The sequence below is a fragment of the Eriocheir sinensis genome, chromosome 16 (genome assembly GCF_024679095.1).
Source record: "Eriocheir sinensis breed Jianghai 21 chromosome 16, ASM2467909v1, whole genome shotgun sequence".
In the NCBI taxonomy this organism is placed as follows: Eukaryota; Metazoa; Arthropoda; class Malacostraca; order Decapoda; family Varunidae; genus Eriocheir; species Eriocheir sinensis.
Window position 1 is genome coordinate 18493778 of NC_066524.1, and position 69901 is coordinate 18563678.

Sequence of the window (69901 nt, forward strand, 5' to 3'; positions counted from 1 at the left end):
GTGTGTGTGTGTGTGTGTGTGTGTGTGTGTGTGTGTGTGTGTGTGTGTGTGTGTGTGTGTGTGTGTAATCCGATTTTCTGGTCTTATTCTTTTCTATAAACTATTTTTCTTCTTTTGTTCTTTTATTTTTTGGTGTGTTTGTGGTTTCTGTTTATTTTCTTCTTATATTTCTCTATTTTTTGGTGTTTTTTTCTTCTTTTGTTTGTTTTTTTGTTTCTGTAATTTGTGTTTTTTTGTTTATTTTATTTTTGTCTTTATTTCCCTTTTCTTCTTTTCCGTTTGTCTTTTTTTGTCTGTTTTTTTATCTTCTCTTTCGTATTTTTCCTCACTTGATTTTTCTTTCTTTCCTTTTCTTCTAATTATCGTACTTTCTTTAATTCTCCTTCTTTTTTATTATTTCTTTTATCGATGTTCCTTATTTCACTCTATTATTCAGATTTTCACTTTCTATTTCCGTTTGTTTTCTTCTCTTTCTTATTCCCTCAAGTTTGTTTTTCCTTTCTTTCGTATGTCACTCAGATCTTTTATATTGTCTCAAATTTCCACTTCTTTATCAGCTTTTCTTTCTATCCTCACACTTTTCTCAGTCACTATCGTTCACCTTAAATAAAAAAATATCACCTTTCCTTTTTTAATCAGACGTTTCTCTTTGCTTCGTTTAGGGACATATAACTCCCTATAATGTTCAATCGAGCCCAGTTTTCGCCGATCAAACGTTCCACTGAGTAACGTTCAATAGATACGTTCCAGAAAGCATCACTCGCATCAGACGGTCCAATGAGTTCGGTTCACTTCGCACGGTTTCACTGGGTAGCGTTCGGTCCGTTCAGTCAGGCAGCTTCGGTCCTCTCAGTAACCTTCGCTCAGTTGAAGTTCACCAGTTTCTTTTTCCTCTGTAACACCGCGTTCAGGTTTAATCTTCGTACACGCTTCACTTTTCTATATCACCTGAAAATATGGTTCGGTTTCGGGATAGAATTTACCTTCGAACACGAATTTTTGGTTTGGATTTTAGGTTTTCTTTTATATTTGGTGAGTGAGTGAGTGAGTGAGTGGAAAGTGTGGTGTGGCTTCGGCTTTGGGTGGGTCTGGGTGTGGCTTTGTGCGGTAAGTAATTGGGGGTGTGGTGTGGACTATAGTATGAGTTTTCAAGGGTGTGGCTGTTCAGTGTGTCTGGGTGTGGTAAAGTATATGGTTGTGGGTGTAAGTAATGTGGTCAGGTGTGGTCAAGTGTGGATGGGTGTGATGAGATCTATTGTGTGACTTTACTTGGGTGTGGCTAAGAATATGGATATGGGTGTAAGTGTGATGTGGTCAGGGTGTGTTAAGTGTCTGCAGATGCGGTTAGGGTTAGTATATGTGTGTGGTTAAGTGTCTTCGGTGTGGGTATCATGTGTCTGGGTGTGAGTGTAAGTGAGATGTGGTTAGGTGCAATGTGGTTAAGTGTCTGTGGGTGTGGTGAGACCTAGTGTGACTGTGACCTGGGTGTGGCTTAAAGGACGCTATGATATGTCTCACTATGGCCAAAGAAACGTAAGGTATGGCTGAACATGGCTGAGAGAAAATACATATAAATGAATAACATGACTCATTAGATATTGTTTTTCTCCTCCTCTTTTATATTCCTCTTCTTACTTAACTTCCACTGTCTTTAATTTTTCACATCCACATCTGCTCATTAAGGGACTATTTAGGTCTATATCAGCAATTCATTTCCCTGTTATGCCTTTTCATGGAACTCAATAATATGACCTCTCTTTTGGACGCTACGAAACGGTCATGTATAGAGTTGTCGTACAGAGAGAGAATGTTAGGTATAGTTTGGTATGGTTGTGTGTGGCAAGGTATGGCTGATTAGCTTACAAAAAAATAATACACCTACGAAACGGACAAGTGATATGTGTTACAGAGAGAGAATGTTAGGTATGGTTAGGTATGGTTGTGTGTGGCAAGGTATGGCTGATTGGCGTGCAGGTGTGTGGAGGTGTGGGCAGCGGATGTCCAGACGCCTCCGCAAAAGTATAAAAAAAATGTAGAGGATGAAGAAATCGTGTGGGCGTGAAAAAGGGGAGGAAAAGAAGATTAGAGCAGATTATGGCTTCTTCTCTTTCTTATTTTCTTTTTCTTTCGCTTATTTTTTCTTTTTATTCGGTTGGGGTTTAGAAGTTAGTGGTGGTAAGTGTTTTTTTGTTTTGTGGTTGTTGTTGCTGTTGTTGTTTGTGTAGTAGTAGTGGTAGTAGTAGTAGTAGTAGTAGTGGTAGTAGTAGTAGTAGTAGTAGTAGTAGTAGTAGTTGTAGTAGTAGTAGTAGTAGTAGTAGTAGTAGACACAAACTATTTTCAACACCGAAGAAAACAAACGTCATCACCACCACCACCACCTCCACCACCTCCATCATCACCACCACCACCACCACCACCCACGTTCTCCTCCTCTTCATCTCCACCTCCTCCACCTCCTTCTTCTCCTCTTTCTCATTCTCATCTCCCATCCGCCAACACCCACTTCACCTACACACTCCTCCTCCTCCTCCTCCTCCTCCTCCTCCTCCTCCTCCTTACCTAAGCTGCCCAGCGAGTGCCAACAGGTAAAAAACAGGTTGAGTAATTAAGGTTCTGTTGGCATTGGCTGGCTGGGGTCCTTTGCGCCATAAATATTACCGCTTCTTAATACTGAGGCTGGGCTATTTTTGAAGGGTAATTATGATAGGGGGAAAGGGGGAGGAAGGGGGGAAGGGGAGGGATGGGAAGTGTGGGAAGGAGTGGGAGAGTGGTAAGGAAGGAAAAAGAAGGGTGGGAAGAAGATAGGAAGGGGAGGGAAAAGGGAGAGGGAAGAAGGGGAAGGAAAGGGAGAGAAGGAAGGGGAAGGATGGGTAAGGAAAGGGAGGGAAAGTGTAGGAAAGATAAGGAATAGGAGGGAAGGGGAAGAGAGGAGGAAGGGAAAAGAGGAAAGGAAGAGAAGGGAAAAGAAGGAAGGGTAAGGAAGGGGAGGGAAAGGAAAGGGAAGGAGAGGGAAGGAAGGATAATGAAAGGGAGGGAAAGGATAAGGAGAGGGAAGAAAGGGAAAAGAAGGGGAAGGATTAGGAAAGGGAGGGATAGGGGACTGAAGAGGGAAGAGAAAAGGGAAAGGAAGGGAGGGTAAGGAAGGATAAGGAAGAAGAGAGAAGGGAAAGAAGAGAAGATAAGGGGGGAGGAAAGGAGAGGAGGAGATGAAAGGGGCGAAAAAGTGATAGGGGAAATTGTTGATATGTTTGTATGGGAAAAATTATTAGTGTGAATCAGACGTTTGTTGATGTGTGGCCAGGTGGAATGTGTGTGTGTGTCTGTGTGTGTGTGTGTGTGTGTGTGTGTGTGTGTGTGTGTGTGTGTGTGTGTCTGTGATGTAGAAAGTTCGAAAGATAGACAAAGATAGATAGATAGATAGATAGATAGTGATATATTAAGAGGAAATTTTAGGGGTTATTGAAGGGATGATAAAATTATGGACAAACGAGGCGTGGGAGGAAAGGTATATGGGAGAGAGAGAGAGAGAGAGAGAGAGAGAGAGAGAGAGAGAGAGAGAGAGAGAGAGAGGTCCTAATGGAAAAAGATTTGAGATGTGAAATATGAGAAAAATCGATTGACCGGAAGAGAGAGAGAGAGAAAGATAGTGTCCTTCTGACTTTATCTCCCTTTATCTCCCTCTCTCTCTCTCTCTCTCTCTCTCCTCCCATGCAGAAAACACACAAACAAACTCTTACCAGTGGCTCAAAATATCATCAACACTTCCATTCAAATGTCTTTCATCCTCTTTCAATCATCTCTCCCTTTCTCTCCCTCTCTCCCTCCCTTTCCCTCCCCTTTCTCCTGTGTCTCTGTCTCTCTCCTTGTTTATTTATGTTTTCCCTCGTTTTTCTTTCAATTTTTTCTCCTCTTTTCCTTTCTTCTCATTTCGTATTTTTTTCCTCTTCTCGTTTTCCTTTTTTATTTCCTCCTTTTCTTTCACTTCTATCTATTGCAATCTTTTAACTATGCCATTTTGTTTTTTCTCTCTTTTTCTTTCTTTATTTACCTCTTCACTCTGTCTTTCAATTCCTCTTTATCGTGATCTTTACACACACAAAAAACATCTTATGCTCTGTTCTTTTCTCTATTTTCTTCCTCCCTTCTTATTCTTTCCTTCCTCATCTTTCTCTTCTCTTTTTCTTTCATTCTCACGTATTTAACTTTTCCCCGTCAACTTCTATTCTTCCCTTCCTCATCATAGCTTTCCTTCCTTCCTTTTTCTTTCCTTTCTCATCTTCCTGTTTTCTTTTTCTTTCTTTCTCTCGTCTTTAACATTTCCCCCTCAACTTCTGTCCTTCCCTTCCTCATCATAGCTTCTCCTCTCTACTTTCTCATCTCTCTCCTTTCTCTCATTTTCTTTTGTCACTTTCCCAACCTCTCCTCCTCATCTTCGAACCCTCACTTTCTAATGATCCTAAAAAATATATATAAGATTCTCCTCCCCTTTCTCTCTTCTCTCTACTTTCTCATCTCTCTCCTTTCTCTCACTTTCTTTCTCACTTTCCCAACCTTTCCTCCTCACTTTCGATTCCTTCCCTTTCTCATTCTCCCTAACTACCGTCCCTCCCTCCCTCCCCCCCTCCGTAAGTGCCCCCCGGAGGCCCCTTTCCTCCCCGCGGGTCACCCACGTCAACATGATTTCAATCTAGCGCCGTCGATGAACTGAAAAACAAATTAAGGTAAATGTCTTCTCAAATCTTCCTTCCTCCTCCTCCTTTTTCTTCCTCCCTCTTCCTTTCATCTCCATTTTCCTCTTGTTCTTTTCTTCCTTTTTCTCCTTCACCTCCTCCTTTTCTTCCTTTGTCTCGTTCTTCTTTTATCACCATTTTCCTCCTTTTCTGCTTCTTTTTCCTTCTCCTCTGTTTCTTTTTCTTCCTTTTCCTCCTCCTTTTTATCACCAGTTTCCTCCTTTTCTGCTTCTTTTTCTTCCTTTTCCTCCTCCTGTATTTCTGCTTCTTTTTTCCTGCTCTCGTTCTTTTTCTTCCTTTTCCTCCTCCTTCTCCTCCTTCTCCTGCGTATTCTCTTCCTTTTATCTCCATTTTCCTCCTTTTCTGTTTCTCTTTCCTCATCTTCAGTTTCTTCCTTCGTCTTAACTTCCTCCTCCTCCTCCTCCTCCTCCTCCATAATCGTCTTATTCGTCTTCACTTATTTCCCTTTGCACCTCCATTTTTCTCCTCTTTCTTGTTATTTTCTTTCTTTCTCTCTCGCGTTTGTCTGTCTGTCTGTGTGGCTGTCTGTGTCTGTGTCTCTGTCTGTCTGGCTGTCTGTATCTCTCTCTCTCTCTCTCTCTCTCTCTCTCTCTCTCTCTCTCTCTCTCTCTCTCTCTCTCTCTCTCTCTAATTAGTGACATGGCTCCTGTAATACCATTTAGAGAATCTTTCCACTCTATGCTTCGAACGAAAATTATAATGATGTTAATAATAATAATAATAATAATAATAATAATAATAATAATAATAATAATAATAATAATAATAATAATAATAATAATAATAATAATAATGAGGATGGTAGCGTATGAAAACCTAATTACATATCCTTTTCTCAACCCAAATACACAACTGGCATATTTCATTTCCTCTCCTTTACCAAAACATCCTCAACTAATGATAATAATGATAATAATAATAATAATAATAATAATAATAATAATAATAATAATAATAATAATAATAATAATAATAATAATAATAATAATAATAATAATAATAATAATAATAATAGTGATAGTAATAATAATGATTAGAAGAAGAGGAAAAGAAGAAGAAGTAGAAGTTGAAGAAAAAGAAGAAGAAGAAGAAGAAGAAGAAGAAGAAGAAAAGAAAGAAAAAGAAGGAGAAGAAGAAGAAAAAGTAGAAAAAGAAGAAGAAAAGAGAAATAACGAAAGGGAGAAGAAATTTAAGGACGAGGAAAAGGAAGAAAACAGACAAAAGATTAGGAATTAGACACAAAATAAGAGAAAAAAAAGGAAAGAAGAAACGGAAAACATAGAAAAATATAAAGAAAGAAAAGTGAAAAATGAAAACAAATATACAGAGTTCTTGAAATATTATTGGATTCTGCGCTAAGGTCATTTTTCGATGTGTGTGTGTGTGTGTGTGTGTGTGTGTGTGTGTGTGTGTGTGTGTGTGTGTGTGTGTGTGAGGTTCTTCAGGCTTCAATTTCGGCTCAAGGAGTCTGCAAGGAACGGGAAAAATTAAAGTGAGAGAGAGAGAGAGAGAGAGAGAGAGAGAGAGAGAGAGAGAGAGAGAGAGAGAGAGAGAGAGAGAGAGAGAGAGAGAGAGAAGAAAAGAAAAAAAGAAAGAAGCGAAGCGAAGCGAAGCGAAGAGAAAAGAAGAGAAGAAAGGAAAAGAAAAGAAAAAGGAGAAAACGAAACGAAAAAAAAGAAAAGAAGAAAAAAAAAAAAAATTAAAGAAAGAGAAGAGAAAGGAGGTGAAAAATACATCCCTTCTGCCTTTACTAATAAAATCCCAACTACATTTCCTTCTTTATAACCCAAAAACACACAACCTCCGTTATTATTTCCCTTTCCAAAACAAACAAACAAGATCAACATCAATTATCACACACCGTAAGAAAAAAACTAATTACTACCTGTCCCTCCGTCCTTAATTAATCACTACCTTTTATTACGGCGAAAAAGAAGATAAAAAAGGGTCAATTATGATATCCCAGAGAAGTAAACTAATCGTATCCTGTCGTTCTTTTCTTAATTTCTACCTTTTATTATCGTTAGGAAGACAGGTAAACTATAGTCTGTTCACGGAGCACTGCATTTAGTAACTTTATAATCCCTTTCTTTTCCCTCAATTCATCAAACATCACCATCAAAACATCAGTGAAATAAAACGCAAACTTCAGTATCATCAAAAAACTCAAATAATTAAAAAAAGTACCTACATGGAGAAGGCCTATAATTACTTATCTATCCTTCACTGCAACAGACATCCTCCCAAAACGTCAGTGAAGAAAAACATCCGTAAAAACGTCTAACATCACCCAAACGCCAATCAAGTAATATCAATAAACACGTTACTTAAAATAGAGTACCAATATAGATAAGACTTATAATTACTTCTCTATCCTTCACTGCAACAAACATCCCTCCCAAAACGTCAGTAAGAGAGAGATAAAGCGTGGTACCAGAAGACATCAGAGTAGCAAAGATGAGCTAAGAACATCAGTTAAAACGAGTACCAACTTAAAGAAGACACCAAATTCCTTCCTCTCCTTCACCGCAACAAGCATCCTCCCAAAACGTCCGTCAGTAAGGGAAGTAGAAGAAGAAGAGGAAGAGGAAGAACACATCAGGGTAGCAAATGAGTCCCAAAACATCAAAGAAAAGTCATCATTCCTTCCTATTCCTTTACTACATCAAACATCACCTTCTCAAATCGTCCATCAGCAAGAGAAGAAGAAGAAGAAGAAGACGCAGAAGAAGAGGAAATGGAGAATCAGCTTGGCAGTGGGGTAGATATGGAAGAAGATGAGGAGAAAACAGCAGGAGGAGAAGGACGATGCAGAAAAAGAAGAGGAAGACATGAGGGTAACGAAGGGAGCCGGACAGGTCGAAAGTGGGGAGATCAAAGGGTCTGACAGCGTTGGTCGGGAGTTCGATTAAGTTACGTTTCGAGGTCTGCCTGTGATGCGGCTCCTCGGCCCTGCCTCGCTCGGGGGAAAGAGAGTAATGGTAAAATTCTCGCTACATTCCTTCCTGACGTGCCTTGAGGAGGTGGAGGAGAAGGAGGAGAAGATGGTAGCGACGTAGTAGAAGTTGTAGACGTAGACGGAAGATTATTATTTTTTTTTTTACAACAAAGGAGACAGCTCAAGGGCACAAAAAAGTAAACAATAATAAAATAAAAAAAAGCCCGCTACTCGCTGCTCAACGATGATAAGAAAGAGGAAGAGGAGATGATGTGAGAGTGAGACGGATAAAGAGGAGAAGAGGAGCAGGAGGAGGAAAAATTGGAGGAGGCGTGTAACTGGAACTAGAAGGAAGATGATGAAGAGGAGGAAGAAGAGGAGTAGGAGAAGGATGTGTCTGTGTAAGAGAAGAGGAGGAAGACGAGGAGAAGAGAGAGAAGGAGATGGAGGAGGAGGAAGCAATATAGAAGGAAAAATAGAGAGGAGGAGGAGGAAGAGAATAAGGGAGACGAAGAGGAAAAGAGAAGGAAAAGGAGGAGAGGAAGGGAAGGAAAGTATAGATAATTGATGGCGGAGAGAAGGAAGAAGAGAATGAAGAGGAAGAAGAGGAGGAGGAGGAGCAGGAAGTGTTGGATGGGGTTAACTAGCAATATGAGAATGACCAGGAGGCGGAGGAGGAGGAGGAGGAAGAGGAGAAGGAGGAGGAGGAGGAGGAGGTGGAGGTGTGAGTGGATTTCGCCTCTCTCCACCCTGCAGAGATGACCGTGACCTCTACTCAGCTTCATGATTGAGCGAAGGAGGAGGAGGAGGAGGCGGAGGAGGAGGAGAAGGAGGAGGAGGAGGAGGAGGAGGAGGAGGAGGAGGAGGAAGATAAAAAATAAAATAAAAAAATAAAAAAAGAGTTGGCCATTGATCATTGCCCTGCACAAATGAGAAAGAGGAAGAGGAAGAAGATGGTAAGGAGGAGGAGGAGGAGGAGGAGGAGGAGGAGGAGGATTGATAACGTGATGGAACCGATTAGAGAAGAGAGAGGAAAAGAGAAGATAAAAGGGAGAGAAAGGAAGAAGATAGGGAGAAGAAGAAGGGAGAAAAGATGAAGAAGAGGATAGGAAAGAAAACATAGAAAGGGAGGAAGAGATAAAAGGAGAGGAAGACAGGACAAGAAGGAGGAGAGGAGAGGAAGGAAGGGAGAATAGAAGAAGAAGAGAGAGAAGAGGAAGGGAGAAGAAGATAGTGTGCGTACATTTGCAGTTTGCGTACAGATCACCTCTTGTTCCCTCCCTTCCTCCCTCCCTCCCTCTCCTTCCTCCCTCTCCTTCCTCTCTCTCTCTCTTCTCTCTCTCTCTCTCTCTCTCTCTCTCTCTCTCTCTCTCTCTCTCTCTCTCTCTCTCTCTCTCTCTCTCTCTCTCTCTCTCTCTCTCTCTCTCTCTCTCTCTCTTATCTATATCTTTTATCATTTCGTCGCTGTCTCATTTTTCTTTCCCTCATTACTTTTTTTCGACTTCGTTTTTTTCTTTATTTTCTCTCTTTCGATTCCATTTCTCTCTTATTTTCTCTCTTTTCTCTTTATTTTTCTCTCTTTCGACTTTGTTTTCTCTTTATTTCCTCTTTCTATTCCATTTCTCGCTTTTTTTTCTCTTTTTCATCTCGTTTTTCTCTCTTTCGACTTCGTTTTTCTCTTCATTTTCTCTCTTTCGATTCCATTTCTCTTTTTTACTCTCTTTTCTCTTTGTTTTCTCTCTTTCGACTTCGTTTTTCTCTTCATTTTCTCTCTTTCGATTCCATTTCTCTCTTTTTTCTCTCTTTTCACTTCGTTTTTCTCCCTTTCGACTTTTCTTTTCTCCCCTTTCTCTGTTTTTCTCTCTTTCGACTTCTCTTTTCTCTCCTTACTCTCTTTTCTCCCTTCGTTTTCTCTCGCTCTCGCTCGACTCTTTCTCTCCTTTTCACGTATCATCAGATTTCTTCCTAACTCATTTCTGACCCAAAGAGGAAAGATTCTAAGTCAAAAAGGATCTAATTAGTGAGAGGAATTGTAAGGAGGTGAACGACTTTAACTTTCGACTTATAAGAGGTTTGAGGTCTTGAGACACACCCCCACCCACCACACACACACACACACACACACACACACACACACGTCAGAGCACTAAACGTTGACCTCATTAGACACTGTAACTGATCTCGGGTCTATCCACCAAGTACATGATATATCGCAAACGGAGAAAAAACTGCAATTAACGAAGGGGAGAGGGAGTGAGAAGGTGCGGAGGAGAGGAGTTGAAGAGGAGGGTGATAACGAAGAGGAGTGAAAAGAAAGAAGAGGAAGGGAAAGAGTAAGAAGGAGAGGGAAGAAAAAGGAAAAGTAGAGTTAAATGAAGAGGAGGAGGAGGGGGAGGAGAACGAGGAGGAGAGAAAAGAGAGAGGAGGAAGGGAAAGAGTAAGAAGGAGAGGGAAGAAAGAGGAAAGGTAGAGTTAGATGAAGAGGAGGAGGAAGAGGAGAGAAAAGGAAGAGGAGGAAGGGAAAGAGCAAAAAGGAGAGGAAAGAAATAGGAAAGGTAGAGTTAGATGAAGAGGAGGAGGAGGAAGAGGAGAACGAAGAGGAATAAGAGGAAAATGGAAGAATTGATTAAGTTAACATTGACTTACGTAAAGAAGAAAGGAAATAGAAGGAGGAAGAAGATAAATTAGGAAGAGGAGAGATATAATAAGAAGCAGTAATAGGAGGAGGAGGAAAAAGAGGAAGAAGAGGAGGAGGAGGACAAGAAAAGAAAGATCAAAAAATGTTGGAGAGGAAGAGAAAATAATAGAAAACAAAAATAAAGAAACGACGAAGAAAAATGAAAGAGCAAGAAAAATAAATGACAAAATAGAAAATATGAAAGAAAGAAGAAAAGAACGATTAGAACAATTATAGAGAGGAAAAAAAAGATAATCACGAAGGAGGGAGAAGGAGAAGAAGAGGCGAAGGAAGACGGAGGAAGAGAGGACAAGGGTGAAGAACGAGGAAGAGGAAGTAATAAGGGAAGACGAAGGAAGAGGAGGAGGAAGAGGAAGAGGAGGAAGACGAGGGGGAGGAGGAAAAAAACAATAAAGAGGAGACATAACAGGAAGAAGGAGGGGAAGGAGAAGACAGATGATGTGCAGGGGAGAAAAAGAGAAAGAGAAGGAGGAGGAGGAGGAGGAAGAAGAAGAAGAAACATGAGAACAGGAAAAAAAAAAAAAACTAAACGAGAGGAGGAGGAGGAGGGGAAGAAGACTTAAGGAATTAAAAAAAAAAAAGAGAAAGAGGAGGAAGGGAAGGAGTTTGAAGGAGAGGAAAGAAACAAGAAAAGTAGAGGAGGAAGGAGGAGGAAGAGAAGGAGGAGGAGGAGGAGGAGGGGAAGAAGACTGAAGGAATTAAAAAAAACGAGAAAGGGGAGGAAGGGAAGGAGTTAGAAGGAGAGGAAAGAAACAAGAAAAGTAGAGGAGGAAAAAGGAGGAGGAAGAAGGAGGAGGAGGAGGAGGAGGAGGAGGAGGAGGAGGAGGACAAGCCTTCATTAGTACGACATCCACCAGTAAGATACACAAGTTAATACAGACATAACACTATTACTGACCACTCTCTCTCTCTCTCTCTCTCTCTCTCTCTCTCTCTCTCTCTCTCTCTCTCTCTCTCTCTCTCTCTCTCTCTCTCCAGACTCGTCGTTTACTACACTGACACGTAAAATAAACGTGAATGTCAATCTTTTTATTTTTTGCTTTGTTTTTTCTTTTCTTTTTTTTATTCATTTTCACATTTTTTTTCTTTTTTTTCTTTTTTTTTTTTGTCCCTCACAGCAAGTTTTCCCATTTTGAGTTCGTGTAATTCCTCGGTGATTCCTTTCTCTCTCTTTCTCTCTCTTTTTCTTTCTTTTTCCACTTTGATTTATTTCTCAGTTTCTGTCCGTCTTTTTGTCTGTCCTTCTTTCTTTAATTGTTTCCTTTAATTGTTTCCTTTCGATTATTTTCCCTTCAATCTTTTTCTCCTTACTTTCTTTCTTTCTTCCTTCCTATCCTGTTCCCTTCCTTTTCTCTCCTGTGTGTTCCCTTCTTCCCTACCTTCCTTTCTTTTTCTCTTCTCTCCTTTCCTGTTCCTTCCCTCCCTCCATTTCTTCCTTCCCTCTTTTACCCTCCCTTCTCTTCCTCCCTTCACTTCTTCCATATTTCCCTTTCTTCTTCCTTCCTTTCTTCCTCCTTTCCTTCCTTCCCTACTCCCTATTTTCCTTCCTTTCCTCCTTCCTTCCTTCCTTCTTTCCTTTCCTCCCTTCATTTTTTCTCTCTCCTTTCTTTCCTTTCCTCCCTTCCCTACTTCCTCTCCTTCCTTCCTTTCCTTCTTCCATTTCTTTCTTCCTCCACCCTTTCTTCCCTTCCCTGCTCGTTACTATGCTAATGACACAGGTGAGGAAAGCGAGTGACTTCAGGTGTTAAATAATGGCGTGAGAGCAGGTAAATGTGTGTGTGTGTGTGTGTGTTTGTGTGTGTGTGTGTGTGTGTGTGTGTGTGTGTGTGTGTGTGCGTTGGCTGTATGATGCAACACTTATGCTAATTAATTAACTTGGTAATAATAATAATGATAATAATAATGATAATGATAATGGTACTCTCAGTATATTAACGATTATTTATATTCTTCTTATTTTTTTTTATCATTATTTTCATTATTATCATCATCATCGTATTGTCTTGTCGTCCTTAAAAAGCCATTCGTTTGACCTTTGACCTTCGATAACGGACTCCGGGTCATCATCATCATCATTATCAGGGCTCGTGTGTTATGTCAGGGTCACGCAACACAGTAATCAAAGAAATATAAAACAAAAGCCAATCGCGTGTTGCTGCGTTGTGTTGCGTCGAAGATGATTTTAAATGACAGTTCTTTTTTTCGCTTTTTAGTATTTTCTTTTTTCTTTTTTTCTTTCACATTTGTTTTGCTGTTTTTTTCCTTATTCTCTCTGTTCCTTCCTTCATTTCTTCTCCTCCTCCTCTTCCCTTTCTCTCCTCGTTATTCTCTTTTTTTCCCTCCTTTTCTCTCTTCTCTTTTCCTTTCTTAGTGTTTTCGTGTTCCTTTTCTTCCTCTCCTCGTTATCCTCATTTTCTTCCTCCTTTTCTCTCTTCGCTTTTCCTTTTTTCTTTGTCTTTTCGTGTTCCTTTTCTTTCTCTTCGTTTTCCTCTTTTTCTTCCTCCTTTTCTCTCTTCGCTTTTCCTTCTTTTCTTCCTCTTTTCGTCTTCCCTTTCTTTCTCTTCGTTATCCTCTTTTTCTTCCTCTCTTTCACTTTGCTATTCCTTCCTTTCTTCCTCTTTTCCTCCTTCCATTCTTTCTCTTCGATCCACTTTTCCTTCCTCCTCTTTTCCACTTAACTTTCTCTCCCTTGGTTCTTCTCTTTTTTTCCTCCTTTCCTCTTCCCCTTCATTTTATATTCGTTGCCTCCTTTCTTCCTTTCTTTCTCTACTTCCTTCCCTTCCTTATTATATTTTCTTTCTCCCTTCATTCCTTCCTTTCCTACGCCCTTCTTTCATTCCTTCCCTTTCTGCTCCTTCCCTTTTTCCCTTCCTTCATTCCCTCCTACCTCCCTTCCCTCCTTTCCTTCTTACATTTCTCTATTCTAGTAGTAGTAGTAGTAGTAGTAGTAGTAGTAGTAGTGATGGTGACGGTATCTTTCGTAATAGCATTAACAACACGAAATCAATTATAGTGTCCATTAATCATTTGTACATCTCTCTCTCTCTCTCTCTCTCTCTCTCTCTCTCTCTCTCTCTCTCTCTCTCTCTCTCTCTCTCTCTCTCTCTCTCTCTCTCTCTCTCTCTCTCTCTCTCTCTCTCTCTCTCTCGCTCTCTCGCTCTCCACTCTTTCACAGCGAAAAAAGTAAAAAAATAAATTAAAAAACATCCACACAAAATATATATAAAAAAGGAAACGAAAAGAAAAAGAATGAAATAAACTTCTCACCTTTATCCCACTCGCCGTCAACAAGAAAAAAAGAAAAAAAGAAAAAAAGAAAAGAAAAGCGATACTCGAAAGAAAAAAATATATACACGCTTTTAAAAACTTCGCAAATCAACCTTTTTTTACATATATTTTTTCCTTCGTTAATCACTGAACGAAGCAACTAACCAACCAACAAACGTACGAACGAATAAACGACAGCAACCAGAGAAAAAAAACAAAACGAAAGACTTGTAATCAACGTTTCTTTTTTTTTTTCGTTAATTCAGACTTCGAAACATATATCTATTACTTCGTTATATATCAGTTACCATTACTATCTGTATCGGAACACTGGCGGAATGTATCAAAGTCGTAGTTCGGTGGCAAGGGTTCGGATCTCACGGCTGTCGCTTCCAAGGGGTGACTGATTCTCTTTTTACACACGAGACGGAGGTTGGCGGCGCGGGTCCTCCCTGTTGAGCGTCGCGGCACACACTGGCAGCCCGGCACCTGTTTTTTTTGGTACCGGCGCTGCCCCAGTGTGTCGGTCCCCCACGCACGCGTCACCTGGCTCTCTCTCTCTCTCTCTCTCTCTCTCTCTCTCTCTCTCTCTCTCTCTCTCTCTCTCTCTCTCTCTCTCTCTCGAACTCCAGTGCTCATTTTTTTTTTCATTCGTCTTTTTTTTTTTAAATTTTCCCCTCTCTCTCTCTCGTCCTCCTCCTCCTTTTTTCCTTCTCTCTCACTCTCTACGGATTTCTTCTACTAATCCTCTCCTCTTCCCTCTCTCTCTCTCTCTCTCTCTCTCTCTCTCTCTCTCTCTCTCTCTCTCTCTCTCTCTCTCTCTCTCTCTCTCTCTCTCTCTCTCTCTCTCTCTCTCTCTCTCTCTCTCTCTCTCTCTCTCTCTCTCTCTCTCTCTCTCTCTCTCTCTCTCTCTCTCTCTCTCTCTCTCTCTCTCTCTCTCTCTCTCTCTCTCTCTCTCTCTCTCTCTCTCTCTCTCTCTCTCTCTCTCTCTCTCTCTCTCTCTCTCTCTCTCTCTCTCTCTCTCTCTCTCTCTCTCTCTCTCTCTCTCTCTCTCTCTCTCTCTCTCTCTCTCTCTCTCTCTCCGTTATTCTCTTCCCTCTTCTCTCCCTCTCTCTCTCTCTCTTCGCCTTTCCTCTCTTTCTTTCCTTCCTTTCTCTTCTTTCTCTCTCTCTCTCTCTCTCTCTCTCTCTCTCTCTCTCTCTCTCTCTCTCTCTCTCTCTCTCTCTCTCTCTCTCTCTCTCTCTCTCTCTCTCTCTCTCTCTCTCTCTCTCTCTCTCTCTCTCTCTCTCTCTCTCTCTCTTGATAACGACCTCTTCACTGTTTATGACGTAACCAAATCACTGGACGTAGTCTATCTTGATTTCCAGAAAGCGTTTGATAAAGTCCCGCATCATAAATTACTTTACAAATTAAAGCAAATAGGTATTGACGGTCAAGTAAACCAATGGATCGCGAATTGGTTGAGCAACAGACAACAAAGAGTAGTGATCGACGGATTTAACTCAGAGTGGGCGCCTGTCACTAGTGGCGTCCCTCAGGGCTCGGTCCTTGGCCAAGTGCTCTTCATTATTTACATCAACGACGTGGATGTTGGACTCAATAACCGCATTAGTAAATTTGCAGACGACACAAAGATTGGCAACTCGGTTCTCACTGACGAAGACAGGCAAAGCCTCCAAGAGGATTTGCACAAAATTTCAGCCTGGTCGGATAGATGGGAGATGCCCTTTAACGTAGACAAGTGCCAGGTCCTTCAAGTTGGAACGAGGAATAAGAAGTTCGAATACGAAATGCGCGGCGTTAAACTCATAAGCGTTCAGTGCGTCAAAGACTTGGGGGTCAAAATCGCGTCAAACCTCAAATTCTCACAGCAATGCATCGATGCAGCAAATAAAGCGAACAGAATGTTGGGCTTCATTAAAAGAAACTTTGTATACAAGAATAAAGATGTAATACTCCCGCTCTACAACAGTTTAGTCAGACCCCACTTGGAATATGCGGTACAGTTTTGGTCTCCCCACCATGCAAAGGATATTGCTAAATTAGAAGGTGTTCAGCGTCGGGCAACGAAAATGATCCCTTCCTTGCGCAACAAATCCTACGAAGAAAGGCTTTCTACCATAAACATGTTCTCTCTTGAGAAACGTCGCCTCCGAGGAAAACTGATCGAATGTTTTAAAATACTTAATGGTTTCACGAATGTAGACAGATCAACATTGTTTATGATCGATGACACTTTGCGCACGAGGAACAATGGCGTAAAACTCAGATGTAGACAAGTAAATTCAGACTGCACCAAATTTTTCTTCACCAACGTTGTAGTGCGAGAATGGAATAAGCTTCCACCGTCAGTGGTCCAGTGTAACACGATTGACTCCTTCAAAAATAAGCTCGACCGTCACTTCCTTCAACTTAATATCAACTAGAGTAGAAATGCAACGTTTTGGAGTCTTCTGATTAATGTAAAATCACTTAGGTTTAAGGACAGACCACCAAGTCTGGACCATGGGGTCTGTGTGGTCTGATTTTCTATGTAAATCTATCTATGTAAATCTCTCTCTCTCTCTCTCTCTCTCTCTCTCTCTCTCTCTCTCTCTCTCTCTCTCTCTTTTCGCCTTTCCTCCCTTTCTTTCCTTCCTTTCTTCTCCCTTTCTCTCTGTCTCTTCTCCCTTTCTTTCTCCCTCCTTCCTCTTCCTTTCTCTCTCTCTTCGCTTTTCCTCTCTTTCCTCCTCCTCTTTCTCTCCTCCGATGGTGTTGTTAATCCTTCTTATCTCTGTTCCTCCTCTTCTTCTTTGCAACAGTTTTCCTCCTCCTCTTCCTTCCTTCCTCCCTTTCTTCTTCTTCTCTTTTTCTCTTCCCGTATTCTTTCCATCCTCGCTTCTCTTCTTATTTAACTTGTTCTTCATGTTCTTGGTCTTCTTGTTCGTGTTTTTCTTCATCTCTTTCGCCTCCTCCTCCTCCTCCTCCTCCTCCTCCTCTAAGTGCCGTGGTTGCCTCTCTCCATCCTCTTCCGTCTCTCCTCTCTCCACTTCTTTCACTTATGTCTCCTCCTCCTCCTCCTCCTCCTCCTCCTCCTCCAGAACCACCTGTTGCCTGAGTGTTCTTACCTGTTGCACGTACACACACACACACACACACACACACACACACAAACACACATATATATGCATAGGAAAACTTAAGTGTATGCATGAAAGAAAAAAAAGAGATAAAAGCCAACTCTCTCTCTCTCTCTCTCTCTCTCTCTCTCTCTCTCTCTCTCTCTCTCTCTCTCTCTCTCTCTCTCTCTCTCTCTCTCTCTCTCTCTCTCTCTCTCTCTCTCTCTCTCTCTCTCTCTCTCTCTCTCTCTCTCTCTCTCTCTCTCTCTCTCTCTCTCTCTCTCTCTCTCTCTCTCTCTCTCTCTCTCACACTTATCTCCTTACTTCCTCACTTCTCTCCATTTTTCCTCCATTTTCTCTCTCTTATCTCCTCTCTTCCTCACTTTCCTCCACTTTCTTCCTCCGTTACCTCCTGTTTTCAGTTTCTCCTCCAAGGGAACAACAAGGGGGAGGAAAAACTTGGCTAATGCTTCAGAGAGAGAGAGAGAGAGAGAGAGAGAGAGACTAGGGGGAGGGGATGTTGCTGGGTACAGTGGCAATAACATGTGTGGTTGTGGATGGATATTCTCTCTCTCTCTCTCTCTCTCTCTCTCTCTCTCTCTCTCTCTCTCTCTCTCTCTCTCTCTCTCTCTCTCTCTCTCTCTCTCTTTCTCTTCCGTCATTATTTTAGACACTATTTACTTTATTTTTTTTACCTGTACTATATTTTTTTGCTTCTCTAAAACATTCATTGGAGTTTTGTATGTTTTCTTTTCCCTTTTTCTTCTTGTTCTTGTTATTGTTATTATCATCATTTTTATTTTTATTATTATTATTATTATTATTATTATTATTATTATTATTATTATTATTATTATTATTATTATTATTATTATTATTATTATTATTATTATTATTTACTATTATTATTACTTTTCGCGTAGTGTCTTATTATTTTGGTGTTTTTTGGTGTTTCAAGTTTGTTTTTGTTCGACTTATTTTCTGCGGCGTTTTATTTAACATTTCCTTTTTTTTTCTCTTTTTTTTTTAACAGATATTTAGGGGCCTTTTTGTGGTCTAAGTTTCTGTATTTTTTTCTATTTTTAAGTCCTTTTATCCATCATTTCTTTCTTTTTCTTTATTTTTTTTTTCCCGAATTCATCCTCTTTTTCACTTATTTTTCCCCAAAACTTCTGATGTGTGTTTTGCCGCTCGTCTAAGTTTCTGTGTTTTTTGTATTTTCAAGTCTTTTTATTCATCATTTCTTTCTTTTTCTCTATTTTTTTTCCCGAATTCATCCTCTTTTTCTCTTATTTTTCCCCGAAACCCCTGATGTGTGTTTTGCCGTTCGTAATTTCCTATCTCTAAGAATATTCAAGTTTGTTTTTCCTCAGCTTATTTTCTTCCTCTTTTTATTATCATTTCGTACTTTTTTCGCTTTTCCCTCCTTAGTTTCTCGTCATTTAATTTTTTTTGTAAGTTTAAGTGTTTGTAAGTTTGTGTTTTTCGACTTATATCCTCGTTGTAATCATGATCTCCTCTTTTTCCCTATTCGTTTGTTTTTTCTCTCATTATTATTATCATTTCGTATTTTTCTCTTTTCCCTTCTTAGTTTCTCGTCATCTAAGTTTTTTATAAGGTCGGTTTTATCGGACATTTTGGCTTCTCACAGCAGCTATTTCTAAAGGTCAAAGAGGAGGTCAGTCGGGTTCTAATGAGCGTTTCTTTAGGTTCACGGTACAGAGGGAGGGTCAAACTACCACCAGGGCCATAAAACTACCCTTGGAAATGCCCACAACTCCTACGAAAGCCTTGTCAAATATGTGTTTCTTAGGTTCACGGTACAGAGGGAGGTCAAACTACCAGGGCCATAAAACTACCCTTGGAAATGCCCACAACTCCTACGAAAGCCTTGTCAAATATGTGTTTCTTAGGTTCACGGTACAGAGGGAGGGTCAAACTACCACCAGGGCCATAAAACTACCCTTGGAAATGCCCACAACTCCTACGAAAGCCTTGTCAAATATGTGTTTCTTAGGTTCACGGTACAGAGGGAGGGTCAAACTACCACCAGGGCCATAAAACTACCCTTGGAAATGCCCACAACTCCTACGAAAGCCTTGTCAAATATGTGTTATCGGGGACGGCAAAATGTCTTGCAATACGACCCTAAAGTTGTAGTGTTTGTAAGTTTGTGTTTTTCGACTTATATCCTCGTTTTATTCTCCTCTTTTTACCAATGTCTATGTTTCTTCGGCTTATTCTCTTTTTATAATCATTTTCTCTTCTCCTTTTCCCTCTATAGCTTCTGAGGATCGTTTCGTCGTTTGTAACTTCTGTATCTCTAAGTATATATAAGCTTGTTTTTCCCCGGCTTATTTTCTTCCTCGTATTATTGTCATTTTCTCTTCTCTTTTTACCCCTATAGTTTCTGAGGATCCTTCCGTCGTTTGTAAGTTCCGTATCTCTAAGTATATATAAGCTTGTTTTTCCCCGGCTTATTTTCTTCCTCGTATTATTAACGTTTCCCCTTCTCTTTTTACCCCGTAGCTGCTGAGGGGCCTTTCTTCGCCGCCAAAGTTTAGGGGGCGGATCAAGTTTCCCACCCCAAGAAAGAAAGGAGAGGAGGGCGACGTGAAGGTTCCCGGAAATGACAGCAAAGGCGACATCAAAAGGTAGGAAACAGCTCGGTTATTTTCCTGCACCGTCAGATGGCGCTGCGTAGTCGGGGCGGTACGTTCTGATGAGAGAGAGAGAGAGAGAGAGAGAGAGAGAGAGAGAGAGAGAGAGAGAGAGAGAGAGATATGACAGACAGACAGACGGACAGACAGGTAGACAGAAAGAGATATAAACAGACAACAGACAGAAAGACAGAAAAAGATATAACAGACAGACAGAGAGATAGAGAGCTATAAACAGAGACAACAGACAGATAGACAGAAATAGATATAACAGACAGACGGACAGACAGACAAACGCGGTGTGATTGATTAACACGACACAGGTGAATAGCAATTAGCAATTTTAATCTTCAGGTGAGTGGGCGTGTGCAAAAGGGATAGGATGACAGACTTCTCCTGCCCCCCCTACCCCCCTCTACTCTCTCTCTCTCTCTCTCTCTCTCTCTCTCTCTCTCTCTCTCTCTCTCTCTCTCTCTCTCTCTCTCTCTCTCTCTCTCTCTCTCTCTCTCTCTCTATCTATCTATCTATCTATCTATCTATCTCTATATCTATCTCTATATTAATCTCTCTCACTGGAATGGGACTAGGCTTACCTCTCCAATTAATCCTCCTCCTCCTCTTCTTCCTTTTCCTCCTCCTCCTCCTCCATCTTCTTTCCTATCTGGTATTTTTTTTATCAAGTCCTCAATTTCGAGTAGCGTTTCAGTCCTCGCTTCATATCTGCCTTTCTCTCTTTTTTTTGTGTGTGTGTTCTAGATGGTCCCGTGTGTGTGTGTGTGTGTGTGTGTGTGTGTGTGTGTGTGTGTGTGTGTGTGTGTGTGTTATATCGCCCCTTTGAATCCTTCCACATTTTCCTCTTTCTCCTCCTCCTCCTCCTCTTCCTCCTCCTCCTCTTGCTTCTCTCTCTCTCTCTCTCTCACTCTTTATTCCATCCTCCTGCATCCTCTCCACTCTCGTTTTCACTTCATATCGTTTTCGTTTTCACATTGCTACGTCTTCGAAAGTACCAGATAGTTTCATGGATAACAATGGAGCCATATACAAACTTCTAAGTCTCACCCAGCCTCATTATTACTCCTAAAACTCCGACTCACAAGCATACGAAACACTAAGCAACATTATAATTTGAACAGATGGAGTGCGTGAGGTGGACGAGTGGAGCGGAGTGTTTTTTATTTACGCCCTTGAACTGTCTCCTTAACTGTAAAAAAATAAAAATAAAAAAAGCAGGTGTGGCGTGTATGTATATCACCTGTAATCAATATTTCCTCTCACCTGTGCATTTATCCCCACTAATCACGCGTGTACGTCCTGCATGATATCGGTGCTTTTAGCTTTCCCACCTGGCTTTCAGAAATTTCGTTTGGTCTCTTATTCTGTTTCATTTTATTGGAGCAGCGACTAGCGGGCTTTTTTTGCTGCTGAGTTGTTGTTTTATATTATCATTGAGCTGTCTCCCTTCCTGTCAAAAAATTGGTTTCCCTTCATATGCCCTAATCAGTGTTTTCTTTCACCTGGCTTCCTCTAATTGGTGCCTTCCTTTACCTGTCCATCTGTGTACTATCACCTGTAAGCAGTGACTCATTATTTTTTGTTTGTTTGTTTGTTTTAGTGCCCTTGAGCTGTCTCCCTTGCTGTAAAAAAAAATCGGTTTCCCTTCATATGCCCTAATCAGTGTTTTCTTTCACCTGGTTTCCTCTAATTGGTGCCTTCCTTTACCTGTCCATCTGTGTACTATCACCTGTAAGCAGTGACTCATTATTATTTTTGTTTGTTTGTTATATTCCCCTTGAGCTGTCTCCTTTGCTGTCAAAAAATTGGTTTTCCTTCATATGTCCTAATCAGTGTTTTCTTTCACCTGGCTTCCTCTAATTGGTGCCTCCGTTTACCTGTAAGCAGTGTCTCATTATCCATAGTCCCCTTAAATTTAACCTCAAGGGCTAATGTTACGGAGATGAGCACCGAGGCCACGTGCAGCTATACGTATGTCCCGAACTTTACCTTTACATTACCTTAATTTGTGTCTTTACATTTCTCTCTCATTCTTCTTTTTCCTTTCTTTTATCCTAGGTCTTCTTTTTCCTCTGCATTCTGATTTCATTCGTTCATATAAAAAAATTATAATAGAATAATAAGAATGCATAATGAAACACAAATGGCAACTGTAATAAAAATGTGTTATCCAAAATGCACATCAAAAGCCATTGATATAAATTGCATATCACCAACACTCCTCTAGTTATCTCTCTCTTGGTGTCACATTCGTCCAACCTCAAATTCTTCCAACCAGGCACTCAGGCAGCGAGTAAGGCGAAGGGAACGTTAGTCTTTGTTAACAGAAACCTCCCTCTTCTCCGCCTTGTTGTGTTTCTGTGTTTCTTGGGAGAGTCTGTTACTTGAAGACTTGCATTGGTTTACTTTTGTTTACCTTGCGTGTTAGTCTTTGTTAACAGACACCTCTATCTTCTCTGTCTCGTTTCTCCTTCTGTTTCTGTGTTTCTGTGGTGGAGTCAGTCAGTCAGCTGTTTAATTTGTCTATCTTAATTTACTTATACTGGAAGAGTTTGTTACTTGAAGACCTGCCGTGTTTTATTTTGTGTAGTGTCTGTTTCTTCAGTGATTTACGAGGAGGAGCGCCTTTCTTTTCTCTCTATTTTTCTATGGAGTTTTCTACTTGGAGACACGCCTTCATTCATTTTGTATTTCGTGTCCTTCGCCTCAGTTCTCTTTCTGTTTCTTCGGCGAGTTTGTTACTTGAATACGCCGCACCTCTCTCTGCACTTCTTCGGAGTGTTCGTCATCTGCAAACTCGCCTCGCTCCTTTCATCGTAGTACTCCAGGATATCGGCGCATCGATTCGTCACCTCCTGGAGCTGCTTCGCCTGTTCCTCCAACATGCCCCTCATCAGCTTGAGATTGGCCCTTATGTCGTCGTCATCGCTCTCGTCATCGTCATTGTCGTCCGTTTGAAAGAAGTCCACCACGTTCTCGACGAAGGACATGACTTTCTCCAAGTAAAGGCTGACTCCAGTGTCACGTGGTGAACCGTCGACTTGGGATACTTCGTTCTGCCCGTTTTCTTCCTCTCCAGGAGGCCAGGCGTATTTCTCCTGTACCTTCGTGATCAGGCTTGGAATCTTCTCCTTCTCGTCGTACTTCTGGGCGAAACACAGAAGCCTGCACCAAGGGAAGGACATGTCAATTTTCAGAAGGAGGTTGATTCGCCCCGTCTGCTTGAGGTAGCAGAGTCTCTTCTTGCTGAAGGAGGGCGTCTTGAGCAGCGTGACGAAGAAGGCGCCGACGGTACACACGAAGAGCAGGAAGAGGCTGTTGGAGAGGAGCGGGTAGTCCAAGTTAGCGTTGAGGAAATTGTCGTCGTAATTCAAATCCCCGACCATCCAAACCACAACCTGCACCATGGACTGAGGGAGGGAGTGGAAGGAGGCTTGTTCCCAGAGAAGCAGATGAAAGGCGAACGAGAAGATGAAGACGATCATCCCGAAGTACATGAGGCCCTTGATGTATTCCTTGAGGAAGTTGGCGTTGAGGGCCGCGAACATGATGAACTGAAGAAGCAGGTCGATGTTGTGAATGAGGTCTAGCCATGAGAAGAGCAGAGCCAGGATCCCGCACTCCCACGCATATACCTGCCGGGCCCAAGGAAAGGTGAGGTGATGAAAAACAGCACTCCCTTGAGCATCACTTCTACTAGATCAAAACTAAATACGAATGGGCAAGTGCCAAGGCCCATTAGTAGGGTAAGCAAGAGCCTGGATACTTACTTGGCGAGTACCTGGAAAACTGGGACTTATAACCCTTTTCATAACCGAGAGAAATATACCTGAAGGCTACCTGGACCACCATCACTTGAGTTTGTGCTTAATTACCTCGAGATCACCTGTGACAGCACCTTTGCCTGTGGGTGTGGGTGTGGGGGCGACTTACGGACTTAATGCCGAGGATGAGGTCACATTGGGAGGTGGGCAGGAGGGCCGCGAGGGACATGACCATCCAGGGGAGGCGAAGCAAGAAGAAGGAGTTATCGAGGTAGTGCTTCCTCATCTGCGCCAGGAGGAGGAGGAGAGTGAGAAAGGAAAGAAAAATGTTCGGATATAGAAAAGTTCGATCATTCCTTCATTCTATATTAGTCAGGCAGTCAGTTAGTCAGTCACTCAGCTGTTTAATCTGTCTGTCTTTCTATATATTTTTTATGTTATAACGAATATTTTCACGTAATAAATATACAAACGTCATGACCCCCCCCACCCTTGCACACACCTTTCTGAAGCAGGTCGACTCCACAAACACTTGCAGCAGTAGGGATGCGGTGAGCAGGAGGTGGGCTATGACAGTGCCTGGGACGCCGGGGTGAGTCCAGAAAGCAGGGACGCACTCTTCCTGCTCCTCCTGCTCCTCTGCTGCCTCTCCCTCAAGACAAGGCCCACATATCTCCTCCCTTGTCAAGTTGTACATCTTCTCGATTTGTGTCCAGTTTCTGAAGATGTAGAGATAAGAGACTCGTGGTTATGAAGTTCTATGTCTCCTCTTGCTCCTTCTGCCTCCCCCCAGCCTCCCCCCAAGCCGAGGTCCACATATCTCCTTCCTTGTCAAGTTGAGCATCTTCTCGAGTTGTGTCCATTTCCTTCAGATGTAGAGATAAGAGAGACTCGTGGCTGTGATCTTCTTTGACTCTCGTTTTATTCACGGCCTCAACGTCTGACATAATCTGACACTCACTCAGCCACGTGCAGCCTCCTACTTCGCATCCACAGCGTCTATATACTCTGGTCGGTATTGTCAAACTCTTTTGCATCTCACATCATTTCCCAAGGCCGAAAAGGATTTTAGTCGGGTTCTAATAAGTGTTTCACATTCATGGTACAAAAGAATGGGCAAACTAACGCCAGGGTCATAGAACTACTCCTGGAAAGGTCCAAAACTCCAATGGAAGGCTTGCCAAATGTGTGCTGGGGGCGCTGATTTTTTTTTCTTTTTTATAGCAAGGGAGGCAGGTCAAGGACAAAAAACTGAAGCAGCAACAAAAAAGCCCGGCAGACGCTGCTGCGACATAAGTAAAAAGAACGAGAGGACAGAAGAGAGGTCAGTTTTGGAAATGTTTAAGAGTGTGGCCCTTAGACCTTAACACCGCGCTGTCGTACTTACGTTGTGTGCAGCAGAAAGAAGAAGAGCGTGGCCAGGATGACCAGGCGCCACAGCAGCAGCGCCAGGAAGAGCCACCGGGCGTAGGAACACCACTTGTACTCGAGCCACTTCTCCACCAGCGGGTGTTGCAACAGCGGCGGGTGTTGCAGCAGCGCCAGCCGTTCACTGCCCGCCATCACGCCCACGGGATGGTCCGCCAGACAAGCCCTCTCTGCTGGCTCTTGCCGGGACCCCTCGAGGCACTCAGCAACTGAAACATTATACTGATCGCTTCTTGCCCCGCCCGTCATTGAGATAGCCTTCAAGTGTTCCTAAAGAGACATGTAATGGGAGAGGGCGTCCTTACCGGTCTTGGCGTAGGAGGTGTTTTCGAGGAGTCTGAAGTCGTTGATGCCTTCGTCGTTGCGACACTTGGTCATGACCTCGCTGGCGATCTCTGGGTAGGGGCTGATGATATCCCTGAAGTTAGGGCAGTGCGTCGCCCCCTCCGCCCTGTCCAGCCCGCAGCCCGCCTCCCACCACTTGCTCTCGAACATCACGCTCAGGAACCCTCTGGAACACAGGTGTTTTATAGCGGTGCAGTGAACCGACTTTGTTCAAATACCCGGCAAGTCATGCATTTTCGTTGTGTGTGTGTGTGTGTGTGTGTGTGTGTGTGTGTGTGTGTGTGTGTGTGTGTATGATTACCTGTCCTTCTTGGCCACGCTTTGGTGTGTGTACTCATGTAGTCTCGGCCGCAGGTCCTCCGGCAGGGTCTTCAAGTCCTCCAGCAGGAGCCTCACAACCTCATGGTGGCCACCCTCGAAAGCCACGTCCAGGGCGTACTTGCTCTTTGCATCCTTCTCGTTGCCGAGGCCGTGGTCCGCGTTCAGCAGGATCTTGGCACACTCCAGGCTTCCCACGGCTGCGGCGGCGTGCAGCGCCGTGAAGTTTGTGTCGCGCTCCTTTGCCCGCAGCGTGGCGCCTCTGTTCACCAGGAGACGCACCAACTCGGCGTGCCCCGCGGCGGCGGCCACGTGCAGCGGCGACTTGCCGTTGTTGTCGGTGGCGTTGAGTCGCGCCCCGCGGCCCAGGAGGAGGCCGCACACCACTATGGAGCCTTCCTTGGCGGCCAAATGCAGCGGCGTCACGCCCTTTTCGTCGCTGATATTGGTATCTGAGCTGTCGCAGGAAAGCATCTTTTTTAGGATGCCGGGTCGCCTGTACACAGAGTGGAAGTGCAGCAGCGGCTTACCAGGGCCACACGTTGGCGAGGCGCCGGCCTCAATTAAGAGGTTGAAGCTTTTCTCGTCCTGTTTCTCGGTGGCTATCGAAAGCGCTGTGTGGCCACGGGCGTCCTTCTTGTTGAGCTGGTCTTCGATGTTCCGACAGCCGAGTAAATACTCAAGGCACTTGTGGGCCTTGCCGACCGCTGCGAGGTGCAGCACGGTGCTGTTCTCGCGGTTTATCTCTGCCAGGGAGGCACCACCCTCGACCAGCAGCTTGACGCAGGGCAGCTTGTTGTGGCGCACGGCCTCCATGAGGGGCGTGTTCCCGCTTTCGTTCCGCTCGTCCACGGGCGCCTTCATGTCCAGCAGCACTTCCACGAACACGTTGTAGCCCCTCTTGGCCACCACGTGCAGGGGCGTGTTGCCGGCATTGTCACGGTAGCGCAGACTGGCCTCGTCGGGCTTCAGCTCTTTGCAGCAACGGTAGTGGCCCTTATGGAGGGTGAGGGCGAGGGGGGGCGGCACGTTTGAGGGGCCGGGGTGGCTGTAGGAAGAGGCGAGCAGGCTGCAGCATTCCTTGTAGCCCTGTTTGGCGGCGTAGTGCACGGGCAACAAGCCGCTCTTGTCCTGCAGCTTGGCGTCGGCGCCGGCGCTCAGCAGCAGCTCCACTATCTTCGCTTGGCCCTCCTCGGCGGCATAGTGCAGCGGCGTCCGTTGGGTGCACTTGCGCCGCACGTTGAGGTTGAGGCTGCCGGTAGCTTCGTGGTGGGCCAGGAGACACTCACACAGGTCACCCCGGCCGTCTCGCGCCACGATGTGCAGCGGCGTGTGCCCCGCGTGGTCCTTGGTGTTCACCTTGGCGCCCCTGGCCAGCAGGGCCTCGGCCACCCGCCGCCCGTCAGACCACTTCCTCCTGGCGAGGGTGTGCAAGGGCGTGGACCCGTCCCGGTCGTCCAGGACGTTCACGTTCCTCTCATTCTCCAGCAGGCGAAGGCACTGCTCCACGTCCTCCTTGGCTATGGCGGCGTGCAGCGAGGCGAGGACGCTGCTGCCGAGGGGAAAAGGGTGCGTCAGTGTGCGCTTGTGGGGGAGGGGAGGCACGCAAGACACAGCCGAGGAGGAGGAGGAGGAGGAGGAGGAGAAGAAGAAGAAGAAGAAGAAGAAGAAGAAGAAGAAGAAGAAGAAGAAGAAGAAGAAGAACAAGGTTCAATACGTAAGGTCAACTATAAGCGAGGTTAAGAATCGCCATCAGCAAAGTGTAGGCATCGGCAGTCAGTTCATGAGCCGAGCAGAGTCGGTGATGCGTGGCTGTCCGCAGCGACTGTTACCGACATGCAGTTACACGCGCTTATCAAGGAGGGCTCCTGCACGGTCTGTCTCAATTCATCAGATATGTTTCAGTAATGAATTCAAGCGTCGCCTCTTTCGGCTGGCTCATAAAGATAAAAGATGATTCCGCTAAAGTCTTGATAAGAGATTACGAGGTTCCTCAGTGTATGAACGAACAAAGACAGCCGCTCTTTCTGTAGATGACCGCCTGGGAGTGTTTTCAACGATTTTTTTTTCTTCTAGAGCAGAGAAGACAGGCCAAGCGATGCTCCCACGCAAAAAAGGAGGAAAACAAATCCATAGAACATGACCCGTGATATTAGAGAGGTTGATACTCCCCTCTTTAAAGCGTTCAAGTCACAGGAAGGTGAGAAAACAAACAAAGGAAGGCTGTTATAGAGTTTACCAGTGCACGGAATGAGCGTATGGAAGACAGGGGTTAACTCTTGCATTAGGAAGTTGGACAGCATAGGGATGAGCTAAAGTCGTGTGTAGCGTCCAGACAAAGTAAGGTGAGAAAACAGACAAAGGAAGGCTGTTCTAGAGTTTACCAGTGCACGGGATGAGCGTATGGAAGACAGGGGTTAACTCTTGCGTTAGGAAGTTGGACAGCATAGGGATGAGCTAAAGTATAAAGTCATGTGTAGCGTCCAGACAAAGTAAGGTGAGAAAACAGACAAAGGAAGGCTGTTCTAGAGTTTACCAGTGCACGGGATGAGCGTATGGAAGACAGGCGTTAACTCTTGCATTATTAAGTTGGACAGCATAGGGATGAGCTAAAGTAGAAAGTCGAGTATAGCTTCCTTGTTTGCTCAAGCTCAGAACATAAAAGAGTTGGCAGCAAAAGTTAGAAAAATAAAAGATAATTAAACATGCTCTCTATTACCTTCCTTTACACGTGTTTTATCTCATTCATCTTTTTTTTTTTCCCTGTGTTTGTACAAGTTTCTTTTTATCTCTCAACGTTGCCTCATGAACCTCTGTGAATGCCTGAAGAAGTAGACAGAAGAAAGAAAAACAAGTAATTAAGAAGAGGGGGAGTAAGAGGAGGAGGAGGAGGAGGAGGAGACAAAAACATGAATACGGAAGACAAGAATGAGGCAGAAGAGGAAGGAGCGATGAAATGGAGGAAGGGGAGGAGGAGGAGGAGGAGGAGGAGACAAAAACATGAATACGGAAGACAAGAATGAGGCAGAAGAGGAAGGAGCGAGGAAATGGAGGAAGGGAAGGAAGAGGAGCACTTCAATACTTACCTTTTCCTTCCATTCGCTGCTGCTCCTGGTGCGTCCGGTACGTCTTGAGGCTGTGGTGCTGGTGCTGCATCCTGCTGGCCCTCCATCCTCCCCGCTGCCTTCTCCTGCTGGGTCTCCCTCTGCTGCTGCTGCTGCTGAGGAGGAGGAGGAGAAGGAGGAGGAGGAGAGTCACCTAATCCCTCTCTGTTTTGGTGCGTTCGATGTGTTCCTTTTTTCTCTCCTTGCTCAATTTGTGTTAGTGTCTGTCTTTTCGTCCATCTATCTGTCTATCAGAATGTAATTACACCTTAAGCACACACACACACACACACACACACACACACACACACACACACACACACACACACACACACACACACACACACGGAAAAGTTGGATAATTATAGATACGGAGACGGGACCACACGAGCGTAAGCCCAGGCCCGTAAAATTACAACTAGGTAAATACACACACACACACACACACACACACACACACACACACACACACACACACCGTCAAAGCCTCCCTAAACTTGATCTCACCGCCCTCCCCACATACCTACCATCTCCCTCCCCACCCCCCTCCGTCCAGGAGGTTGATGTTTTCAATAAATTAAAGAAATTAAGGACACACAGAGCTACCACGCCCACTGACCTCCCAATTAAAATCTATAAGGAATTTGCCCCTGAACTAGCCACCCCCATTTGCTCCATAATAAATGCTTCACTTGAACAAAACACTTGCCCAAGCGACTGGAAAACGTCCTATGTTACTCCCATCCCCAAAATACCCAGCCCTCAGTCCCTTAATGACCTAAGGCCAATCGCCATCACTCCCATTCCCAGCCTCATTTGTGAAGATTTTATTTTTAACTGGGCTTATGATGATATTAGATGACAATAGTGCCACTATTAACCACACCAAGACCATGGTGATGCACGTTTGCACGTCCAAGAGAGATGTGCCTCCTCCGCTGCTGTCTATTGGCTCACACCACCTCCAGGTTGTCCAGTCCACCAAACTACTCGGCATCACTGTAGACAACCAACTCAACTGGAAGCTCCACGTCTCCAACACCGTCAGAGCAGCCTCCTACAAGCTGTACATGCTGCGTAGACTCAGGACGCTGGGGGCACCGGCTGCTGAGCTGTGCAGTATTTACACATCTTTCATACTCCCAAAGCTCATGTACGCCTCCCCGGCGTGGTCATCGTCCCTTACCCTCACCCAACAACAGCAGCTTGAGAGGGTTCAAAAGAGGGCATTCAGGGTCATTCTAGGCCCTGACTACCACGCCTACGACAATGCCCTGACCACCCTGACTCTCCCGAGGCTCTCTGACAGACACCAGGACGCCCTCAGAAAATTCGGCGTCTCCCTGCTTCACTATCCTCGCCACCGCCATCTCCTGCCACCCGACGCCCCTTCCCCCGCCCACTTCACCAGACACCACAACATACTCACGCCCTTCAGGGCGCCGCGTACTGACCGTTACAAACTAAGCGCAGTACCAGCGATAGTGAGGATTATAAACACTGCCCAGCAGTGATAGTCAATCCCAACGGGTCGCGGTGCAGATTAACACCTCACCGCCACCTGAGTTACACCACCCTCCCTTCCCCTTGTGTCTCTATTTTTACCTCTCCTAAACCACCTCCTCCCCTCCCCTCCCCCCCTCTAGTGTAGCCTATTTAGTATTATAGTTTATTGTATTTCTAATTTGTATATTTTCAGCCTAACGGCTGCCATACTTTAATTAAACCTATTATTATTATTATTATTATTATTATTATTATTATTATTATTATTATTATTATTATTATTATTCCCTCCCTCACCACTCATACATACCTCATCCTCTCTTGACCTCTCCGCCTCCGCTGTGAGGTGGCTAGCATACCTAGCTACGAATCCGCTGGTCCTGTTTCGAATCCCGGCCCGGGCAGTCGGCGTACTGTCCATCTTCCCTTTCGGGCTGGTCGGTAAATGGATACCTGAGGAAACCTGGGGAAGATCCACCCTGCCCCTGGCAACCCGGATGTCACACTGGCCCTGCGTCCCGGGGTGCTGGGTTACCCGCCACAAGCTCAAGGACCAATGTGACGGAGATGAGCACCGAGGCCACGCACAGCTATAGCGTATGACCCCAACTTTACCCTGACCCTTACGTGGCTCACCAGCAGCACGTTCTTCCTCCACGAGCGACAATGACACACTAAACACTCAACTCATGTTCGTTATTCGTCACGCCTAAAGATAAGATTGCCAGCAGGAAGGAGCGTTAATTGTTACCCCCGAACGTTCTGCATCCGGTCGGAGAGTCGTGGCATTTGTAAACATTTGTAAAGGTCAGCGGCTTACCGACTACACGGGCCAGATATCTTTGGGTGTATACATTATGTGGTACCATCGTTTGTATTCCACACTTGCTCTATGCAGATGCAGGTTGAGCACACTGCCTCAATATGTACAGAGCCTAATGCAAGAAAGAATAAGTGAGATAATTACATGTATACATTAGAAGACAGCAGGGAGGACAACAGCAACATATGTGCATGAATGATACCATAAAATACCTATTATAAAGAATGTATTCAGTAATCTAAGAGCTCTGGCTGGAAGGGAGGGAAGGGGAAGAAGTGGGAAAGAAGATTGTGGAGGGAAGAAATGGAAAATAAATCTAGCCCATGTCTACAGGGAATGGAAATATGAAACGGAAAATGTGGATGTATTTTATGATTATGTATTTTTTTTATGAGCATCAGTCGTCTCTTTTGGGACCAGAGCCAACAGTCTAAATATAAGAGGCAGGAAGAAGACACACGAGAGAGGAAAAAAAAAAGGTAAATTTGTGGGGCTTAAAGGGAGTAGTTAGTGCACTATTTGTCAGTGTCCAGGGTATGCTGCAGCAAGGGGGCGAGAGGCAGAGCTGCAGCAACCCTACATAGAGCCTAAATAGGAGATAATATGAACATTTTTATTTGAGTTTTAAACAAGTGAAGGGAAGAAGCAGAAGCTAAGGACCTAATATACAAATTTTGACAGAAAAGGAACAGAACTGAAAAGGAATAACAGAATAAAAGTATAATACTAAATACTTTTTTTCTAATTTATTATTTTCTTTTCTTTTTCTTCTTTTTTTTTTACGTTTCTGCCTATAGAAGGCCGTATTACAAGTAGAATCCGAGAAGTTTCAGGTCCCTACAGAGTTCGGGATGAATAATTCTGTAGGGACCCGAAACTTCTCGGATTGGACTTGTAATGCAGCCCCTAAACCGACCTTTGTAGGGACCCGAAACTTCTCGGATTGGACTTGTAATGCAGCCCCTAAACCGACCTTTGTAGGGACCCGAAACTTCTCGGATTGGACTTGTAATGCAGCCCCTAAACCGACCTTTGTAGGGACCCGAAACTTCTCGGCTTCGACTTGTAATACTCGGCCCTAAGGATCTGGTAGGCTCATGCTATCCCGTGGAGCTCATCTTTGATCTTCTCTTTAGAGAGAGGATCTAGAGTAGTGGTGTAGTGCGGCGACGGCCTGATGAACGAGCCTCCCATAACCCACTTAGCCAAGGGGTACCTCTTTGGCCGACTCGGTAAGGAGTGGCTCTCCCGTCACGCTGGTCGCGGGTTCAATCCCAGGCAGCCGGGGAATACCCTCACTCTTGATTAATTTCTCGTGTTATTTCGATACACGCAGAGGCCGTGTTGAGAAATAGGAAGGATAGAAAAGAAGCTCGTCGGGGCATTACAGTGGTTCCCAAACTTTTCTGTCCGGTTCCCCGTTTTCCAGTCACCTTTTCACCTGTGGACCCCTAAAACACCGCGAGCCACTGAATGACCTTCCCAAGGGCCACATTTGTCACGTGGGCCATGAGTTTGACACCTCTGGTACCGTTAACTTATGTAGAGCAATTGTAGCATTTAAGCATTCAGTTTTAAGGATTGTGTACAGTAGTATGAATTTTATTCCGAGCCGCTTGTCTCCTAATTCCAGTATAAATTTGAAAATAATTAGAATCTCTACGGACCCCTTGAAATTCTTCCATGGACCCACTGCTCTAGAGTCTGGGTCGATGGGTGGTCATCAGGGCAGCACGGGGGTCACCTCAGCTCAAGGAGACCATAGAACGTATATAGTCTCTTTGCCCCTGCTATAAGCCACTCGGCGGTGACTGAAAAATCCCAGCGTGTGGCGGGATGCGAACTCGCGTCCACCTAGACACGGTGCCGGCATGCTGACCACTCAACCACCACCTCTCCAAACCTACTAAAATACACTCGCACACGCTCGCACGTTTTCTGGTGATTTTCCAAAGAACGTTTGCGTCAAGGGGCGCCGTTGCCAAGGCGTCACCCGCACCGCCGCCTGAAGCTGACGGCGGCAGGTGAGGAGGAAACGTGTAGCCCGGCGCGGCGTGTTCTGCCTTCACTGGGATGTTAATGGACGCCTCAACCATCATCATCGTGAGTACCATGTTCCTGCATTACTGTGAGCCACCTCCCTGACGCTAGCCGTGGCCAGGGAGGGGTGGGGGGGACCTGTCACCTCCAGCCTCCACCTCACCTCCAGGCCCAGGTGAAGCCAGAGGTGCCACAATGCTTTCACGGGGCTTTTAATGGCTGGGGTGTGTGGGTAGCATGGTGGGGACGGAGTGTGTCTGCTTAGGGTCACCTCCCGCAGGCCATATTCAAGCAACACGAGAGAGGAACGTTTTGGTGTAAGGAAGCGTTGGTATTTCTCCAGAATCACACCCAACTCACCCAGGGGCCCAACACACTGATTTTCAATGGCTGGGGTCTATGGGGCCGGAGTGTGTCTGTTTAGGGTCACCTCCCGCAGGCCATATTCAAGCAACACGAGAGAGGAACGTTTTGGTGTAAGGAAGTGTTGGTATTTCTCCAGAATCACACCCAACTCACCCAGGGGCCCAACACACTGACTTTCAATGGCTGGGGTCTATGGGGACGGAGTGTGTCTGGTTAGGGTCACCTCCAGCAGGCCATATTCAAGCAACACGAGAGAGGAACGTTTTGGTGTAAGGAAGCGTTGGTATTTCTCCAGAATCACACCCAACTCACCCAGGGGCCCAACACACCACAGTTGCCAGATTATCGTACTCAGAGCCTCGTATTTACTGGTTTCTGAGCCATAGCTATTGCCAAAAACACCAATAATTAACCATTTTAACAATAACTATATATGAAGGCAGTTATTGGGGTTGAGGAGGCAGTTTTTAAGGTCAGAAATTGGCAAACATATTAGGCCGAGTACGACAATCTGGCAACGTTGCAACACACTGATTTTCAATGGCTAGGGTTTGCGAGTGCCATGGTGGGAAATCTAGGGTAAGCTCCAAAAAGGCCAGATTCAGTGCCCACGAGAGAGGGACGTATGTGATGTAAGGATAATTGATGTGGGTATTTCTTTAGAATCACACCACACATTCAGGGGCTGACACTTTTGTTCTTATATACTTTGATGCAGTGTTTATCAGTAGTAATCATTTCCATCGCTAAGTGGCAATAGGTTACTTGGAGACTCATGATGGCCTTCCTTGACAGCCACATACTTACCATGATGGCCCTCCCTGATGGCCATTATCTTGAACTCTGAATACTCTAGAGAAGTCATTCAAATCTAACCTAATAAACACACACCTTCTCACTGCCCTTCAGGAGACAGACGACCTTCAGTATGAGGAGGAGCTGCTTCGTAACCCGTTCTCGGTCAAGCATTGGCTGCGCTACACCGAACACAAGAAGGATGCGCCGTCGGACAAGCTCAACAAGGTGTACGAGCGGGCGCTGCTGCAGATGCCCGGCAGCTACAAACTATGGCACCAGTATGTGAGGTGAGTGAGGGGCTGCAGGACTATCAGGAGGGGTGAGGCGCAATGTTGCCAGATTGTCATACTCTGCCTCTTATGTTTTTTTTTTGTTTTTTTTTTCTCCACTTATAGCACCGGTAGGCTTTTCTTGAGGGGCCTAGATGGTAGTTGGCCCCAGCTCGTCTTGGCACAGGCAAGTGTTTATAGTGGCGCCATCTTCTCTTTGCTGATTTCCAACCCCAAAACTGCTTTCATCTCCCAAATAACTGCCTTCATTTATGGTTATCGTTTAAATGGTTAATTATTGGTGCTTCTTGGCAACAGTTATGGGCCAGAAACGGGTAAATACGCGGCTCTGAGTACGATAATCTGGCAACGGTGGTGAGGCGCTCCACTAGGGTTTGTGAGGAAACTATAGAAATCATTTTGTGAGGGATCTATAAATATGAACCTTGTTTTTAAGTTTGTTTCTGTGATTAGGTCTTGGTTTTGCTGCCTTTCAATGGTAGGCTCAAAGTGCATATGCAGCTACAGTGGGCATTAAGTTGGTTGGTGTAAGCAGTTTGTTATTTTCAAGATTTAGTGGATCTGTTTATCTGTAGTGTATGTTACTTTTTGGTTTGTCTATCTCACTTGCCATTTTCCTCTTAGCATCTTCTGACACCCTTTATTTACTCAGGCATTTGTCTTTCTCTCACATAGCATATCTCTCAGTATCCCCATCACACACACTATTCAGTCACTCATTTATCTTCTGGCAGCCTAAGTTACACCCCAGGCACTGATTTCTCTCTTGGCACACACCCTCACACCCTCTGCTTATTTTTCCTTTGGCACTCTCTTTCACACCCGTCACCTCATTGGTACATTCCCTGTGTACCATTTCTTTCGCACCCTTCACTCCAGTTGTCTTTTCCTCATATACCATTTCATTCTCACACCGTTCACCTCCTTTGTCCTTTCTTCATATACGTACGATTTCTCTTTCTCGCACCCTTCATTCCATTTGTCCTTTCCTCGTATAACACCTCTCTCTCACGCCCTACACTTGCATATTCTACCTCTTCATCCTCTCACACCCCTATTCACATGCCTCTTTATTACAGACTCAGGATGCAGCAGGTGAAGGGGCGCTGCATCACAGACCCAGAGTACGAGAGCGTCAACAACACCTTCGAACGAGCGCTGGTCTTCATGCACAAGATGCCCAGGATATGGATCGACTACTGCCAGTTCCTGATGAGCCAGCGCAAGATTACCCGGACTCGTAAGGTGGGTGCGTGTAGGTGCAAGAAGGGAGAATGTAGATGTAGGAGAGGAGGAAGGGAAGAAAAAGGGAGTAGGAAGAGTGAGATGGGTTTGATATGGGTTTAATCCTTTCCTTGCGTGTGGTGTGGACACGACTATCCCCTCAGGTGCAGTCAGGCAGCCCAATGGGGGGTCTCTTTTAACCTCTGTATCTCAAAAACTATTCATCACAGCTAAAAAACAAAAACACCATTGGAAAGAGGAGGTCCAGATCTATAGGAGTTGGTTATGTATGGCTCTCTTGCGAACGTACATGCACGTTCAGGGAGTGTTGAATATGGGTGCAGGGAAGGACGAAAGGGAAGAAAAGAGGACTAGGAAGAGTGTTTTGTGTTTGCTATGGGTGCAGGAAGGGAAGATCAGTAAAGTGGGGTAGGAAGAGGAGGAATTGGGTTTGCTCAATACAGGGAGGAATTAAATTTGGAGAGGCAGTGAGTGAATCCACATGGCCCTTTTTTCAGACATTCGACCGTGCCCTGTGTGCCCTCCCCATCACCCAGCACAACCGCATCTGGCCGCTGTACCTCAAGTTCGTCATGATCTACAACATCCCGGAGACGGCCGTGCGTGTGTGGCGGAGATACCTCAAGGTGGGCTGTGGCTCCTATCTTACCTGATGTTTATTTTTCCTCTCTAAGGTTATTGTATTTGATTGTTGAGCAGTTCCCCAGTAGAGCACTTAGTATGGGTCTTGGTCTCAGCATTAGAGAAACAAGAATAATTAAAAGGGAACTGTGTGGTTAAGAATATGAACCTAAGTAAGTCTTCATGAATGTGCTCACTTTCCTCTCTCGTAGCTGTGCCCGGAGGATACCGAGGACTATATCAGCTACCTCATATCCATCGGGCTTCTGGAGCAGGCGGCCAAGAAATACGAGTGGTGCGTCAACACCGACACCTTCACCTCCAAGTACGGCAAGTCCAAACACCAGCTGTGGTCTGAACTGTGTGAACTCATCTCCAAGAACCCGCAGGTGAGTGACGCGCGACAGAACTGGACTTTTTCTTTCTTTTTTCTTTTTTACAGTAAAGGAGGCAGCTCAAGGGTAGAAATAGATAAATAAAATAGCCCACTAATCACTGATCCTATAATGAAAGTAGATATGAGTGGCCTAAAGAGAGGTCAGTTTCAGATGGAGAGGTGTCTTGATATACTTCCCTCTTGAAAGAAGTTAAATCGTAGGTAATACAGACGAAGGAAGGCTGCTTGGTGATAACTGATTCATAGGGTCTGTTTATTTATCTTATTTGTTTACCTATTTTTATATTTATGCTTTGGCTTATATTTTGAGCATGTGTTTAGGTATCCAACTCTTTTAATCCACTGTCTCTTTTATGATGATGACGACTCCTCACACCTACACACTCATGCCTTCTCTCTTCTGCAGGAAACGAGCCTCAAGAACGCCGAGGCCATCATCCGTCATGGGCTGCAGCGGTACACAGACCAGGTGGGGATGCTGTGGAACTCCCTCGCCGAATACTACATCATCAGCGCTCTGTTTGAGAGGGTAAGTGCACTAGCGGACTGAGTGACTAGCTTCCAGAATGGATGTATGACTGACTGACTGACTGGGTGATGGGATGACTGTTTGACTGGCTAATTAACTGAGTGATTACCTGACTGACTGACTGGCTAGCTGATTGAATGATTGACTGACTTATTAGCTGGTTGAATGTTTGTTTGACTGGCTGGCTGAATAGATAGCATGTTGAATGACTGTATGACTGACTAGCTAATTGACTGGTTGACTGGCTGGCTGACTGATTGACTGGTTTGTGTTGTCCCTTCCTTTTCAACTTTCAACCTTTGCCTTTTCTCCACATGTATGGGCCACACTCATCCCTGTTTTACCTGTTTCTCCTCCACCTGCAGAGACAACACTGACCCCTTGTTTCCTCCCTGTTTCACCGCTGTTTCTCCACCCCTTTGCAGGCGAGAGACGTTTACGAGGAGGCCCTGCGCAGCGTGATGACGGTGCGAGACTTCACGCAGGTGTTCGACTCCTACGCCCAGTTTGAGGAGCTGATGCTGAAGCGCCGCATGGAGGAGGTGGGGTTCGAGGCAGAGGACGGGGATGATACGGACATTGAAATTGAACTCAGGTACTGGCTTTTGTTCTATTTATTTACTCATTTTTTACATCAGAGGAAGCAATTTTATTTGTTTAGTTATTTATTTTTGCCCTTGAGCTGCTTCCTTGAGTGTAAAAAAATAGAGTCAAAGGCAAACCAGGACATTGAACTCAGGTACTGGCTTATGTTTTATTTATTTACCTATTTTTTTTACATTAGAGGAAGTTTTTTTTCTTTTTTTATTGATTTTTCCCCTTGAGCTGCTTCCTTTACTGTAAAATAATAAAATCAAAGGCAAACCAGGACATTGAACTCAGGTACTGGCTTATGTTTTATTTATTTACCTATTTTTTTTACATCAGAGGAAGTTTTTTTTCTTTTTTTATTGATTTTTGCCCTTGAGCTGCTTCCTTTACTGTAAAATAATAAAATCAAAGGCAAACCAGGACATTGAACTCAGGAAGTGTCAATATAAAGCAAATAAACATGTCTCTTTCCATGTGTTTCTTCTCCTACATGCTTTTCCCCCCTCTTTGAACCACATACATACTTCTTTACTTATTTTCCTCACACTATGCCGTCCTTTCCCCTCACACCCATACCTCTTTGTTTTTATTTTGCTTCATAATCTTCCCCCATTTTTGCACCACATACTTCACCTTCTTTTTCCTTCACGCCATGTTTGTTTACTCACCCATGCCTCTTTCTGTGTTTTCCTTCTGCGACATAACCCTCTTTGCACTATTTTCTCTACTACTTTGCACTACTTTTCGTTTCTCATTCCGCATTGGTTCCTCTCGCACAGGCTGGCGCGCTACGAGGACTTGATGCAGAGGAGGCCGCTGCTGCTGAACTCCGTGATGCTGCGGCAGAACCCTCATAACGTGCTGGAGTGGCAGAAGAGGGTGACACTGTACGAGGGACGGCCGAAGATGGTGAGTTACTGTGGTGGTGGTGATAGAGGTGGTGGTAGTGGTAATGTTTTCATGTAGTGCCTAGTGATGGTATTTTTGTGTGGTGGTTTGTATGTTTGAGTCCTTTGTTTTGTTTTTGTTTTGCTTATCAGTTTGAGGGGGAGAAAAAAATAAACTAAGGAATGGGAAAGACAGAAGGGGAAGGAATTAGGAAGACTGATGAATTATAAAATGTTAGATGCAAAGGAAAAGATGGATATTAGTTCTGTTTTCATTTTGCTAATCAGTGAAAAATGAGGAAAGAAAAGTAAGGAATGGGAAAGACAGAGGGAGACTAAAGAAATAAAATGAAGAGAGATGCAAAGGGAAAGACATATTAGTTTTGTTTTTATTTTGCTTATTAATGAAAACTGAGGAATGGGAGACAGAGAGGGAAAGAAAAAAGCAAGACTGAAGAATTAAAAGAAAGGGAGATACAAAGAAAAAGACAAAAGAGGAGGGAGGAAATGAGAAACTGAAGAAGGACAAAGATGGGCGAGCCAGAGGGAATAGGGAAGATAAGTTTATGATACGTTTATAATTCTTGTGTATGGATTGTATTTTTTAGTACTATTAAGATAAGGAGGGAGTGTATGCATATGTGTGTGTGTGTGTGTGTGTGTGTGTTTATTTATGTAGTTGTGATTTACAGGAAGCGAGCAGTGTGAAAGTGTGTGTGTGCGTGTGTTTGTATATGCTTGTACGTTCCGTGTTTTCGTACATTCATCAAAACAACATCCATTCCTTCACAGATCGTCGCCACGTACATGGAGGCCGTCAAGACAATAGAGCCCAAGCAAGCCACTGGGAAACTCTACTCCTTGTGGGTCAACTTCGCCAAATTCTACGAAGACAACGGGCAGATCATGGACGCGCGGATCATCTTCCAGCGGGCCACCGAGGTCTCCTACGTGAGGGTGGACGACTTGGCCAGCGTGTGGTGCGAGTGGGCGGAGCTTGAGATACGGCACGAGTGAGTGGTGGGGTTGTGAGGGGGTAGATAACCGTAGATTGGGGTTTATTTTTCCTTAATTTATTTTTCTACAGTAAGGGAGACGGCATAAGGGCAAAAAATGAAAATGTCAACAAAAATATGCGTTAGATGCTGCCCTGACTAATGAAAAATGAATGAGAGGCTAGAGAGGTCAATTTTGGGTCTAGTAGTAGTAGTAGTAGTAGTAATAGTAGTAGTAGTAGTAATAGTAGTAGTAGTAGTAGTGGTAGTGGTGGTAATAACTTTATATGAATAATCGTAAAAACAAACCTCTCACCCTGACATTCTCCATTGAACACTAAGACTCACCCTACTTACCCTGCTAACTCTACCCTCCCTTCTTCCCCCAGCAACGAGGAGGAGGCACTCAAGCTCATGAAGAGGGCCACAGCACCGCCCCCGCACAAGGTCGCCTACAATGATGAGAGCGAGCCAGTGCAGCGCCGCGTGTACAAGTCCTTGAAGCTGTGGTCCATGTACGCCGACCTGGAGGAGAGTCTCGGGACCTTCAAGTCTTGCAAGGCTGTGTACGACCGCATCATCGACCTCCGGATCGCCACGCCACAGATCATTATCAACTACGGCATGTTCCTGCAGGTGTGTGTGTGTGGATGTGTGTGTGAGCCGGTTTGCAGAGCTTATATTTCTACATTTTAGGGTGTTGGAGTTTAGCCATTGAATCTGGACTCTTGGAAGTGGACGTCTCTGCCTTGTATATAGTTTTATTTTTCGTGTGTTAAAGGTTTCGATATTATTAAGGCCATGCAGCTTAGAATATGTCCACTTCTCAGAGCATACAAGGATTTTTTGCCTAGATTTTACAAATTAATATAAACTTCCATCTTGCAGGAGAACAATTACTACGAGGAGGCGTTCAAGGCCTATGAGAAGGGCATCGCGCTGTTCAAGTGGCCTTACGTATATGACATCTGGAACACCTACCTCACCAAGTTCCTGCAGAGGTACCAGGGCACCAAGATTGAGCGGGCGAGAGACCTCTTTGAGCAGGTGAGGCGACTGTAGACTTTGACATATTAACTATAGTCATTGCATGTGGAATTGACCCAGAAGCCCCACCCCCTCCAAGGTAACAAAGGGCCATATTCTTAAACATTTCAGTCCCAGAACACATATTTGACAAGGGTTCTGTAGGAGTTTTGGGCATTTCCAGAGGTACTTTTATGGCGCTGGTGGGAGGTACTTTTATGGCGCTGGTGGTAGTGCGACCCTTCTTCTGTACCACGAACATAAAAAACACTCCTTAAAAAGTAATTGATCTCCTTTATGACCTTTGGAAATAATCAACATGAGAGGTGGAAGGGTCTGTACTAACCATAGACTCTTATCTCCACGCTCCTTTCATCCAACCAGTCAGCTCCTGTAGCAATGGAGGAGGGGTAAGGGCTTCTGGGTCAGATTAATGTATGGTCACTAGTTTCCGTGTAATCCCGAAACCACTTATATCCTCCCCTCCTTCCCCCCCTACCCACCTTTTTCTTAACCATCCTTTCTTACCTCCCTCCCTTCCCCCCCTACCCACCTTTTTCTTAACCATCCTTCCTTACCTCCCTCCCTTCCCCCAGAGGTATACGAGACATGACTAACCCTCGCCACCTTGCCCTCAGTGCCTGGAGAAGTGTCCGCCCAACTTTGCCAAGAACCTGTACCTGCTGTATGCCAAGATGGAGGAGGAGCACGGGCTGGCCAGGCACGCCATGCAGGTCTACAGCCGCGCCACCAAGGCCGTGCCACCCGAGGAGAAGCTGGCCATCTACAACATCTACCTGCAGCACGCACAGCAGATCTATGGCATCACCAAGACCAGGGAGATATACCAGGTGAAGGGGCAGGGGGAACAGGGAGGCTTATCAGTGCCATAGTAGCTAGAATGTTCTGGTGGTGTACCAGGTGAAGGGGCAGGGGGAACAGGGAGGCTTATCAGTGCCATAGTAGCTAGAATGTTCTGGTGGTGGTGTAGCTGTATACTGTTTTTCCTCTCAATTTCTACTTTATTTCATCATTCATGTATCTGTATACTGTTTTTCCTCTCAATTTCTACTTTATTTCATCATTCATGTAGCTGTATACTGTTTTTCCTCTCAATTTCTACTTTATTTCATCATTCATGTAGCTGTATACTGTTTTTCCTCTCAATTTCTACTTTATTTCATCATTCATGTAGCTGTATACTGTTTTTCCTCTCAATTTCTACTTTATTTCATCAATCATGTAGCTGTATACTGTTTTTCCTCTCAATTTCTACTTCATTTCATCATTCAATGGTTTCACTCTTGTTTCTAGGGGTGTTTTCTAATGTCTATACAAAGATTTGAAAGCTATAAGAGGGTAATAAGTATATTGGCACATTTAAATTTAATTTGATTCCAAGCAAATTTCGGAATATTACATTTATATGACTTACACAGGTGACATTTGATCTGTAATAGGCCCAAACTGGTCTAAGGAGCGTAGATTATATTGATTTATTTACTGTTCCCACCCATACTCTTTACACCACAACCAACAACACAATATTACATGACTGCCCTCAAACCCGTCACAGGAGGCCATCGAGGACCTGCCAGACGAGGGGACGAGGGAGATGTGTCTACGTTTCGCCGACATGGAGAGGAAGCTCGGGGAGATTGACCGGGCGAGGGAGATCTACGCCTACTGCAGCCAGATGTGCGACCCTCGGCTGACACAGGAGTTCTGGGCACGCTGGACGGACTTTGAGGTGGCCCACGGCAACGAGGATACCATGAAGGAGCTGCTGAGGATCAAGCGCTCCATGCAGGCCAAGTACAACACACAGGTAAGGGGCTGTGTAATAGATAGGTGGCAAGGTGTGAGTGAGTTTCTTGCCACATCAGGTATCAGGACACCTTTTCTCACGTAATTGACTGCTCTTTCGGCCCCCTCTTCGGATTCTTTACAGAAGCAGTGGGCTTTTTTGTGCCCTTGTGCTGTCTCCTTTGCTGTAAAAAAAAAAATAGAAGGGGTGGCCTGCCTTGGAAAATCACTTGGTAGTTCACTTTGAAGACTTCATGTAGTGGAGTCCTGCTAGTAGCTGGATCAGTAAGAGGGCAGAAAGCACTTCCTACTGCTCCGGCATTAGCTACTATGGTGCCCGTCTTTGGGGTTAGGTGTCGGAGTCTCCAGTAAATTGCAGCCATTGTTTTGAGGTTACTTAAGATGAGGAGGCTGGAGCACGTCTTGGGCTTCCTCAGCACGAGTAACTAGCATTGTCAATACCTGTAGAGGGAAAAAGATTAATCTAAGTCAGTTGCTCTTCCTGTCTTACTTTATGGCTGCGAGACATGCTAACGAAGAGGTGAATAGACACGTTTGGTAATTTTTGTCTGAGAAGGATGGCATTTATAATGAAATTGTGATCTTTGGCATAATTTGAGTTAACCCAGCCAGAGATCAAACCAATCATGTGGCGCCAGTGGCTGCCACCTTTCCTCGAAGATAAAAAGGGGGGGTGCTTGAACTAAGTTTACCTATTAATCCAAATATTTTAAGAAAACTCAGATGTGCTCTGCACCACCTACATCTGGTTATTACTTGCCCGTCTCTCCTCAGGTCAACATGATGTCAGCGCAGATGTTGGCGTCGGCCGACACCGTGGCCGGCACTGTGTCAGATCTGGCACCGGGTGCCAAGGACGGCATGCGCATGTTGGAAGCACGCGCTGTGGCCATGAACCAGCTGGAGGAGCACGGCGGCCCTCCACAGATGCCGCCACCCTCCACCACAGCCGCTGCAGGTATGGCATTACTGCCGCCATTTTTCAGTTTTTCGTTCAGCCTCCTCAGTCAGCCCATGCTCAATAGATTGCGCCGTTCTTGCTGCTCCCTGGAGTTCTCCGGGTTGTCTTCAAACACTTGCTGACAACTGAAAATTGTAAGCTTGTAGTGGTGGGTGGCCCTTGAACCCAGGTCTCTGAAAGTCTGCATTCGCACGCTGATCACTCAGCCACTGCCAACCTCCATGAGCTGCTACCTGTTCCTGTGTTCAATATCTAATTTACTGCTTACAAACAATTATATTATCAAGTATATCTGGTAAACATCTTTATCAGTGTAGGGAAAAAACAGTTAAGGAGAGGACTGCAACTACGTGATGCTGATATTCAATCCCAAAACAGTTATAGATAGTCAAGGAATTCTACTCCAGTCACCAATAGTTGCTGCTAATACTGATCCCTGTTTCTCCTGCAGGCGGAGGCTCCAAGATCATGTTCGTGCGCGGCACCACGTCGAAGAGGGAAGACGAGGTGGCTGACGCTGCTCGGACGGCCAACCCTGACGAGATTGACATTGATGAGGAGGATGAAGATGACGACGATGATGATGATGGTGAGTAGGGGTTTGTGCATAAAGTATCAGGTAACAAAAAGACCTTCACTGTAGTCATGGGAAACAGTACACATCAAGTAACAATGAAATCTTAACTTCAATCTGGGGAAACACTGCAGGCAGAGAGAAGTGCAGTATATGTTTTGTATCTGAGGGACAGTCTGTGTGGCTTGTGGGGTTTCTTATATACTAGCATGCCAGAGTAACTTACACTTTATATCTTAGTTAAAGGAATGATCTTTACTGAATCACAAACAGCTAGGGAAGTCTGTTGGTCTTTTCTAGTGTTGCAATGTCATTTCTTTGCATAAGATGGTATTAATCATCGATTTATTCTCTTTTCAGACCTTCCTCAGACAAGAGAAATTCCATCAACCCTGTTTGGCCAGCTGAAAAAGGAAGTGGATAAAAATTAAATGTAAAAATTAAGTATTTTATACAATAAATTTATACTGATCTTTTAATGGTGTATTACTGATGCAATTTAACAAAACAGCCTGATGCTCTGTCAAAATTAGTCTGTCAGGTTTAAATTTGATCAGATTAGCCAATATTCCCTCGACTTATTTCACCCAAACCTTCACAAATAAAATAGAAAACATCCACTCTTCTCACAGCCACTGCCATGTAAAGAAATGCTACAGGTTGATGCTCCGTTGAAATTAGTCTGTCAGGTTTTAATTCAGTTACGTTCTTTCGCAGCAACTTAAGGGAAAGGGAACATTACCCTAAACTGTCACAAACAACAACAAAATCATACATTCTTCTCACCCCCACTGCCAAGTAAAGAAGTCCTACAGTTTGACGGCTAGTCGAAATTGGTCTGTCGGGTTTTAATTCAATTCAGATTAGCCAATATTTCCTCGACTTATTTCACCTAAACCTTCACAAATAAAAATAAAAAAGTCCATTCTCTTAACAGTCACTGCGAAGAAATGCTACAGTTTGAGGCGCTGTCGAAATTAGTCTCGGGTTTTAATTCAGTTACTTTCTTTTGCTGGCGGTCTCGTCTCTCACAACAACATAAGGAAATGTAATGGAAAGGGTCACACATATAATCATACATTCTCACAGCCACTGGAAAGTAAAGAAATGGCTACAGTTTGATGCCTCGCTGAAATTTGTCCGTCGGGTTTTAATTCACTTGCCTTGTTTCGTCAGTCTCGTTTATTTCGCAGCAACATACGACGACAGGTTCATATCACTCCCGAACCGTTCCTTAATTTGTGCAAAACTTACGGCGGCTCTTCCGGGTGAGCTGTGCAAAGCTTAATCAACGTCAGCTTAACGCATGATGAACGATATTAATTTTTCTTCCAGTAATTCCTTCAGTAACAATAGGAATTTTTTTGGGGGGTGTGGGTGTTGGGTGGCAGATGGAGGAGGGCAGGGAGAGGGAGGGTGGAATAAGACTGAGGAGAGGAGGAGACAGAAAAGAAGGATAAGGGAAAAGAGGAAAAGGAGAGGGAAGGGAATGGAAGAGAAAATGGGAAGGGAAAAAGTAAGGATTGGGGAAGAGGAGGACAAAGGAAAAGAGAGGAATATAGGAGAGGGAAAGAAAGTATAAGAAAGAGATAAAGGATTGGAGAAGAGGAAAGGGAAGGGAAAAAAGGGAAATGGAAGGAAAATATAAGAAAATTAGGAAAAAATAAAGGAAAATAGTTATAATAATGAGTGGAAAGCAAGTTCGGGTAGAAGGTAAGGTTAGAAGGGAGCGGTAGAAGTTTATTACATTTTTTTTAGTAACCCCTTCGTCGCTACCTTCTCCTCTCCCTCATCATGCTCCCCTAAGCCCGTATCGCAAATCCTGCCTTCCTCCTCCCTGCAGCCCTTCCCTTTCCCTTCCCTTCCCTTCTTCCACCTCCGTGTAACCCTTCCCTTTCCCTTCTTCCACCTCCCTGCAAGCCTTCCCTTTCCCTTCTTCCACCTCCCTGCAAGCCTTCCCTTTCCCTTCTTCCACCTCCCTGCAACCCTTCCCTTTCCCTTCTTCCACCTCCCTGCAACCCTTCCCATTCCCTTCCACCTCCCTGCAACCCTTCCCTTTCCCTTCCACCTCCCTGCAGCCCTTCCCTTTCCCTTCCTTTCCCTTCTTCCCTCTCCTATCTTCCTCTGTTGCCCTGTTCTTCCCTTCTTTCTCCTTCCTTCTCCTTCCCTTCTTTTCCTCCGTTCTTCCCTTCTCCTTCCTCTCCTCTTCCGCTGTTCTTCCCTTCACACTCCTCTTCCCCTTTCCTTCCCTTAACTCTCTCTTCGCCTTTCCTTCCCTTTCCTTTCCTTCTGTCTCCTCTATCCTTCCTTTTTTCTCTCTTCCCCTTTCCATTCCTCTCTTCCTCTGTTCTTCTCTCCTCCCTCCCTGCCCTTCACCATTAGTTACTTCCTGTCTTCCTCCCTCTCCTTCCCTTCCTTCCTCCCTTATCCTCCCTCCCTTCCTTCCCTACCTCGACCCTTCCTTCCTCTGCAACAATTTCAATGTAAACTAAAAATACCCACTATTCTTGCGCGCCATAACTCACTTCAGCCTGCCCCGTCCCCTTCCCTCCTCGCCCTCGCCCCTTCCTTTTACAACGATTCCATTATAAGTGAGCATGTACGGACCCTACTCGCTTTTGCACCTACACACGCCTTGTTTCATACACACACACACACACACACACACACACCAACCTTGCAACCCTTCGTCCTTCAGGTAAAGTTTAAACTGTATGACGTGATGTGTTAGAACGTATGGCAGAGAAAAGGGATATAAGGGAAGGGAAGGAACTGATCGAGTAAACTGTACAAGGGAAGAGAATGGAAAGGAGGGAAAGGGAAGGGAAGGAACTGAGTAAACTGTGCAAGGGAAGGAAATGGAAAGGAGGGAAAGGGAAGGAAAGGAAAGGAAGCGTAGGGGAGGAGAGGAGAGGGTAAGGGATGAGAATGGAAGGTAAGGGAGAGGAAGGGAAATGAAGATAAGGAAGAAGGGAAGGAAAGGAAGGGAAAGAAGGCGTAGAGAAGGAGAGGAGAGGGAAAGGGATGGTAAGGGAGAAGAAGGGAAATGAAGATAAGGGAGAAGGAAAGGAGAGAGAATGGAAAGGAGGGAAAGGGAAGGGAAGGAAAGGGAAAAAAAACGTAGGGAAGGAGAAGAGTGGGAAAGGGATGGGACGGGAAGGTAAAGAGAAGAAGGGAAATGAAGATAAGGAAGAAGGGAAGGAGAGGGAAGGGATGGACAGGCCAGACCACCACAGCGCAATAATAGTTTTGGGGAAATTAAGTGTAACCCTCCCCTTCCCCTCCTCCTCCCCAGCCTCCCTCTTCCCTCCCCTCCCCTCCCCCCCTCCCGTCCTCGTACAGTAGCCGGCAGGGTTTATGAGGCCGAGGGTGAGGCCGTAACAAACTTTCTTAAACTAATTAAAACCTCGTGGCGTTTTAGGAGGCGTAGTTAAGGTCGGCCCTTGATCTAAGAGTACGTACGCTTGGTGGGCATGACAGCGACCATTCTATAGGTGTTTACAGCGAGACCTTGAGAATGAACCTTAGTGAAGCGTTGACGTGATAATGCTGTGTGTGAACGGATGGAGGAGGAGGAGAACGAGGAACAGGAGGAGGAGGAGGAGGACAAGAACGAAGACGAGGATGAGGAGGACGAGGGCGAAGACGGAAACAGGAGGAGGAGGAGAACAAGAACAAAGACGAGGAGGAGGAGGAGGATGAAGACGAAGAACAGGAGGAGGAGGAGGAGGAGGAGTACAAGAACGAAGACTAGGAGGAGGAGGAGGACAAGAACGAAGACGAGGAGGAGGAGGAGGACGAAGACGAGGAAAAGGAGGAGTAGGAGGAGGACGAGATCGCAGACGAGGACCAGGAGGAGGAGGAGAAGGAATAGGAGGTCAGAACAGGAGGCAGAGGAGTTAATGAAAGTAAAGACAGCAGTAGTGGGACATTAGACCACGTTAAGGAGGAGTTAAGTAAAGAAGAAACACGTGAGATTATTATGATAGCTCTGAGTAGGTTAATTTTGCGTCTCCTTGTTTCCTGTCATATAACTCTCGTCGTGACAGTCTAAAAAGCGAGAGAAATATAGGCTATCGTCCTTAAGGGAAGGGGAAGAGAGGGGAAGGAAGGGGAAGAGAGGAGAGGAAAGGGGCCGGGAAGGGAAGGGAATGGAGAGGAGGGGAAAGGAAGGGAAAGGAAAGGAAAGGAAAGGGAATGGAATGGAAAGGAGTGCAAAGAGAAAGGAAGGGAAGGAAAGGAAGGGAGAGAAAGCATAGGGAAGGAAAGGAAAAGGGATGGGAAGGGACAGTAAGGGAGAAGAAGGGAAGGGAATGAGATGAGCCTATAGTCTTCCAGTGACTAAAGTGTGGAACGAGTCAGTAATAGATAGGCTACTTTTCGGTGGCGTGGCATATACCAATACCTCTTAAATAGCGCAATGTTTCTCGGCGCTCGGTACAGGTTGAATGATATTAGAGCAAGATACCCCAGCAAGCGAGTCTCCAGGTTCGGTTCCGTGGCCGGGTAGAGAGGAATGATCCGCCCCCAAAATCCCAATACCAGTGCCTCTTAACCCTATCCGATCCCACGTCTTCAGATTTTCGCGCTCGCAACACGCAGCATCGTACTCATTTATCTGAACAACGATAACGCTCATGAACACTAAGGACTGGTACCGAATCAAAAGTGTAAAACAATAATGAATAATGAGTGAAAAGAAGCTGTGGAAACTAAAAAAACAAACAAAAAAACGGTATAAAAAAATTATTGGCGTCGGTTTTTCGAAATATTCGTGTGTAGCAAAATAACGAGGATTCATATGCTTCTTATTGATATCACATGTTAATTTTGGGTATTTTCTGCGTTTTCCTGTGGGACTGTTTTTCTTTTACACTTGATAAAAAGAGAAGTGTATCGTTTTGATCGAAGTGCCTGAGGGGTGGCCACACTCGGAGCGCATAGGGTTAAATAGCGTAATGTTCCTCGTCACTTTGTACAGGTGGCGTGATATTAGAACAGGATACCCCAGCAAGCGAGTCCAGGTTCGGTTCCGTAGCTAGGTAGAGAGGAGTGATCCGTGCCGAAGTAATTAGTTTTAAAGCTGACCATTTGTGGAGGGGCCGACGGGCTGGTTGGGTTGGCGGCGTGAGGCATTAATCACCCAACAACAGTAGCGACAATAGTAACGATGGAGTCCAGTTACTTGAGTGATTGGTCCGCTAACAAGGCTCATGATGGCTGTGAATGGCCTAATGCACTTCCCTCAGCCACAGTCTCCTTAAGGCGTGCAAAACAACCTTCACGACAACATTAGCCCCGAGAGTCCAGTTACGTGAGGGATTGGTCCGCTAACGAGGCTAATAATGATTGATTGATTGATAGTTTATTGTTGCAAGTAAATAATGGCTGTGAATGGCCTTAATGCACTTCTCTCAGCCACAGTCTCCTTAAGGCGTGCAAAACAACCTTCACGAGAGTATGATGACGACTTGAGTGGAGAAGCAAAGTGAGTGAAGGATATTAACAACGTAGGAGTCTAAGGGTATCCTGCTATTCCTCCTCCTCATCCTATTAGTACTGTGTTTTATTATTGAGGGTCTTAACAAGCGAGTATTATTATAGGGATTCATAACGACTTGGAGTGGAGAACTTGATCAAAGGATATATTGATGGTGCAGAATGTGAGGATGTTCTGCTATTCCTTATCCTTATCCTACTTACTGGTGACCTTAACAAGCGAAACAACCTTCACGAGTGTATTACAGCAACTCATAACGACCCGAATAAAGATGCAAAGTGAGCGAAGGATATTAACTATGTAGGAGTCTGAGGGTATCCTTCCATTCCTTATTCTACAGTTAGTTACTTCCTATTACTGATGGTATTAACAAGGGATGGGGGAGAGGGGGGAGGTGATGGGTACTGCCTCTTATAAGCTTAAGTCTTCAGGAGAGAAAAGGGAAGGGGAATGGAGGGGAGGTCAGGGGGAGAGAGGAAGGGAAGGGACGGGAAACAGGGAGTGGAGTGGAGGAGAGAGGAGAGGAAGGGAGAAGACGAAAGGGAGAGGGAAGGGGTGGGTGAGGATGAGTGGAGGGGAGGGGAAGAATGAGAGTAGAGGGAAGGGGAAGGTAGGGAAAGGGTAAGGGGGGAAGGGAAGAATAGGGAGGAGGGTGGAGGGGGACATTCGAATAGATTAGCGACTTGTATTTACGACAATGGCGAAGTTCATAATATAACGAGGAAGGTTTGGGAGTATCGCAAACTTACCGAGACCCACGTAGAGCATGCTTAGAAACTTATTACTACTACTATTGCTACTACATCGGGCCCTATCATTACTACTTCTGCTGTTGTTGCGGCGCCTAATTAAAATCAATCAATCAATCAATACTACTGCAGCCATTACATTTAGAAGTGTCGCTGAAACGGTCGCGGAGTGTCGTTTCAAAGCTTCATTCGTTCATAATCCGATCGACTCAACTGACGCTTAATATGAAATAGGATAACCGTACGGAGTTAATAACGTTATATAGTGCTTTATTTATCCACGGGATCATTAGTAGACAAATTAGGAGTATCTAAACAGCTGTAATTAGCCCATAACATCACGGTACTAAGGGATTCACGGCTTCGGATCGATACTTTAAGACTCGGAGCTTCGGAACTAATACAATCCTTTCCTTGACGTTAGATTATTGAAAGTCAGATAATGTTATAGTAATGAATGATCTAACTTAAAAAAAACACCAGACTATTCATAGGACAACTGAAAATCAAAATGGAACAAGAAATTGACGCGGAGCAAGATGAACGATACACTAGCTGGCTAAATTTACACGGTTCGGCCTTATTTTTGCCATCAATATCAACTTTCCCTCAAGATAATGTAACACTGACGACTCATCTACCTATACAAACCACTTAACTACTCATAAGACAACTGAAAAACCAAGATGGAGCCAGAAAGTGTCACACGAAGATGAACGACACACTAGTTAGCTAAATTTACACGGTTCGGCCTTATTTTTGCCATCAATATTCACTTTCCCTCAAGATAATGCAACACTGACGACTCATCTACCTATACAAAACACTAAACTATTCACAAGATAACTAAAAATCATGATGCAGCCAGAAAGTGTAACGAGCAAGATGAACGAGACACGAGCTTAGCTATATTACCGCACTCCAACCCTGTCTTTACCTTCAATATCCACTTTCCCTCGACATTTCCTTACTCACAATGCACAACTTACCCAAATCAACTCTCTCCTTCACTTCACTCAACTTACCTGCATTAATTACGGGGCCAGCAGGTGTGGGGGTGCTCTCGTGATGGCGGCCGAGGAAGGTGAGAGGGAGGGAGAGCTTGGTGAGGGAGGAGTGCGCAGGTAATGGTCACTCTGCGCAGGCCCACCACACACACACTCTCAAATCCACATTTATCACCTTCCCTCACAGTATTGGAATCGTGATGGCAATATGAGTACGGGAAATGACAGATTAACCATTTCTCCTTTATTCAGTGGAAGGTGGATTTAGAGATGGGGGTAATGTAGTCAGGGAATGGGGTTTATTTGTTCACCTGTGCCAGCGTCCAATCAGAGGGCATCACGCGCTCACCTGTATATTTCCACCGTCCAATCCTTGTTCTTACCACTAACTTCCACTTTCTCTCAAATATCTCTCTATATTAAACTAAACTATTCACAAGATAACTAGAAATCGTGATGCAGCCAGAAAGTGGATTTAGAGATGGGGGTAATGTAGTCAGGGTATGGGGTTTATTTGTTCACCTGTGCCAGCGTCCAATCAAGGGGCATCACGCACTCACCTGACTGACGTAGCACCTGGAGACATTGCTTACGAGGGCTGTATGATTTGAAAGGGACTCTAACACTTGTTCAAATATGGCCACAAACACTCACACACACAGATAGATAGAGAGATAGATTAATAGATCGAAAGAGAGATCACGAAATACAATAAACAAGGCAAATAAAAGAAAAATAATATACTTTTCTGGTCAACAGTCAAATTTATCATGTTCTGTACTGTAAAGGCTCCTAGCTCCTTAGCCTTGCCATATTATCATGTCAAAACACACATACAAAAAAGGAAACTATAAATAACTCTTGATACTCGTAAAATATCTAAAACTGATAACATGGTGGTCTATTTGGAGTCATATAATTTCCTGGGTATTATTATGTCAAAAAATACAAAAAAAAATAACACGGAAGGAAAGAAGAGATAACAGAAGAGTGATTTAACTTTTCACATTGATCATAACGATAAGAACAGTTACAGCGACGATACTAACAACAACAACAACAACAACAACAACAACAACAAGCATCTTTACGAACTTTTGAAGCTGATACATTACAAAACAAAGAAATACCATATACTCTTATCAATGATTTATCTGCTCTCGAGGAAAAGGAAAAAATACTAACATCTTTAATCATGAAAATATTTAAGGGTCCTCTTGCCTTCTCGGTGGTGTTGGTGGTGATGAAGATTTCCTGGTGATGCTGCAGATGGTGATGACACGGTGGCAGTGGTGGTGGTGGTGGTGTAGTCTTGGTGGTGAAGTTTTGGTGAGGTCCTGGTGGTGGTGATGTCTTGGTGACCGTGGTGTTGATGTTCTGGTGGTGGTGATGTCTTGGTGTTGGTGGAGTTGAAGTCCTCGTAGTGGTAGTGGTGGTTAAGTCTTGGTGCTGGTGGTGAAGCTCTCGTTGTGGTGAAGTCCTGTGGTGTTGAAGTCCTCGTAGTCTTGGTATCGTAGACAGGCATCGCTCCAGGCATAGATGTCCATACACAGTTCTTGACATCAACCTCCACAAGAATTGCGTTTGGACAATCAAGGCCGAGAACTAGCCGCGAGAGGGAGAGGGAGAGAGGGAGAGAGAGGAGGAGGAGGCAAGGCTGCGACAGGGACGGCGGAGAGGGTGGAAAAAAAAAGAGAATCGGCCGCCTTGCATTAAGGAGAATCTGGCGCGCCGTGAACAGGATCGAAGACTTCATAAATAACTTGGAATCGTGAGGAGGAGGATTATCTTCATCGGGTAGAAGAAAGGGTAATATTTCTCCTTCCTCCTCCTAATATACTTCTCCTCCTCCTCCTCGCTGCTGTCCATCTTCCTTCTCCTCCTCCCACGCCCTGTCGATTGATGAACACACACACACACACACACACACACACACACACACACACACAGACGTTACCATCCCTCCATTTGCTTAAGTAGATGGCGCTGCGACCGTCCTAGAGCGAAGATGGGACAAGACGAAGACTCAAAACCATTTCCAGGTACTGTTTCCTCCTTTCTCCAAGCCATTTTCCGTTTCTGTCGTAAAAGAGAATAGAGAAAAGACGTACAGATAAAACATAAACAACAGAACAAGTAGAAAAATAAGAAGTTTGTGATTTATGATAAAGAAAACGAGGTACAGGAGAGAGAGATAAAACAAGAAAGTCCTAGATATGTGTATGTGTGAAGGTAGAGAAGATGGAGGAGGAGGAGGAGGAGGAGGAGGAGGAGATTGGACAGCAGCCACGGGTGATAGGTTAGGTTGGCAGCAGCTCGCTATCCCTCCTCCTCCTCCTCCTCCTCCTCCTCCTCCCTTTACCTCCCTTTCTCTCCTCCTCCTCCTGTAGCTCCTTCACCTCTTCCTTCACCCCTTTCTTCAACTCCTTTTCTACCTCCTTTTTACCCCTTTTCTTTACTGCATCATCCTTGTTTCTTCCTCTTTTGCTTTCTTCTTCAGCCTTTCCTCCTCTTCCTCCTCCTCTTCATCCTCCTCGTCTTCTTCCTCTTTGCTCTACCATCCCTGTTTTCTTCTTTCGCTTTCCTCTTTAGTACAACTTCTTCCTCCTCCTCCTCCTCGTTCTCGTCCTCGTCGTTATCATTACCCTCCTCCTCTTCCTCTTCCTCTTCCTCTTCCTCCTCTACTAGGCTTTGTTGCTTAGAGTGGACATAAATGGTGATGGAAAAGAGATTTGTTTACTTTAATATGAATGACTCAATTAGACGTTATGTAAAGTACCGAGAGAGAGAGAGAGAGAGAGAGAGAGAGAGAGAGAGAGAGAGAGAGAGAGAGAGAGAGAGAGAGAGAGAGAGAGAGAGAGAGAGAGAGAGAGAGAGAGAGAGAGAGAGAGAGAGAGAGAGAGAGAGAGAGAGAGAGAGAGAGAGAGAGAGAGAGAGAGAGAGAGAGTAGAGATAAGAAGAGAAGGGGAGGGAGAGGGGAAGGGAGAGGAGAGAGATAGCTAAGAAAGAGCTTGAAAAGGAAAAAAAGATGGAAAAGAGAGAAAAAAAGGGAAAGGGAGGAAGAGAGAGAGAGAGAGAGAGAGAGAGAGAGAGAGAGAGAGAGAGAGAGAGAGAGAGAGAGAGAGAGAGAGAGAGAGAGAGAACCAAGCATACCCAACCCTTCTCTCTCACTATGATATATTAAAACGAATGAGAGAGAGAGAGAGTCGGTCATAATGAAGAGAAGATCTGTGAGAGAGCGATGAAGGGGAGGAGAAGAGGAGACGGAAAAGAGATGAGAAGAGGAGAACTTGCCTGGTGGTGATGGAGATGATGGTGATGCTGGTAGTGGTGGTGGTGGTGGTGGTGGTAGTGGTGGTCATAAGTGAAGTATTGACGGTCATTCCTCAGCCTTCCGACCTGCCGAAGAATGAGAAAAAGTTAGCCATTGTGTTACGTGGATAGTTGAACATAAGAACATAAGAACATAAGAGCATAAGAACGTAAGGAATCTCCAAGAGGAAAGTAAACATAAGGGAAACAAAAAGGAAAACAAATAACGTGAAGAAAATGAGAAAAAAACGATAAGAAATGGTTACGTAAAGAGATAAATGGATAAATAAAAGAAATAAAAGAAGGAAAAAAATAGAAAAAAATGATAAATATGACTACAGCATCGATGAAAAAAAACTTACACTATATATTAAGAGTCATATATCAACCCATACAGCAAACAAACAAACAAACAAACATGCTCATGGAAAACAATAGCCATTTCATAGATAATAAAAAAAGAAAAGAAGTATAGAAAAAATAAATAAAAAGAAAACTCCCTCTGTCAATTAGTGAGAATCAACAGAGAAAGAAAATATATTGAAGAGAGGAAACACACACACACACACACACACACACACACACACACACACACACACACACACACACACACACACCGAGATAGACAGACAAACAGATACATTAACAGAAAGAAAGAGAACCCAGAAATACAATAAACGTAGGAAATACAAGAAAACAACAAAAACAAAACAGGACCACCAAGATTTTCACGTCCAATACCCGTTTTTTTCACGTTTCTCTTTTCTTCCTTCGCTGTTTCTTTCCCTCCTTCGTTTTTACCTGGCCAAAGGAAACAAAGCACAGGTGTAATTAACTCAGGTAAATACATTAGCGGATATTCCTCTTAATGATCGCCAGGGTACATAAGGTTCATCAGGCAGGAGGGAAGGAGTGGGATTTTCGACCTTCCAGCAACCTTTTTTTGGTTCTCTGGATAGCACACTCTTCCCCCGAATCGACTATTGCACCTGTCCTGTTCTTTAGTGATTCAGGATGTGGTGGGCAGGTGGTGTTAGTGGTGGTGGTGGTGATGGTGGTGGTGGTGAGAGGAGGAGGAGGAGGAGAAAGTGATGAAAGGAGTAGAAAGGAGAGAAAGAAAGAAAGGTTTACAGAGGTGGAAAGAAGGGAATGAGAGGAAGAAGAGAAAAGAGGAGGAAAAAAGAAAAAGAGGAACACGAAAATAAAGAAAGAAATGGCAAGGAAAATGATGAAAAAAATGGAAAAAAAAACAATAATAGGAAAGTGAAATAAGGAAAAGAAAGAAGAAGAAAATGAGAGGAAAAAGAAAATAAAGGGAGGAATAAGAGAAAAAAGCATAAAATAAAAGAAAGAAATGAAAAAAATGGAAAAGAAAAAAGAAAAGGAGGAGAAAAAAGGGAAAGAAAGGGAAAAATAGGAATAGAAGAAAAGAGAAAAGATAAAATAAAAGGAAAAATACACAAAAAAAGAAAACTAAGCGAATGAAGGAGATGAAAAGGAGGAGACGGAGATAAAAATGGAGAGAGGGTGAGGGAGGGAAGGAAGAATTAATGAAGTAAAAAAAAGAAGAAAAAGATGAGGAGGAGAGATGACAGGATGTGAAGGAATGGAGGGAGGGAAGGGAAGGTGGAGGAAGATGGGGAGGAGGAGGAGGAGGAGGAGGGAGGGGAGAGAGATGGATGGAAGAGAGGAAGGAAAGAGAGAAGAATCATGTAAGAAGTTGGAGAAGAGGAGGAGTGGAGGAGGAGGGATAAATGAGGTGGAGAGAAGTGAGCTGGAAGTGGAGGAGTTGGAGGAAGAAAGGAGGGAGGGAAGAATGGAGGAAAGTAGAGAAAGAAGGAGAGTAGGAAGAAAGAATGAAAAGGTTAAAGAAGAAAGAAAGAAAGGAAGGAAGGAAGGACGGAAGGAAGGAAAGAAGAGAAAGGAGGAGAATAGGAAGAAAGAATGAAAAGGTTAAAGAAGAGAGAAAGAAAGGAAGGAAGGAAAGAAGGGAAACAGAGGAAGAAAGGATGAAAGGACTAAAGGAAGGAAGGAAAGAAGAAGAAATATATGGAAAGGAAGATAGAAAGAAGAAAGAATAGAAGATAGGAGGGAAGTAAAGACATCAGAATAGAAAGGAAGAAAGATAATTAAGAGACTAGGAAGGAAGGAAAAAAGGAAACAGAGAAACGAAGGCAGAGAAAAAAAGGAAAATCAAAAGTTACAAGAAAACAAAATAAGAGAATAATGGAAGAAAGAAGAGAAGAATGAACAGAAAATAAGTAAAATGATTAATGAAAGGATGAGAAAGGGAGACAAATAAAGGAGGAGGAAAAAATCTCTATGGAAGGACATTAGGACTTGGACCAGGAGGAGGAGGAGGAGGAGGAGGAGGAGGAGGAGGAAGACTCTACTCGTCCCAAAAAGAAAAAGAAATATGGAAGTTAATAAAAAATCTTGGATAACTCCTTTCCCGAGAGAGAGAGAGAGAGAGAGAGAGAGAGAGAGAGAGAGAGAGAGAGAGAGAGAGAGAGAGAGAGAGAGAGAGAGAGAGAGAGAGAGAGAGAGAGAGAGAGAGAGAGAGAGAGAGAGAGAGAGAGAGAGAGAGAGAGAGAGAGAGAGAGAGAGAGAGAGAGAGAGAGAGAGAGAGAGAGAGAGAGAGAGAGAGAGAGAGAGAATAAAAAAACAAAACAAAAAATAATCACATCACAATGACCAAAAAAACAACGACTCATAAATCACGACACACACACACACACACACACACACACACACACACACACACACACACACACACACACACACACACACACACACACACACACACACACACACAGCCCCCCCCCTCCCCCTTCCCTCATCCCCAAAGAGGGCAAGGAAACAAGGGGGAGCCTGCGCAGTCCTCTTCTTCTTCTTCTTCTTCTTCTTCTTTTTCCTCTTCTTCCTCTTCTTCTTCTGCGCTTATTGTCAAATTGCTGGCATTCCGAAGCGACGCCTAAGAGTGAGATGGTCCAGGAGGAGGAGGAGGAGGAGGAGGAGGAGGAGGATAAAGAAGAAGAGGAGGAAGAAGAGGAGGAGGTGTTGGTAGGGGGTGTAAGAAAGATGGGTTAGATAAGAAGGGAAGGACTTCGAAGTAGAAGGAAGAGGCGGAGAAGGAGGAAGAGAAGTAGGAGGAGGAGGAGGAGGAGGAAGAGGAGAAGGAGGAGGAGGAGAATATACAAACCGTCCGCAGAATGGGATTGTCGACCTTCTGGCCTTCGTGTGGGCTTAACTCCTCCTCCTCCTCCCCCTCCTCCTCCTGCTCTTCTTCCTCCTCCTCTAGCATAGCAGTTAAAGGCTTACCATACTGCATACTGACTGCCCTTGAATAGGTGAGTGGTGGTGGTGGTGGTGGTGGTGGTGATGGTGGTGGTGGAGGTGGTGGTGATGGTGGTGGTGGTGGTGGTGATGTGAAAATGAGAGGATAATGCTATGTGTCATTTTCTATTCTCTCTCTCTCTCTCTCTCTCTCATTATCGATCTGAATTATCTCTATCTCTTTCTCTCTTCTGCCTGTTTTTTCACTATTTTTTCGTTCTGAGAGAGAGAGAGAGAGAGAGAGAGAGAGAGAGAGAGAGAGAGAGAGAGAGTATAAAAAAATAGTTGTAATTAGTACGAGTCTGACATCTGATCCCTAGGGTGCGATATTAGTGGTGGTGATGGTGGTGGTGATGGTGGTGGTGGTGGTGGTGATGGTGGTCCTTCCAACTCTCTCTCTTTCCCTCCTTCCTCTCTCCTCCTATCCCCCTTTCTCTCTCTTCTATTTCTCTTTTCCCAACCCACTTTCCCTCCCTTTTCTCCTTCCCTCCCTTTCACATTCTTTCCTCTCCTTCCCTCTTTTCCTCCCCTCATTCGATTCCTCCTTCCCTTCCTCTTTTGGTGGTGGTGGTGATGGTGGTGGTGGTGGTGATGGTGGTGCTATTGGTGGTGGTGGTGGTGGTGGTAGTGGTGATGGTGGTGGTGGTGGTGGTGGTGATGGAGTTGGTGGTGGTGGTGGTGGTGGTGATGGTGTTGGTGGTGGTGTTGGTGGTGGTGGTGGTGGTACTGGTGGTGGTGGTGATGGTGGTGGTGGTGGTGTTGGTGTTGTTGGTGGTGGTGGTAATGGTGTAACATTCAAAATTAAGTTACTGTGAACGTAATGAGAAAATACAGCGTAATACATAAACCTAAATCATATTAACTGAGTGTGTATATGTGTATGTATGTATATATGTATGTATGTATGTATATGTGTGTGTATGTGTATGTAACTAACTTTCTTTCTACCGTATTCCCTGGACATAAAAAAAGACCTTTGCTATTAAGAAGTTAAACTAGAAATGCAAATAAAAGGAATAATATAAAGCGAATGAAAAGATAAAAAGTGCAATATATTATGTGTCTAATTTCAACCCCGGAATAAGAACTAGAAAGAGAAAGAAAAAGAAATAGAAGAAAAAAAGAACCGAATATGAGAAGATAAAGGAATAGGGGGGAGACTGAAGGAGAGAAGGAGGAGGAAGAAAAAATACTAATAAAAAAGAGAAGAGAGGAAGAAGTTGATAATGTCCGGAAAAAAAAAAATAGGAGCCGAGTACAGAGAAAATCATAGAAGAAAAAAAGAACAAAAAAACGAAAGTATGGAAAAAAAAGACAGACGAATGGGATGAACTAGACGAAGACAAGGGAAGGAGGAGGTGAAAGAGGAGGAGGAGTAGGAGGTGGAGGAGAAGGAGGTGGAGGGTGTTTAGGGTGTGTAAGGGTGTAAGAAAAAGGGTGGAAGAGGGTGAAATAAGGGTGGATAAAAGTGGATAAGGAAAAAAGGGTGAAGTCGAAGATACAATAACAAGGAAAATAATAAACGAGGAAAAAATGAAAAACAAGAAAGAAAGAAAGAAAATGCAAAATAACGGAAGAAGAAGAAAAAGAAGAAAACTTGTATACACAGAAAACAATGAAGAAAATAAATAAGTGATGAGAAAACTAAAATTAATGGCATAAAAGAAAACTATATGGAAGACAATGAAAAAAATGAATAAGTACATAAAATAAAACAAATGAACATAATTACGAACATAAATAAAAAAAAATAAAAACAAACAAACAAGTAAAAAGTTATTCCACGAAGCATGAAACTATTACTAATTACGAGGAGGAGGAGGAGGAGGAGGAGGAGGAAGAGGAGGAGAAGAAGTGTGAGGCAAAGAAATGAGAACGACATCCCTAAAGACTCCTCCTCCTCCTCCTCCTCCTCCTCCTCCTCCTCTTTCTCCTCCCCCACACAGAGGTTTGCGCACGTAAAGACATTTTTTTACTTTTTAATTTAACTTTAGATCTATTATTTTTTGTGGTTCCGGAAGTTTAGCGACGTGAAGAAAATAAGAAAACAAACACGAGAGAAAAGGAAAATAGGAAAATGGGAATAGACGAAGATAGGGGAGAGGATAATAGAGATAAGAATGAAAGAAAGAGCAAGAGGGAAAAGGAGGATGAGGAAAAGAAGAAGAAGAAGAAAAGGAAGAAGTGTTTATGCTGAAGAAAAAGAAAAGGGAATTTGAATACAGTAAATAATGAAGAAGAAGAGGAGAAGAAGGAGAAGAAAAAGGAAGTAGAAGAAAAAGAAGAAGATGAAGAGGAGGATGAAATGTTTGTGATGAAGAAAAAGAAAAGAGAAGTTGAATACGGTAACTAATGAAGAAGAGGAGGAGAAGGAGAAAGGGAAGAAAAAGGAGAAGAAGAAGAAGAGGAAGAAAGTGTTTATGATGAAGAGAAAGAAAAGAGAAGTTGAATACGGTAAATTATGAAGAAGAGGAGAAGGAGAAAAAGAAGAAAATGAAGAAAAAGGAGAAGAAAAAGAAGAGGAAAAAATGTTTATGATGTCGAAGAAAAAAACATATAAATTCGAATACAGAGAAGAACATCGGGAAAAGAAGAGGAAGAGGAGAGGAAGAGGAGGAAGAGAAAAAAAAGAAGAAAGGAGGAAAAAAGTTAATGATATCGGATAAAAAATATAAAAAAACTAGAAATCGAAAACAGAGAAAATCTTATAAGGGAAAAAAAAAGAAAATAAAAGACAGAGGAATTAAATTAACTAAACTAAGACAAGGGAAGGAGGAAGAGGAAGACGAGGAGGAAGAGGAGGAGGAGGAGGAAAAGGAGGAGGAGGAGGAGGAGGAATCGGGGGTTGGGGGGTTAGGTCCAAATGAAAGAGACCCATCAAACTAAGCTTACTCAGGATTCTCAGAAGGGGGGCAGAGCAAGGGGGGGAGGAGAAGGGGAGAGGGGGCGAGGGGGGGCAAGGGGGGGGAGGTGTGGGGAAGGAAGGGGAAGGAAGACAAGAATATGGGTGTGAGAGGAAGGGATATGGATGGGGAAGAAAGGGAATGAATGGGGATGGAAAGGGAATAGAAGGGGAAGGAAAGGGAATGAATGGGGAAGGAAAGGGAGATGGATAGGGAAGGAAAGGGAATGGATAGGGAAGGAAAGGGAGATGGATGGGGAAGGAAAGGAAATGGATGGGGAAGGAGAGAAGATTGATGGGGAAGGAAAAGGAATGGATGGGGAAGGAGAGAAGATTGATGGGGAAGGAAAAGGAATGGATGGGGAAGGAGAGAAGATTGATGGGGAAGGAAAATAGATGAGAAAGATGGTGAGAATGAGGATGTGATGAGGGTGTGGTGAGGGTGGGGTGCTAGCATACTCCACACCACCATCACCATCACTACCATCACCACCACCACCACAACCATCACCACATCCACGAAGGCCTTTTGTGATAGGTCAGCCGATGTTACCTTGTCTCAGCATCCTCCAGTGACCCTGACTTCGGCACACACACACACACACACACACACACACACACACACACACACACACACACACACACACACACTGTCACCTACACAGCTTCAGCAACCCTTTACAAATTGTTCTTCTTTACTCAGCCACGCACATGGACGAGGGGAAAACTGAGGGGAAGAGAGAGGGAGAGGGAGAAGGGGAGAGAGATAGGAGAGTGGAAGAGGGGGAGATAGGACGACGGGGGAGATAAGAGGGGGAGCATGATAGGGAGAGGGGGAAGGAAAGGAAGGGAGAGGAAAAGGGAATAATAGGGAAAGGGAAAGGGAAATAATAAGAAACTGAGAAAATAAGAAAAAAATAGAAAAGGGAAAAAAAAAAAAAAAAACATCATCAACAATAATCACTCAGCTCACTCAAAAAAGATCGCTATACAGAAGACAAAAAACAAAAAAACAAAAAAACGAAAAGACGAAAAAAACAAATAAAATAAATGAAATGAAATAAAAACAATAATATCAGAAGCAGTCAGTGTGGCGCGTGGGAGGCTGTGACCTTTGACCTTGCTCTTTAAACAGGTGATTGGGCCTGATTCTCACCTGGGCCTTAAGGTGATCCGCGGCAAATTGCTTTCTCCGACCCACCTGTCACATGATAATTACCTACCTGGCTACCTGATGCCCGTCCCTTTAATGACTCTGCTTTCGCTTTCTGTCTGTCTGTCTGTCTGTGTATCTATCTCTCTGTCCGTCTCTGTATCTCTGTCTATGTCTGTCTGTCTCTGTCTGTGTCTCTGTCTCTGTACCTGTCTCTGTCTGTCTATGTCTCTGTCTCTGTACCTGTCTCTGTCTGTCTGTCTCTCTCTCTCTCTCTCTCTCTCTCTCTCTCTCTCTCTCTCAAAATGAAACAGATTATACGCAAGAAACTACACAATCCATTTTTCCCCTTTTTTTATTTATTTTTCAAACGGAGAGAGAGAGAGAGAGAGAGAGAGAGAGAGAGAGAGAGAGAGAGAGAGAGAGAGAGAGAGAGAGAGAGAGAGAGAGAGAGAGAGAGAGATAGAGAGAGAGAGAGAGAGAGAGAGAGAGAGAGAGAGAGAGAGACAGAGAGAGAGAGAGAGAGAGAGAGAGAGAGAGAGAGAGAGAGAGAGAGAGAGAGAGAGAGAGAGAGAGAGAGAGAGAGAGAGAGAGAGAGAGAGAGAGAGAGAGCAAACACATAATACTTAACGTTCCTCTCAGATATTTCTTAAGACTAGGAAACACGTGGAAGTGACAGCCAGAGACGTAGATCAAAAGGGAGGGAGTGGGAGGGAGGGAAGAGAAAGAAAGGAGGGCGTGGGGAAGGGAGGGAAAGGAGAGAGATGAGGAGGAAATGAGGGGGTATGAGAAATGTCGAGAGAGAGAGAGAGAGAGAGAGAGAGAGAGAGAGAGAGAGAGAGAGAGAGAGAGAGAGAGAGAGAGAGAGAGAGAGAGAGAGAGAGAGAGAGAGAGAGAGAGAGAGAGAGAGAGAGAGAGAGAGAGAGAGAGAGAGAGAGAGAGAGAGAGAGAGAGAGAGAGAGAGAGAGAGAGAGAGAGAGAGAGAGAGAGATACATTCTACTGTTATTACTTCCATCGCTCTTTCTGTCATCCTAAAGCACACGCACACACACACGCACGCACACACACACGCACGCACACACACACACAAACACAACCCTTCCCCCCCACAAACTATCCTAACCCACTCAATTCCCTTCATTCTCACCTCCCTCCCTCCCTTCCTTCCTACCTCCCTACCTGCCCTTACCTTAATGAGACAAAAACCAGCAGTATCTTACCTTCGTGACGTCTAGAGGGTGACTGATGAGAACAGGTGTCATGCCCCACCCTATATATGTACCCCAGGCCTACCCTCGCCCAGCCCCCTCGAGAGTAACCATGACAACCGCATCACAGACTCAAAACAAACAGGGCAGCATCCCATCCCCTCCTCATCTCCCCTCATCTCATCTCCCCTCATCTCCCCTCTGTGTACCTGGATGCTGAGGAAAAAAAAGTGAAGGTAAGTAGTAATTAGGATGTGTTGTATGGTGTGTTGTATGGCAATGTTTTATTTTTTTTATTTTTTGTTTTCCTTGTTTAAGTTTGAGTTGTTTGCCTTGGTTTGTGTTTTGACTGACTGTGTTTGTGATTGTTTGTGTTTGTGTTACTACTACTACTACCACCACCACTACTACTACTACTACTACTACTACTACTACTACTACTACTACTGCTACTACTACTATTACTATTACTACTACTACTACTACTACTACTGCTACTACTACTACTGTTCTTACTATTACTTTTTTCCCTTTTTCCTCCTCACCTTTCCTTTCATCTGACTTTCTTCCCCTCTCCCTCATCACGTTCCTCCTCTCCCAGCCTCCCTCTTTACTCTCCTTCCCTCATTCTTCCTTACTTTCCTCCTCCATGCCTCCCTCCTTCTTTCCCTTCTTTTCTTTCTGCTTCCCTCCTTACTCTCTTCCTCCTCCCCATTGCCCTCCTCTTTTTCCTCCTCTCCCAGCCTCCCTCCCAGCCTTCCTCCCCGGCGCCCTCCATCCCAGCGTCTGCCCGGCCGTCTCATAACATCCACTCTTCATTAACCTGTCACGTTAGCGCTGATCAACTAGTCGATGTTTGATTCCGGGTGAGGACAGAGGGTGAGGGTGTGGGGCAAGCTGCAAGGGTGAGGGAAGGGGCAGAAGAGAGGGGGATGAATGGGGAAGGCAGGGGAGATGGACGGCAAAGGGGGGGGGAGGAGAGGAAAAGAGGGGAGGAGTAAAGGACAAGGAGAAAGGGAGTGAAGGGGATGGTGAGGAGGGGAAGGGGGTTGTGGGAAAGGAAGAGGAGAGTTGGGTAAAAGTAGGAGAGATGGAGGGTAAGAGGAAGAGGTAGGGAGGGGTTGAGGGGAAGAGAGGGGAGGAGTAAGGGAGAGGGAAGGGAGAGGGGAGATGTAAGGGGAAGGGGAAGGGGGTGTGAGGGGAAGGTGAGGGGTGGGATACTATAGATATTGACTGATAACCCATTAGTTTTACCCTCCCTCCCTTCCTTCCCTTCCTTCCTCCATTCTTTATCCACTTATTCTTCAGTTCCTCTTTACCTTTACTCTGTCTTCCTCCATCTACGTCCATCATTCTCTATCTCTCTATCTCTCACTTATCTATCTATCTTGCACTAATACCAATAAAGATAGTAATGATAATAATGAAGATAATAATAATAATAATAATACTGAGCCTAATGATGTAAATAAAGCAAAGAATTCTACCTTTAAAACAAACCATATCCGCACAATCCTTCCTTTGCTCTGAAGTAAAATAAACATCCACAACAAGAACATTATGCCTCCGTTAAAGTCTCCTAACCTCTACTGACTCGCTCTCTTGGCACGGATTCTCAAAAATAAACGCATATTATGAATGAGAGGAGAGAGTGAGGTGGCGTGCGTGGCAATGCTCAGGATGGGAACAGAGTGCCTTGTCTTGTGAGGAAACGGAGGCGAGTAGGAGGAAGAGGAGAAATAGGAGAAACTGGAGGGAAAAGAACAAGAAGAGGAAGAAGAGGAACTGGAGGGAAGGGAAACAGGGAGAACAGGAGGAGGAGAAGGAGGAACAAGAGTAACTAGAAGAGAAGGATACAGAGGAAACAAAAGGAATGGGAGAAACTGTGTTAGCTGAGGGGAGAGAAAACAAGAGGAAACAAGAGGAAGTAGAGGGAAAGAAAATAAGAGGAACAGAAGGAGGAGGAGGAGCAAGACTTAACTGGAGGAAACTGGAGACAAAGAAAACAGAAGAAACAGGAGGAAGATAAGGAAGAGCAGTAACTAAAGGAAAGGAAACAAGACGATGAAGGGAAAGAGGAAGAGGAGGCAGAGAAATAATTTGCATACAGAGGGGAGGAAGCCACGACTCTTGAGGGAATTGAAATGGCTGGTGTATATGAGTAAGAATACCAACAGGAGGTTAATGACTCGAGAATATTAACGTTCATATGCAAGGAAGAAGAGACGAGGCAGCAAGTTGATTCCCATTTGGTTGAGCATTTCACGTATAAGGAAGGAAAGGAAGTCACTCATTCACGCGGGATGTGAATTACATAAGTCTAAGGGGAGAAAATGATAGATTGAAGTAAGTGTAGAGAAGCAAGGCGTTAGAAATGAAGAAGCAAGTATACTCCCATTTGGTTGAGTGATTCACATATAAGGAAGGTGGAGGTGGAAAGGAAAAGAAAGAAAGGGAGAAAGGGAGGAAGGTAGAGAGAGGTGGAGGAAAGGTAAAGCAAGGGAGAAGAAGAAAGAAGGTAAAGGAAAGGAAGGTGGAGAGATAAGAAAACGTATAAGGAAAGCCATCTATTGACTCACCCGTAAAATGAGGGGATTGAATAAGTCTACGGGGAATGAATGACAGATTGACTTACGTATAGAAAGACAAGGAATACTAACAAAGGCAAAAGGTAAAAGAAAACTGATAGGGTTTGCTTCATAATAACGACGTCTTGAGGAGATGAATGGTTTAGGTAACGAACGGATGCGTGACTGTCTAGGGAATCAGCTTGAGGAATGAGGGAGAGAAAGGAATGAGGTTTGGGAAGGTTGAGGTTGGCACAGGGAGGGGAAGGTAAGGAGGAAGAAATAAGAAAGGAGAGGGAAGCTGGAGAGGCAATGGAGGGAGTGTACAGAGGAAGAGAGGAGGTGAGAGGAAGGGAAAAGAAGGGTGAAGAAAGAAGGGAGGTGAGGGAAGATGGAGAAGGAATGGAGGGAGTGTAAAGAGGGAGAGAGGAGGTGAAGGGAAGGGAAAAGAAGGAGGAAGAAAGAAGAGAGATGAAGAAAAATGGAGTTAAATGGAAGGTGAGGTAAAGAGAAAAGACAAGAAAACGAAACAAAAGAAAAGGCAGAGGAGGAAGGGAACAGCAAATAAGGTAAGAAACGGAGGAAGAGGGAATATTGATCAAGAAACGGGAAGAGGAATAAGGAAACAAGAAGAACATAAACGAGAAACATAGAAATAGCTAACAAAAAAGCGAAAGAATGGAAACGAAAACTGGAAAAGAGGGACACGAAGCAAGGAGAAAAAAGGAAGATAAGAAGAAACTGGACGAGGCAGGGAGGAAAGGCGGAAGGGAAAGAAAGAGAGGAAGGGAGAAAGGGAAAGAAAGCGAACAAGAAATGAGAACAAGAAGCAAAAAATAAGAAATACGAGACAAGAAGTAAAAAGGAATGATGAACGAGACGAGACAACACGAAAGGAAGGAAGGAAGGAGAAAGGGAGAAAGGGGAGAAAGGGAAAAAGGGAGAAAGGGAGAGAGAAAGAAAGAAAACAAGAAATGGGAACAAAAAAACAAAAAACAAGAAGTACGAAGGAACGAGGAACGGGGCTGGACGGGAAAGGGAGAGGAGGGAGCGATCGAAGGGAGAGAAAGAGAGGAAGGGAGAGAGGAAGAGAAGGGAGAGAAGGAGGAAGGGAAATCCGGTCAATCAGTGAACATTGGCACGCAAGTCTTGTGAGCCATTAGCCAGGAATTCTCAAATGAAGTCGCCCCTACCTTGCCCCCTCTATACCCCCTCTCCCCTACCTAATCCCCCGTTGAGCATGCCCCCCTCCCCTTCCTAATCCCCCCTTAAGCATTCCCCTCTCCCCTAGCCCCCCTATTTCAGACCCCTCCCTTCCTAGCACCCTCCTATTCCCCTCTTTCAGCCCCTCCCCTTCCCAGTCCGTTCCTTTTAGCCAGTTCCCCCCCCTCCCTTCCTATGCCTATCTCCCCTCCCTTGGTCCGTTTTTCTCCCTATCAAAGCCTCCCTATCTACTTAACTCCCACTCCCCCTCCCTCCCTTTAAGCCCTTCTGGTCCATATTCCTTTTCTCTATCTCTTTCTCTCCTCCATCTTCATTCCTCCATCATTCCTCCTTCTACTCGTTCAATTCATCCATTCATTTATTCCTCTCTCTCTTCCTCCTCCTCTTTCTCCATCATTCCCTATCCATTCGTCTCTTTATCCCTCCTCCTCCTCCTCCTCCTCCTTCAATGTCCGTCCGTACTATTGCATTTCTGAATATTTTTTCCTTCCTCTCATTTAAACGTAATGAGATTCAAAGGAATGCCATTATCTTTATTATTATTATTATTATTATTATTATTATTATTATTATTATTATTATTATTATTATTATTGTTATTATTGTTATTATTATTATTATCATTATTATTATTATCATTATTATTACTTTTTTCTTCTTTTTCGCAACAGCAGAAATAGACAAAAAAATAGAGATAGAAGGACAAACAGAAAAGATAAAAAGAAATAGAAAAACTTGAAAAACAAACAAACAGACATAAACAAATAAGCAAAAACAAACAAAAGCGAAACTAGAATAACAAAAAATAACCCCCCCAAAAAATAAACGAAAAATGAAAAAATTACCTCTCAAAAATATAAAACGTCAAAATTGCAAGTCCAAACTGACAAAAAAAAAATAACGGCAAAATAACGACAAATAACCAAAAATAACAAAAATAATAAAAAATAACGAAAAAATAGCAAAAAAAAAAAAAAAAAATAACTAAAAATAACAAAAAATAACGAAAATAACGAAAAATAACAAGGAAAACGAAAAAAATAACAATAACACAATAATACGAAAACAAAAGACACAAGGTACGAGGCTCCACGTCCCCTGCATCAGCCAATCAGCTCCCCCTTAGCGTGGCGGGTCCAGGTGTTGCCAGGTGCGCGATGACTGCCGGGTAATAACGAGCGGCCAGGCCAAGGCACGTTAATGACCCTCTTTGTCATTACGCCAAACAAGGTCATTGCGTCATTAGCGAGGCGAAATTGATTATAAAAAGATATGTTATTAATGGTGGCGATGTTTGGAAGTGATTGATTTTGTGTTGATTTAGCTTGTTTGTTTGTTTGTTTGTTTCTATTTTTTTCTCCTATTTTCTTTTTTCTTTTTTTCTTTATATTTCTTTTATTCTTTCTTAGTCTCGTTTTTTCTTTCTTTCTTTATCCCTTCCTTCCTTCCTTCTTTCTTTCTCTTTCTTTCTTTCCTTCTTTCTTTCTTTCTTTCTTTTTTTTTCTTTCTTTCTTTTTTCTTTCTTTCTTTTGTTAGTTTTGTCCATTATATTACTAAACACACACACACACACACACACACACACACACACACACACACACACACACACACACACACACACACACACACACACACACACACACACCTGCTCCTCTTCCCAGTCAGGTGATTAGGACTTTCTCTCCTCCTCCTCCTCCTCCTCCTCCTCCTCCTCCTCCTTCAGTCACGGGATAAAAGAGGGAGCAAGGAAGGGAGAGACTGATGAAAAAGATGGATGAAGAGGCAGTGTGATGAAAGGTCTCAAAAGGAAGGAAACAAAAAAATAATAATAAAGAAAAAGAGTAAGGGAAAGGCCGAAATAAAAAGGTGAACGAAGAAAAAAACTATAATTACAGAAGAGGGGAAGTTAAATGGGTAAGAGGGAGAGTGAAGAGAGTCAGAATAAAACTACAGGCAAATTGGGATATATGTCAGAAGAAGATAACTTTAGTAGAGATAAGAATAACGATAAAAGGCGGGAAGGTTTGAAATAAGAAAGAGAGGTAAAGAAGATACACGAAAAAGCTGGAAGAAACAAAATAACAGTGAAATAAGGAAGTTTGAATAGAGAGAAAAGAGAAAAAAAGGAGAAAATAAACGCAGAAACACACATTAATTTAAGGTAACTCTAAATACAAAAAAAATAGAGAATGTTGAAGTAAAACCAAAAATTAGAGAAAATAAAATGGAAATAAAGGTAAAATCAAGTATTGAAAGGAAAGAAAACAGCAACTACAACAACAGTAACAACAACAACAAGCACATCAACAAAAAACGAAAGAACATCAACACAACATCCTCACGCAATATATAACAAACAAATAAACAAAGCAGATGAAAACGAAGGAGCAATGACAAAACACACGAAGCAGTAACAAAACCCAAAGAACATAAACCCAACCCAACTCAAGCAGCCCTTCCCTCTACATGTCTCACACCTTCCTCGCATCAAGCCGTCTCGGAGCAAATGACAAAACACACCAAGCAGTAACAAAACCCAAAGTACATAAACCCAACCCAACTCAAGCAGCCCTTCCCTCTACATGTCTCACACCTTCCTCGCATCAAGCCATCTCGCCCCTCAATAACAAGAGAGCAACGCAACACAGCACAACAGAGTAACATAACAGAGTAACACAAATTAGCAACACTACAGAGCAACACAACACAGCAACACAACAGAATAATACAACAGAGTAACACAAATTAGCAACACAACGGAAAAACACAACACAGCAACACAACAACACAACACCAGCGTCATCCAGGGACAGTCAACAGGGCTGGCCACGCGACCTGACTAATGCAGTGTCAACAAAGCCACGTGGCGATCAGCTGGTGCCCCGGGAGTGTAAACAAGGACTGGCATGACACGACGAGTAGCACCTGGCTCACTTGTTAGTTTTTGTACTCTTTTATGCTTTTTCATTGTTTGTTTTCTTTAGGCTTGTTAATTTTCTACTTTTTTAATGTTTTTTGTTTATTCTCGGTTTGGTGTTTTGGGTTTAGTGATTAAGGTTAGTAGAATGTATGATTGTAAAAGA

General features: G+C 44.0%; 3 protein-coding genes and 1 long non-coding RNA gene across 15 annotated transcripts in view; 1 reads left to right on the forward strand and 3 right to left on the reverse strand.

Moving 5' to 3' along the window:
• LOC126999481 (ras-related protein RabZ-like) overlaps positions 1 to 14293 on the reverse strand; it is a 28884-nt gene extending 14591 nt beyond the window's left edge. The window contains exons 1-2 of one of the 4 annotated variants that reach the window (XM_050862110.1): positions 14078 to 14293; positions 1 to 948 (exon numbers count right to left, since the gene is read on the reverse strand). The exon at positions 1 to 948 is cut by the window's left edge and continues 589 nt beyond it. The gene's annotated coding sequence lies outside the window, so the exon portion shown is untranslated. Of the gene's footprint in view, positions 949 to 13962 lie in introns of all 4 variants that reach the window. The other 3 variants (XM_050862111.1, XM_050862112.1, XM_050862109.1) reach the window with 3 other exon arrangements.
• Positions 14294 to 21570: 7277 nt separating this feature from the next.
• On the reverse strand, positions 21571 to 30588 carry LOC126999482 (transient receptor potential cation channel subfamily A member 1 homolog). Of its 9 annotated transcripts, none has more exons than XM_050862118.1 (8): positions 30517 to 30588; positions 28366 to 28496; positions 25263 to 26831; positions 24922 to 25127; positions 24576 to 24825; positions 23691 to 23907; positions 23358 to 23474; positions 21571 to 23059 (listed from the first exon to the last, which is right to left on the reverse strand). In XM_050862118.1, the coding sequence occupies exons 2-8, from the start codon at positions 28449 to 28451 to the stop codon at positions 22163 to 22165; spliced, it is 3342 nt and encodes a 1113-aa protein (XP_050718075.1). In that variant the 5' UTR covers positions 28452 to 28496; positions 30517 to 30588; the 3' UTR covers positions 21571 to 22162. The 9 variants fall into 9 exon arrangements, with proteins under 9 accessions (XP_050718075.1, XP_050718072.1, XP_050718071.1 ...); XM_050862115.1 differs by having other exon boundaries at positions 28366 to 28493; positions 30200 to 30574; XM_050862114.1 differs by having other exon boundaries at positions 30200 to 30574.
• A 2020-nt stretch (positions 30589 to 32608) lies between these two features.
• On the forward strand, positions 32609 to 44338 carry LOC126999483 (pre-mRNA-splicing factor syf1 homolog). The gene is made up of 16 exons (XM_050862123.1): positions 32609 to 32815; positions 34028 to 34203; positions 35286 to 35451; positions 35949 to 36077; positions 36285 to 36461; positions 36876 to 36998; positions 37424 to 37593; positions 38369 to 38498; positions 39269 to 39489; positions 39861 to 40107; positions 40360 to 40518; positions 41136 to 41348; positions 42074 to 42325; positions 43099 to 43282; positions 43737 to 43874; positions 44220 to 44338. The coding sequence occupies exons 1-16, from the start codon at positions 32786 to 32788 to the stop codon at positions 44288 to 44290; spliced, it is 2586 nt and encodes an 861-aa protein (XP_050718080.1). The 5' UTR covers positions 32609 to 32785; the 3' UTR covers positions 44291 to 44338.
• Positions 43263 to 51268, reverse strand: LOC126999484 (uncharacterized). Its single transcript, XR_007753382.1, has 3 exons — positions 51134 to 51268; positions 43697 to 43820; positions 43263 to 43410 (listed from the first exon to the last, which is right to left on the reverse strand). It is a non-coding gene; the product is annotated as an uncharacterized LOC126999484 (long non-coding RNA).
• Between the last annotated feature and the right edge of the window lie 18633 nt (positions 51269 to 69901).

Coding starts and splice junctions, on each gene's coding strand:
- LOC126999483 (XM_050862123.1), top strand. CDS start 32,786: ATGTTAATGGACGCCTCAACCATCATCATC. Junction 32,816..34,027: donor ACGCCTCAACCATCATCATC/GTGAGTACCATG, acceptor ACTGCCCTTCAG/GAGACAGACGACCTTCAGTA. Junction 35,452..35,948: donor AGATTACCCGGACTCGTAAG/GTGGGTGCGTGT, acceptor CCCTTTTTTCAG/ACATTCGACCGTGCCCTGTG.
- LOC126999482 (XM_050862113.1), bottom strand. CDS start 30,310: ATGGACAGTACGCCGACTGCCCGGGCCGGGATTCGAAACAGGACCAGC. Junction 26,832..28,365: donor GCAGCGAATGGAAGGAAAAG/GTAAGTATTGAA, acceptor TCCCCTCGGCAG/CAGCGTCCTCGCCTCGCTGC. Junction 23,475..23,690: donor AGTCGACCTGCTTCAGAAAG/GTGTGTGCAAGG, acceptor CTCCTGGCGCAG/ATGAGGAAGCACTACCTCGA.